The sequence below is a fragment of the Spinacia oleracea genome, chromosome 2, assembly GCF_020520425.1.
Source record: "Spinacia oleracea cultivar Varoflay chromosome 2, BTI_SOV_V1, whole genome shotgun sequence".
Taxonomy (NCBI): Eukaryota; Viridiplantae; Streptophyta; class Magnoliopsida; order Caryophyllales; family Amaranthaceae; genus Spinacia; species Spinacia oleracea.
This window is the reverse complement of record NC_079488.1, coordinates 93838295-93910383: the sequence shown is the minus strand read 5'-3', so window position 1 is coordinate 93910383 and position 72089 is coordinate 93838295. Positions and strand designations below refer to the sequence as shown.

At 33.9% G+C, this 72089-nt stretch overlaps 4 protein-coding genes across 4 annotated transcripts; 3 read left to right on the top strand and 1 right to left on the bottom strand.

Moving 5' to 3' along the window:
• The first annotated feature begins 7999 nt into the window (after positions 1–7999).
• LOC110801413 (protein SHI RELATED SEQUENCE 1) lies at positions 8000–10456 on the top strand. Its single transcript, XM_022006774.2, has 2 exons — positions 8000–9299; positions 9791–10456. The coding sequence occupies exons 1-2, from the start codon at positions 8390–8392 to the stop codon at positions 10180–10182; spliced, it is 1302 nt and encodes a 433-aa protein (XP_021862466.2). The 5' UTR covers positions 8000–8389; the 3' UTR covers positions 10183–10456.
• A 28558-nt stretch (positions 10457–39014) lies between these two features.
• Positions 39015–49185, top strand: LOC110801395 (V-type proton ATPase subunit a3). Its single transcript, XM_022006747.2, has 18 exons — positions 39015–39458; positions 40345–40389; positions 41184–41306; positions 41398–41505; positions 41709–41816; positions 41904–42077; positions 42707–42844; positions 43956–44063; positions 44246–44353; positions 44479–44627; positions 45230–45383; positions 46936–47096; positions 47195–47401; positions 47509–47692; positions 47791–47874; positions 47973–48166; positions 48349–48408; positions 48494–49185. The coding sequence occupies exons 1-18, from the start codon at positions 39318–39320 to the stop codon at positions 48696–48698; spliced, it is 2451 nt and encodes an 816-aa protein (XP_021862439.2). The 5' UTR covers positions 39015–39317; the 3' UTR covers positions 48699–49185.
• A 273-nt stretch (positions 49186–49458) lies between these two features.
• On the bottom strand, positions 49459–52237 carry LOC110801396 (cysteine protease RD19A). The gene is made up of 4 exons (XM_022006749.2): positions 51712–52237; positions 51181–51300; positions 50053–50299; positions 49459–49939 (listed from the first exon to the last, which is right to left on the bottom strand). The coding sequence occupies exons 1-4, from the start codon at positions 52186–52188 to the stop codon at positions 49659–49661; spliced, it is 1125 nt and encodes a 374-aa protein (XP_021862441.1). The 5' UTR covers positions 52189–52237; the 3' UTR covers positions 49459–49658.
• A 4180-nt stretch (positions 52238–56417) lies between these two features.
• Positions 56418–61774, top strand: LOC110801412 (uncharacterized). The gene is made up of 6 exons (XM_022006773.2): positions 56418–56780; positions 57417–57516; positions 59468–59598; positions 59725–59796; positions 60867–61016; positions 61370–61774. Exons 1-6 carry the CDS (start codon positions 56583–56585, stop codon positions 61487–61489), a joined length of 771 nt encoding a protein of 256 aa, XP_021862465.1. The 5' UTR covers positions 56418–56582; the 3' UTR covers positions 61490–61774.
• The last annotated feature ends 10315 nt before the right edge of the window (positions 61775–72089 follow it).

Here is a 72089-nt window from a genome sequence, read left to right as displayed (position 1 = left end):
CTTTTTACCGCCCACCCTAAACATAATGTGAAATAATTTTTACATGGCCGAGACTACCGGTGGAACATCAAATTCACAAGAGGACTTTTTTTCGGAAAAAAATATTCAGAAACTTATGCATTTCTAGTTTGTACCATGGTACAGACTTATGCAGTTTAAGCCTGTACCATGGTACAGACTTATGAGTTTTGAGCTCCGACCATGGTATAGACTTATGTAGTTTAAGCTCGTACCATGGAAGGAGCTTAAACTTCATAAGTGTATACCATGGTCGGAGCTCAAAACTCATAAGTCTATACTATTTAATGTTTTGATTTGTTGTTGAATTTGATGTAATTTTTTCGGAGAAAAGATTAAGAGACTTGTGCATCTTAAGCTTGTACCATGGTACAGACTTATGAATTTTAAGCTCGTGCCATGGCAGGAGCTTAAAATGAATAAGTCTATGCCATGGTGTGAGCTTAAAATGCATAAGTCTATGCCATGGTGTGAGCTTAAAATGCATAAGTCTCTACCATGGTGTAAACTTAAAATGTATAAGTTTGTGGAATCAAAATTAAATTAGTATTTTTTTAATTTATTGATTAATGTACTTATTGACAAATAAAATTACTTGGTTTAAATAAATTTTTTTTATGGGTGTATGGTGGTGGTTTGGATGAAGATACTTTCTCTCTTCAAAATAGATGGGGTAATTAATTTGGGAGAAAAGTTTCATTATATAAGGATATTAAAGTAAAATAGTGGGGCGGTTTTGAGTAATGTGGGGCGGCTTTTAGCTAAATATATTTTTGTTGAAAAAATAATAATTATTTGTGTAAATTACCTGAAAAAACTTATTTTTGTTGACCTAGACTATTCCCTTAAGCCCTTCTTATTTTTTACGTTTGGTTTCATTCACGCGATTTAATAACTAATTAATATTGATAAAGATTTTCCCTTTATTCATTTAAACAATGCAAATTACATTTATTGATATTGTTTTTAATTTAATCCAAAATATGACATTGGAAAAGTGTGAGAGATTTATATCTCAATGGAAAAGTGTGAAAAGTTTAGTGTCCCAATGATTTTATTAATTAAAATAATCACTTGTACGATTTTTGAGAGAATATAAATGACATTTATAATACAATGTAAAAGAAAAAAAAATTAAATGTAAAAATTAAAATGAGATAGTAAAAACGAAAAACATAAAGAATAAAAAGGGACGAAGAGAGGTCTAAACATGTCTTTTTGTTTTAATATTGTTGTTGTTGTTATTTTACAGTCCAATTAGGAGCTTACATTTTTTATTTTCGGTCGAGTGCTTAATTTATTTTAATTTAGGACATTTATGATACAATATAATTAACGTGTTTAGAGATCAAGGTTGGTATGACAAAAATAACGTTTTAGAGATTTGGCAACGATAAATATTAAAATGTTACTTATTTTTGTATTCCGAACCCTGCGTAATCTCCGTTTTTTATTTAAAAACGCCAAACGATAAATATTAAAACGTTATTTTTGTCATCTCAACCCTGAGTAATCTCCATTTGTTTTATTTAATATTTTTTTGTGTTTTTGTTTTATGTTTTGTCGCCTCGTAAAGTGTGTCTAAAGACGCCTTAAAAAATGCGTCGAAAAATCGCATAAAATACAAGTTGAGAAGTCAATTGCAAGTGTGTCAAAATGTTGTATCGAAAAAGTTTCATGCTATGTATTAAAAAGACATATCGAAAAACGTGCGTAAAAAGACGTGTTAAATATCGACGCAAAGATCATGACTAAAAATGTGTGAAAAATATGATTCGGGAAATATGTTAAGATGATTAGTCTAAAATTGGGTTAAGGAAATAGAAAAATTAGCTTCAAATACAAGAATAAGATATAAAAAAAAAAAGTTCAAAATTTACCTGTTTACCTGAACGTACTATAAGTGACCGCTCATCTGACTTGTTTAAAATTAAGAACAGGAGAAGATGAGATTTTTATTTAAGAGAGTCCACTTTACAAGACCGTAGGAGATTTCACCTTGAAACCATATACTCCGTAGCAATAAAGGAGTTGCCCCTTAGCCTTATTTAGTTATTAATTATCCCAATCATCTTTAATTTTATCAAAGAGACGCTTACATGTGTTGGTTGGAAAGACTATGCTTCAACACTACCCCTCAAATATGAGGTCTCATTTTAATACGGTAACGTGTGATGTTTCATGGGCCACATTCACATATGTTGTTTGGGAAGACTGCATCAATCGTTAAATTTCAGAGAATTTGAAATAGGTGTGTTGACCCAATAAGAACGAGGAGAGTTCGAGTCCAACGAGATTTCACACTAAAACCAATTGGTAAGTGGCGGTAGTAACTCCTCAATTCACATGTGGGTGAAGTTGAGTTTTAACACAATCCATGAGTAAAAAAAATAATGAATACTCCGCAATCCTTTTTTTTTTGGGTATGAATACTCCGTATATTATTCTATATTTAATGAGAAACGATAATAATAATATTTTTAGCTAAAATTTAAAACGTTTAGCTACAACATAGAAATCAATTAATTATAGGGGTACAACGTAGAAAAACCCAAAATAAATAAATTAAAAAAATCTCCAAACCGCACATAACTGATCAGTGCAATTCTTCTTGTTTAGCTTGAAAGATTAGACCAAAAACCGGACCATTGAGTTGTAGTCGTATTAACAACATACACAGTCACAAACCCTTTCAGTTGATAATGAATTAGTAATTTTGGTAGTGTTCTATTCACCTGAATTTCACTTATCTTATCTTATTTTATCTTATCTTATTTTATTGACCAGGCCATGAACTTATCTTATCTTATCTAAACTTATTGATTCTTATCTTATCTTATTTTATCTTATTGACATTTATCTTATGTTATCTTATCTTACTGTAACTTATAGAATTATCTTATGTAATATTTACCTTATCTTATCTTATCATTTTTTTTAGGGATTATCTTTTCTTATCTTATCTAAACTAGCTTATTGATCCTTATCTTATCTTATTTTATCTTATTGACCTTTATCTTATCTTACTAAAACTTATAGAATTACCTTATGTAATATTTATATTACCTTATCTTATCTTATTAGCCATTAGCGTATCTTATCTTATCTTATTGACCATAAACTTACTTATCTTATCTGAATTCATTGGCTCTTATTTTATATTATCTTATCTTATTAGACCTGAAATAAGTGAAAATAAGGTGAAGAAAAACAGAGCATTTGTCTGGTATTCTCTCTGTCCCAGATTACTTATTACATTTTCCTTTTTCATCCGTCTCTGGTTAGTTGTTACACTTCTAAATTTAGAACGACCCCACAATTATTATATTGCCTCTCTCTTCTCACTAAATATTTTTTGTCCCCATACTCTCTCATTCAATTAGAAAGATACCCACTAACTTCTATCACATATACTTTTCGATAAAATAACAATTGATAACCAAACAACCACTTATCACCTACAACTTTGTACAAAGGTAAATGTAACGGCTAATTTGGGACGGAGGGAGTATTTCATTTCATAATTTGTGAAACTGATTAGAAGCAGCCACCCATTTTTTTGTATTAAGGGTATGTTTTCTCCTTAACTCATCTTCTTTTAAAGGAATATGAATTCATTACTAAAGAGTCATACGACATGTACAAGAGAAATATATATCTAACAAATATATGACAAAATGAATCAAATAAATGTTTCTTCTATCAAAACTATGGTCGTTGCAGCCTTTTCAGTGAGAGGGTCTAACAATTTGTTGAAGTCGCGGGGATGATTTCCACTTGATTCATATGAATGTACTCGAAAAATTAATATTTGTTGCGATCCCGTATAAAATTTACCAAAGAACCAATTCTACATAAATCCAGTACGAGTGGACGACATACCAAACATACTAACACTAACTCCACTATAGGGATACTAACGAATAAGGACGAACTCCGCCCATATAGAGAAAATTTATTGAATTTGAAAGACAATAATTAGATTAAATAAAGAGAAAATATCGAAAATAGTCTAATTTCCAAAGAAATTAGAATATTTTCGCCCTACAATAGCCAAAAGAATAACCCCTAAAAAAGGAGAGGGGAAGAGAGCGGCGTTTTTTAGGGAGTTATTACGTAGTACTCCGTAGTTGACAAGTATTTCTACAATATTTTTTGAAGAGGTATGAAAATGGAGTCCAGATCCTCTAGAGTTTTAATAAAACTCTACAAGGTAGAGTTGTATCTAAACCATACATTTTAAAATCAATGGCTCATATTGATGAGAAAAAAATAGGGGAAATTTTGGAAAGATAATATATGAACCATTGATTTTTCATTCAATGGTTGATATGTTCAAACTCCACGTTATAGAGTTATTTTAGAACTCTAGAGGATCCAAAACCATGAGAATGGGTCTCCTACTCATCTAAAACTAATTGAACTCATACAAATATGGTTTGTTTGAACCTATATAAGCCTGTCGTGTTTTTTATTTGTTGTTGTTTTTTTAATACTAATTGAATTCATCTAAAACAAATTGAACTCATACAAGTATATACTTCTTCCCCCTTTTTTAATTCACACAATTTTTTTATACAAACTTTTATATAAGGCGTTCTTATACAAAAGATCACATTGATGTCATATAAGTTAAGCAATATAACCAATTAGTTAAGCGATGAAACTAATTAGTTAAGCGATAGAACCAATTAGTTACGCACTGAAACTAATTAGTTAAGCACATGAACCAATTGGTTAATCAATTAAACTAATTAGTTAAGGAATGAAACTAATTAGTTAAGTAATACTCCGTAGAACTAATTAGGTAAGCAATAGAAATATAGAACTGATTAGTTAAGCAATGAAACCAATTAATTAAGCAATCAAAATGCTATTTTCGGTAAGGCGATCTAACACAAAATTTACCGTTTTTTTTATCATATTTGTCAATATAATATTTCAAGCATAATGTTTTTAATTCTCAAAGGCTAAAAATTATAAAAGTTGCTATTATAAAATCTACACAATAAGACGTTTATTTTAAGATTACAATTGATGGTCAAAATAGATTATATAAAATAGTGTTAAGAGTAATCTCCGAAGATGAAATGTAATTTGAAGAATAATACTCGTACTTATGTACGTTAAACGCTAGATTATATTCCGTGCACACACGAATATTATAAAATTATTATTTTATTTTTTTACTCCGCATAAAATATTTCTCCCGTTAAAACTACTGTATAATTAATAAATTTTGAACATACTTATTTAATCATATGATATAAATTTTTTGTCCTACTACGTTTACATATTTTATACGGAGTATATGCTTAATATGCGTAATATGCTATTTTCATTATTGATATACCGATTTGATCAAAATATTTCGAAAATAATTTTGAACAAATTATTATTATGTTGTACTCCCTCCGTCCCGGAATACTTGACCTGTTTTTCTTATCGGGCCGTCCCTTAATACTTGACTGTTTCTAAAAATGGAAATATTCTAACAATATTATATTATTTCTCACTCCACCCCTATTAACCCACCTACCCTCTACTCCATACAAAAAGTAATTAAAAATTCAACCCCTACTCTCCCCCAACCCCACCTCTTAACCCACCTCCCACTAACTACATTAAAATAATACCCCACTATCAACTACTACCTATTAAATTAAATAAGTCAATTCAAGTCCCTTAAACTCTGTGCCGGTCAAACCGGGTCGAGTATTCCGGGACAGAGGGAGTATCCATTATTGTCATATTCTGTAATCCAATATTTTTCCACACATTAACCATTTATAAAAATTGATAGGAAAAAAAATAGATATATTTTAGGAAATAGGTTTTTTGCGGGAAAAAACTACAACAGGAAGTGACATATGTTATTCGTGGTGTCTGTTTTAATATAAATTAATAGATACTACCTTTGTTTCTGAAATTCGGAATATGTGTTTAAAATATGAAAATTTTAATTTTAAATTCTCAACATTATATACATCAAAACGTTATCATGTAAGATTTTATTAGATTAGTACTACGTCGATCTAGATATGTATTTTCAGAATATAAACTTTATACAGAGTATAATGTTTTCAAATACGGAATTGGATATATTAGGGTTATTTTCAGAATATTGCATTTTGGTATGTGCAATAGTAAGTGTAAAGAACTTTAAGGAATAGAGATAATATATGCGTAAAATAGGAGCAGTTATGTTACGCTTGTTAGTTTTCAGCTTTTGGTTTTATGATTTTGAAAGTCATATAATCTAGATTGTATTGTGAACTAAAAATAGTCATATCTATACTAATCATGCTAAAATTATTTCTTCTGTCTCAAATTATTTTCTCCATTTTGACTGGACACGCTTGTTAATGCATAACTTTGACTACCAACATCTTTAATTACATGTTAGAAAAACTTATAAAATGTTAATGCGTTGGAAACACATATTAAATATTACTCCATAAATACCAACCCTTTGTTTTCATATACTCATAATGTCCCCTTTTTGTTTGCCCCATTTGCTATTTTAGATCAGTCCCTAAAAGAGTGTTCCATTAATCCATCATTTTTGTCTCTTTTCAATTCCACAAAACCAAATCTTAATAAAGCACTATTATAACATATGGCAAGCAATTAGGGGCAGAGGGAGTATATTGGAAATAAAATATATTACATCCGTTTTTAAATGATCTTTACGCGTACTATTTACACGACAATTAAAGAACTTTGGTGAACATGTGATGGTGTAGTAACAAATGGAAAAATGAGTTGCTATAAATTGTTCAACAATGTGAGTAGATGAGTTATGGACTTATGGTGGATTTCCTTAATAAAATATTGTATATCGCATGTTGTAGTGGGCAAAATGAGGTATAAATGTAAACTTTATATATTAAAAAGAAATAGGAAAATTTGGTAATATTAATCCAACCTTTTGCCGATTTTCTTTTATTAAGCCCACCTACGACATATTTTTTAATAATCCCACCTTTACCACCCAACGTCTTTTATTGGGCCCAACACGTCATAAACCTATTGTCGGCGGTAATATATTCAGTCATCATCATCAATTCATCACCATCTCGATGATTTTTTCACCAGTTATCGGTCACTTAAGCCCAATAAAAGTCGTTGGGTAGTAAAGGTGGGATTATTAAAAAATATGTCGTAGGTGGGATTAATAAAAGAAAACCGGCCAAAGGTTGGATTAATATTACCAAATTTTCCAAAGAAATAAAGTATAGTGTAGAGAATTAAAAGGGCTAAAATGAAAAGCGTAAAGAACTTACGAACTTATAGGAATAGAGGTACTCCCTCTGTTTCTTTTTGTTCTTTATGTTTTCATTTTTTAGTGTTTCAAAATGTTTTTTACATTTCTTTTTATATTATCACTTAAGTGCTTTAATATTCTATCAAAATTTGTGTCTAATGATTATTTTAACCAATTAAATTCATGGGTCATTTAATCTCTCATACTTTTCTATTGGAACATTTAATTTTTCTCATTTTTTCAATATCATATTTTTGATAAAAGTGAAAATATTATAAATAAACGTAATTTTTTTTTAAAATAAAAAATTGAGAAATTTCAATGTACGTTAATTAAACGTTAATGAACATACGAAAGGCTAATGAGTTGGATGAATAACGCAAAAAAATCAAAATAATGCAATTTTGGACTGATGAAATAAAACTGAGTAAAACTGAAAACCAAAAATAAAAGTTGATACCGAACCTACCCTTATTATCCATAAAAAATTCAACGTTTCTTAGTGATTAATCAAGTAAAACCAATTTAATTCCACACAGGTCAGAAAAAGTAGAGCGGGTTTTTCGGTACAAGGACAAATAAGACCCAAAAGCTGATTCCCCTTCCACGTGGCCTTAGTTCAACCATCCGATAAACCATCCAACGCCTCAAATCCCACCTTTCAACGACGAGATTCATGGCACTGGTAGATAAACTGTAGAGAAGTGGCAGTAAAGACCAAGTAGTGTTATGATAAAAGAGGAGAGAGAAAGTAAACAACAATTCTTCTACCCAAAAACTTAAAAACCAGAGCAACACAAAAACCAAAAACTAAATCAGGAGAGAGAAAATAAGACTGGCTGTTTTCCATGTTGCTGTTGTAGTCTTTGAGATTGAATTCTGTTCTGGCAACAAAGAAAACATCAGTAAGTGTTGTTGCACTGCACCTTAGTCATGGCGGCGTTTGCAGTTTTTGCTTTTATTACCCTGAATTTTGTCTAAAAGAGGAGGAGAGAGAAAATGAAAATTTTGTTACCCTAGAAAAAAATTCTTAAGTTTTTTTTGTTTAATTTGTTTTAAGTTGATTTTTAAAATTTTTGTAATGGAAATGAATTTGATGAAAAAATGGCTGCTTTTTTCTCACTAGGAACACCAGGGAGCAGCGGATCACAAAACCCGCAAAATAATAATAATAATAATAATAATAATAATAATAGTAATAATAATAATAATACTTCATCAGTTCCTTCTGATAATCAAGTTCAAAATTCGTGGGTTCATACCAGTAACAATAATAATAATCCGGGTTTGGTAGTTTATTCTAGAAATAATAGTGAGGAGATCTACCCAAAAGGTAGTTTTGAGATATGGCAACAATACGTGCAAGTCCATCATCATCACCATGTTCCGAAGCTACACCTTCATCAAGACTATCACCACCACCACCATCATCAGCATCAGCATCAGCAACATGTTTTTCTAGGGGAATCACAGCCGTCTGTGGTGGTAGGGCCGTCGTCTGCGGCCCCGAGTAGTAGGAGAATCTTTGGATTTGATGAGTATCCTAACAACAACGATAATAATAGTAATAATAATAATAACAATAATAATAATACGGTGTTATCTAGTGGTAGTGGTAGTGGTAGATCATCATCAGGGTTTAGGCAATTAGGAGTTGGAAGTGGTAGTGGTAGTGGGGGTATGAATTGTCAAGATTGTGGTAATCAAGCTAAAAAAGATTGTGTTCATCTTAGGTGTAGGACTTGTTGTAAGAGTAGAGGCTTTGATTGTTCTACTCACGTTAAGAGTACTTGGGTTCCTGCCGCCAAGCGCCGTGAACGCCAACAGCAGTTAACTTCCCTCCAACCACAACAGCAGCAGCAACAACAACAACAACAACAGACTCAACAAATGATGAGATCGTCTGGTGGGTTTGGAAGTGGAGGCGAAAAGAGGACCCGAGAAAACCGGAGTAGTTCTCGTGTCCTTGCTCATGCCGCTACTACTACTACTACTACTACTACTACCGCGGCAGGTAATTAAGCACTCAAATTGGCTCTCCCATCTTTTTTATTTTGAGGTAAATGGTATTGTTTAATTTACAAATTACCAACAAAGTGGTAAACAAATTAAAATGATGGGGGGTTGAGTTATTTGATTGATGGATTTGATCTTAACCCCAATTCCACTCTTTCTTTGAAAAAGATGATTGATGAAATTGTTGTTTTTTCTTGAAAATTACAGACTAACAAATTCTTATCATATGTTAATGTTAGGATAGGATGGATACAGGAAGAGTATTATCATTTGCATGTTAACTAGTCCACTTCTATAGTACTCTCTCTCCCAAACAATTTAAATTTGCTTTACTCTCTCTTTCTCACACGTACTGTTCAAGGGTAAGACTTAATAATACATACAACTTAATTTTAATTTAATTTAATCATGCACTACCTTATATATATATTATATAAATACTCCGATCCGTACGTACTTGGTATTGAATTATGTTTTGTAATGTACTAGGGTTGGAAGTGGGTGATTTCCCATCGGAGTTGAACTCGCCAGCAGTATTCCGATGTGTTCGTGTGAGTGCATTGGATGATCCAGATGAACAATTTGCTTATCAAACAGCTGTTAACATAGGAGGACATATCTTCAAGGGTATCCTGTATGATCAAGGACCTGAAACGCGCTATGGTGGTGAGAGTTCGTCTGAGGGTAGGGCTCAACAACACGGCCTCATGTTACCGGCGGCTACTACCACCACCGACCTAATGGGTACCGTTGGTGGTGGTAGTATTAATAACGCTACAACAGCTAGTTTGCTCGATCCCATGGGTACCTCTACCATCTATCCAGCTCCTATCAACGCTTTCCTGGCTGGTACGCAATTTTTTCCACCCCCAAGATCTTGAATATCGACACTTCCATTCCATTCCATTCCTACACACATTCTCCCTACCTACCGGCCTAACTAGCTAAGCTAATCCATCATATCATTTGATGATATGCATGATGAGGAAAAATTAGAAAGAAGGATTTTTATGTTAGTTTAATTTATGTGAGATTTTATTATTATTGGATTATGTTGAGAGATGATTATCATCATATCCTCATGTTAATTAATTATTCATCAAGACATTCTTGTTTGTTTAAATTTGATTCGACTTTAGTTAATTATTTGATCAATTTCCTTGCATTTCTTGCTTACTCCGTACAATATAAATTGAGGGCGTGAAATAGTAACTCCGATCCTTTAATAATCAAACTTAGTTGATTAATTAGATTGATTAGACAAGCTAATTACAATAGAGGGCACGAAATAGTAACTCTGGCAAATCCCTTTAATTAATTAATTAATCTTAGCTTGTTTTATTTGAATAATTTTGTCAATGGTAGAATAGTTAATTAGTCTATGGAAGCATGTGGATATGTGCAAAATCTATGGAAATTGTAAGCTTTTTGTTTCAATTGAATTTCTTTCTGTGAGTCTTTGGAGTTCAGGTTCTGCTTTTTGCAATGGGGTTTTGAACTCGAGGCAGCAACTTTTTCCAGCTTATCCGTCAGCTTGCCGGACTTGTAAATCTTACACTATCTTCCATGTCATTTATTTCATGACAAGACCCTTTAAATTCTTCTATACTTTAACCAAAAATTAAATCAAATCAAATTCGGAATACTCCACATTACATATACGGAGTGTATTAAATTAGAGCTACTACTACTCTACACATTTTGTATATTGAAAGTTGAAAGTCATGCAATGTTTTTATCCATTAGGTATAGATTTAGATATGTAAAGCCTACATTCTTACTAGACATTTGGTCGTCCGTTATCCCTCCAATCAGTATTAAACTTATACGGAATACTTCGTACTCCCTCCGTCCCTTAATACTCGCACCGATTTGACCGGTGCGGAGTTTAAGACATTTGAATTGACTTATTAAATTAATGGGTGTTAGTTGATAGTGGGGTATTTTTTTTTAATATAGTTAGTGAGAAATGTGTAAGGGGTGGGGAGTGGTGAGTGTGGGGTGTGGATTTTTAAATGATTTTTTGTAAGGAGTAGGGGTGTAGGTGGGGTAGTAGGTAAGTGTGAGAAATAATATAATATTGATAAAGATTTCCTTTTATAGAAGCGATGCAAGTATTAAGGGACGACCCGAAAAGGAAAGCGGTGCGAGTATTAAGGGACGGAGGGAGTATATCTTAACAAGCTTGTCAAAGCTGAGTTGCTATTGTTACAACTAAGATTATTATCTGAAAATCTTTGTCGGAGGTGAGTGGTTGTTTTTACGAAGTACTACGTATATTAATATTTGTAATTGACAATTAAAAATGATATTTGACATGATGGATTATTTTTGATATATTCTTGTAATTGACAATTAAAAATGATATTTGACATGATGGATTATTTTTTAAAGTAATATAGTTACATGGTCGAGTCATATTGATAAGCTACTGGAAATCAACATAAATTCATTATTTGAACTATGTTTATGTGTCAAGTTTGCATTACATACATACATACATTGGTTACCTATAAATTTATATTACATACATACATCGAAGACCTACCTATCTGGACAATCTAGTTGAATAAGTTAAGGAGTTAGATGCTTAGACGATGTAGTTGATTATTAGGGCATATATGTATAGATGAAGAACTAGGGAGCTGAGGAAGAAAGTAGCTGGTTAACATTCACCTTCCTCATAAAAAAACATCTTTAACGATTAATATAATATAACATCTTCGTCTTTGCGTAAAAAAACATTCACCTTCCTCAACTCCGTTCATATTTGAATTACATTAATAGCTAATTCAAGTTAAGTTACATTATCAACGTGTATGTTACGTGACTATTATAGAATTTTGACACGTAAAATATCAATAATACTCTGTATTATTTTGTTTAGCGTACATATATATGCATTACCCCCAAAAAAGAAAATAAATGATGGGTTGAGTATATATTGTTGAAAAAGACATGCAAAGATGTGACCTTGATGAGAAAAGAGCCGGCCGAAGCATTAAAAACAAAGTGTAAGTATTGCATGTGATTGTTTTTGTTGTTGTAGTTACGTTATAGAAAGTGATCGAGGGAATGAAAGAGAAAGATATCATATTATCATGGGGGTTTGTAATTCGGTTCAGATTTTCTGTTCCATAATTACATTATTGTCAACTATAAATAATACGGAGTAGTTATTAGGATATGTACATACTGCATGCAGCAATTAAACTACCCTATGTTTTTATTAGGAAAAGATGCTATTATTTTTTTAATTTTTTTTTAAATTACTAGATTTGGTGACTTATATTGAAAAAAAAATTGAATTTTATTTATAAAAGTGGACAAAGTTTTGATTCCCTAATTTATGAAAAGATTTCTGACCTATATCATGTGGTCATATATATGCTTATTTTCCTTCCAAATTAATTCCTGCAGTTTGTTTGCATTTCATATTCAATCCTTATTTCTTTCTGATTTTTTTAGTTTCTCTGTGTTTTAACTCCCTTCTTCTGGCTTATACTCTTTCTTTTCTGACACATTTTTGATTGCACTCTATAATTTGAGCACAGAAAACTCAAACTGTTTTCTGATTATTATTTTTTTGTTTCTGAAATTAGTTGGTTTTGTCAAATGGTTAGTTGTTTTCAGACAGAAACTTTTTGTAGTGTGAGAGAAAAGGACTTGATTTTTTGTGGTAGTTTTTTTTTTTTAAAAAAAAAATAAAACAGGAAAAGAATTGTTGGGTGCAGTAGATTTAATAATTCAAATTCATAGTTGTTAAAATAATTGAATAGGAGTATATATGATTGATAGAAAATTTGGTTGTTTTTATAAGACCTTTTGGTGAAAGATTATTGTTAATTGCAATTTTTATAAGACCTTAATTTATGAATCTTAATTGATGTCAAATTAACAAGCTAATTAAATTAAATTAAATTAAAGACGTACATGGAATTTCATTATAATTTATCAACCAAATCTAATACAAAGTGCGAACATGATACTTAGATTTAGAGTTTTTAGGTTAGAGTAATAATACGGAAGTAATACCTCAAAAAATGGCCCTTCTTATAGTATTTTCTTAAAGAAGATCAGGACCCGACTCCATACATTAGAAAGACCAAGTTATGTAGAGAATTGCATACCATAACGAATATTGGACGATTTAATTTGTGATACTAGTGACATGCATGTGATTATGACGATCTTCGCCATGATTGTAGAGGTAGTGTTAGTTAAAGATATATAGCTTAATTAGCTTGTTACGGATTTAGTTAATAGGTGTTGTAATTGCTAAAGAAAAATATGTGGAAACTAAAAGTTGATTGGTTGTTTGCCATGAATATATAAAGAGAAAATAGAATGCAAATTAAATCTCTTCGAAAGTCCTAATGTATGTTTTAGAGGAATGATGGATCAAGTAGCTGCATCAATTTAATGTGTTGTCTGCTCTTTTCCTTGCTATTTTTCTTGGCTTCCTTCCCAGTTATTCATTCTTTCATAATTCATACAATAACTTTTAACACTTTTTCTCGTTGTTTTAAGTAATAACTTAATTAATTATCTGTATTCTACTCCGTATGGAGTAGCCGTATAAGTACGTCAACTTTTGAGTAATTTGCATTGGTATCCACATAGAACGTCAAAGTTGCTTTCATTATTCATTTTCCGTACGTGTACGTATTCATTAGCAATAATTTATGAGATATTTACGTTTTAACTCGTGTTTTTAAAACCGTGAAAAATCAAATGTGATAATTTTTTTTAGGGACGGAACCATATTTTGATGCGCCGTTTCTTCGATCCACTTAATAGAGTCCTATGTTTTTAATAAACAGTCGCTATATGGATTAGGGAGTAGTATAGTATGAAAGATTAATTAATTAGAAGTGAAATAAAAATGGAAATAGTGCAATTTGCTTAATTTTGGTAGGTCATCCGTATTCGCTAATTAAATAGCTCGGTCTTTCCGAATACTCCGTATTGTTTAGCGGGTAGTAATTAAAATGATATGGAATTGACAAGCAAATTGCAAATGTAGCAAATTAATGTTATTTATTTTGGTTGATATACTATTGTGTTTGATGGACACGAAAAGCATGCACAGTGAGTGAGTGGTTTACCTTACCTTGACACAAAAACGTACTACTTGTTGTACAGTGTAATTAACTTAGCAAAGGCAAGAGTTACTCTCACAGGCAACAGCTGAGTCCTGATGGCTGATGCATGCGTATGTCCGCAAGTCAAGGGATGTGTTTAACTGTTTGATTTCTTGACCAACTCCTGTTTTCTACTCTTTCATTTTCTTATGCATTTACACCAATTTCTTCTTTAACTTCCATCTCCATCTCCTTTTTCTTATTTCTTGTACGTTTTTAAACTAATAATAATAACATCCACTGACCACTATGTATCATTCATTTTGCTGTGTGGCTTACATTTACCTATCAAAAATCGATCCGACTCGAAAATTTTGGGTCTTGAAAAAGATTTCGTGGCCCGTTACCCGATTTTATCATAACCCTCGACAACCCGATTTTATCATAACCCTCGACAACCCGAAAAGTATGGGTCAAAACTGAACCAAATCCGTTTTTTAACCCATCATTTGAAAATTGTTGTATCAATCATCAATCAATATACTATATAGGAGTATATACTAAAAGACACACCAAGAATGACACGTGTCATCTCCTGGTGTGTCATTACACATTTTGAAAATTTTAATTAAAAAATAATTTCTTGATTTATTATTTTTTTTCTTCAGAATTTACGATTTCATGTGTATTATGGCAAGAATTTAACATAATATATTAATACTATTTTGAAAAATATATGTCAGAAATGGGAAAATCATAATTTTTATGATATTATTGTTTTTATAATATACGTATTAAGTTGCTACTCCGTAATAGCAAGATACAGTATTTTGATTTTCATAAACCTTTTTCAAAAATAATAATTATACTCTTAGCCTACATGCAATAGTTTTAAAAAATAACGTGTAATTATATGTCCATACCCAAACAAGCATTGTTTTTTATTATTATTTTCTTTCATTTTATGTAGCGGATACGAGAATGGTTACAGTTATGGATATCATTCAATTTTAAAACGGTTACCTGATAAAGGTATGATAAGTTTTTTTTCCCACCTTAAGTATTTTTTGTTGAAATCCTAAACACCTAAAATTGCACTAATCGCTTTATAATTCGAATAAATAATAATTTTCTCTAATTTTCCAACAACCCATGATAAAATTTAATATGATTTTGTTTTTAATAAATTAGTCCAAAAAGAGAAAAATTTTATTTAGTCTCATCCGTGCATTGCACGGGACCTAACCACTTATAGTAATAAATGATATTATAAGAAACTTTAAACACAATAAACATGTTGTTGTTACTGTTGTTGGGTCTAATGTGATTTTGATTTTAATTATACGTCATTTTATGGTTGAATTTGATTAAACATAAACTTGTGTAGGAAAATTAATTTATGATACAAATTAATGAAAATATAACACGCATCTTAAACCCTCAACCCGTTGGGTCGATCTGAACCCGAAAATTTTAGGTCTTGAACACCATTTGTACACCCGAACCCAAAAGTGGCGGACCCAAATTAACCCGAACCCAAAAATAATATTGATAACCTGACTCGTTCCGCAACTCTACGTCTCTACCTACATGCCATCACTGGGCTTTTCTAAATTTTTTTAATATTATTTTATTATGGGGATCCAATGAAGATCTTTACACTTTTCTAGACTTGCATTGCCCTTGTTTATGTTTTGTGAACAATTCTAATGGCAAGTTAATTGTCAAATTAGCTTGACATGCTACCTAAGATTTAAAGCTAATATTTATTCTAATGACAAGCTAATTCACCAAACTAGCTTAATATTTAACTAGGTCCACTTTTTCAATTAACCATTAATTTAAATTTTGTTTTAATTATTACTCAAATCCCTATCGGACAACTTTTTTCCAAGCAAATTCGCTAGACCAAGCTAATTTACTAAAATTACTATATATAATGGTTAAGCTAGTAATTTAAAACTTTTGCAAATTGCAAGCAAGTCCATAGTTAAAACCGTTGAAGTTGCTCTAAGTACGGAGTGGTTTTTTAGATCGAGTTCCAAGGATCTATATCTATCTATTACATTATACTAAAACAAACACCAGGAATGACCCATATCATTTCGTGGTGTAAAATTTTCCCGCCAAAATACCCTTCTAAAAAACATACTCCGTATCTATTTTATTTATTAATTTACTTTCTCTCAATTTGTATAAACTGCTATGTATGTTAAAAAAAAACACAGTATAAGATTATAGAATATTATACTATTAGACGATTTTGATAATATTTTTTTCAAATCGATAATTATAGAAAATATATTTACTCAATATTTTGGTCAAATTAACATATTAAGCATGTTAAATATTTTGGTCAATTTATCATATTTCACATCTAAAATTATATAATACATATTAAGGAGAAAATTTTCATATTAGATGATTAAATGAGTATGTTCCACATTTATTAATTGATGCATCAACTTTAACTGATAAATATTTCAGTTAAATATTTTTTAAAAATATTGTCAAATAATAATTTTAGAATATCCGTGTGTGTACGTGGCCTAATCTAGTATTATTCTAAAACAAAGTTTTCCCCCTTCAACCCTTCACATATGTGTTTCATTTAATTTGATGTTATTTATAAGCTTAGCTGTATAATAAATTCTTCTTGAAAATGATAATGATTTTTAAAATATTCATTGTAGGGTAAATTACAAAATACCAAAAAAGAAATTACAAAGTAGCTATATTCTTTTTATTGTTTTTGTTGCATCTATATGCAACTCCTTTCCCTTTTTAATTGTTTGCACTGTAAACCAAAATTCTACATGCACCTTTTAATATCACTACAAGAAATTATACTATTAACGACGGGAAACCCCGTTGCAAAAGACCAATAATTGTTGATTAACAACGGAATTTCCTGTCGCGGACCCGTCATAAAAGGGGGTCGTCGTTAATAGAAAATCTCGTCGTTAACCCGTCGTAAAAGACATTTACGACGGTTATTCCCGTCTTTGCTAGGTTGTTAGCCCGTCGAGAAAGGCTTTTGCGACGGGATTTTTGACCCGTCGTAATTAGGTTGTCGTTAAAAATACAAATTCTTATTATTTTTTGCGATAAATTATTTTTTACCACCTAAAAAGTTCGAAAAATTGTTTTTTTACCACCTAAAAAACTAAAACTTGTATTTTACCACCTAAAAAAAATTTAAAAATTATTTTTTACCACCTGAAAAATGGAAAAATAGATTGAAATGTTATGTAGGGGGTCACAATAACGATAGTACTTCTAATATGTTCTATTCTTCCACGATTTCATGTATTTAACTCTATTTTCTTCCCCCGTTTTCTTATTTTCCATTAACTTACAAAATTTTTCACCACCATTAATTCACAAAATTAAAAAATTTAATGGAAGTAAAGGGTGAAGGGTGAAAGAGTTAAAGAAAATCACACAAGGAATGTATAAAATTGGAAGGAAATTAAATTAGGTAGCCATACATAAAGGTTTCATCTATTTTTTCGTTTTTTAGGTGGTAAAAAACAAGTTTTAATTATTTTTAGGTGGTAAAAAATAAGTTTTAATTTTTTGGTAAAAAACAAATTTTCGATTTTTGTAGGTGGTAAAAAACAATTTGTCCTATTTTTTGTTTTAGTTTCAAATTTGGCATTTAATTGGACCTGGTACGTACGTGGGTGATCTTGGACACTTTAACCAAGGGGTGAGTTGACACTACAAAAATTTTGTATTTTTTATGACAACCTAATAATGACGGGCCAAAAAACCCGTCGTAAAAACCTTTTGCGACGGGGTTAACAACCAAATAAAGATGGGAACAACCGTCGCAAATGTCTTTTACGACGGATTAACGACGAGATTTTCCATTAACGACGGGCCCCTTTTATGACGGGTTCGCGACAGAAAATCTAGTCGTTAATGAACGATTATTGCCCTTTCGCGACGGAATTTCCCGTCGTTAATGGTACAATTTCTTGTAGGATGGTGTGGAGGACTACAAAAATCAGGAAAGTAATTATGTACTTCGTATGAGCTTTTTTAGAGAAATTAGAGCGTACACGCAGGATTTCCATATCAAAAAATAATTTATAATGTTATTTTTAAATAATAAAATAAAAGTAAAAAAATTTAGATAAGTATTGAAATATCTGTAAAAAAAAATATTGGTAGTTATGATTCACATTAAGCATTAAAATAAAAATCAAAATTAAATTTCTTGATAAAAGATAAAATATTTTAAACTATTTTGCATTTCATGCGTGAGTTATCACAAGCTAAAAGATAATGCCATGGTTTTTTTTTTTTTTTTTAAAAAAGATAATACCATGAAATCTATAAAAGAAAGAAAAAAAAAAAGAAAAAAAACCCACATCCCAATCCCCCCCTTAAATTTGTTTACTGCTGGTTTTTTTTTTTGTGTGCTTTATTATTTGTGTTCTTAGTATTAGCTATGTTTTGTTGGTTGGACTTATAGTATTTAGCATCGAGAATAAGTTGTACGAAGTATTAGAACACCTTGTTCATTTTTTACAAAACTAATACATGTATTTGTAACACTACAAAATTATGCATCAATTAGAGATGGATTTTGAGACGGATACAACAAACCTCTCAAAATTAAGACGGATTACTAAATTTCGTCTCTAAATTAAATTTGAGATGGAATTGTATAAGGAGTTTCAAAAATTTCGTCTCAAATTTGTAATGGATTTGCAAGAATTCCGTCTCATTATTTTGAGACGCTCTCTATAGAGACGCCCTACTTTCGTCTCAAATCCGTCTCTAAGCATCATTTTGAGACGGATTTGGATTATATAGAGACAAAATTCCTCGTCTCTATAAAATGATTATTTTGTAGTGTAATATTTGATTTTAGTTTTAATTAGGTCTTTTTCTTTTATTATTTTTTGTTTCAGAAAAAAAAAAAGTGATTTCGATTTTGCTTTCAAAAGGTCTTGCGTGCACAAGTTGTACAATAAATTTATTGTGCACCAACATGACTTTAATCCAGTTTTTTTTAACTTTTACCCAGTTTTCTCTAACTTTTATACTAATAAAAAAAAGTTAATAGATAAGCATTTTAAAGTGTTAAATGATTAATTTTATACATTATTAGTGATTTTAAATAAGTAATTTTTATTAAAATGAAAATTTTTATTACTAAAAAGTAGATAACTTTTACCTATATAATGGTGACTTTTAAGCATTTTACGTCAATTTTAACTTCGTGTACAATATTTATCGTACACCTCATGTAAATAAGAATTTGTGTTTTCCTTTTTGTGTTAACAATTGCATCATCATCAAGATTTTTGTTTTACATCAAGCTGGTCTCCTCTTTATAAAAGCATATTAATTATCGACCAAATTACATACAAGGTTTGAATATTATGAATGTGATGAAGGCAGGTGTCCGTTAATTAAATATCGATCAATTATTTTGGCATACTCGACAGGGTCGATCATGAGATAAAAAATCAAGAAGAGATTACTACCTCTTTAATTTGACGATTGGTTATATAATGTATATAAATTTCGCATGTAGCATAAAAGAATGAACAATTTTTTGTTTGTACACAGCTGTATCTGTTAGACTTCCATAGAAATAGACTGGACAGAGTTTTGATGATAAGTTTTTTAAAAACAATGAAGGAGATGGTTTACCTTCCGCTCTATAGAAGAACTTTAAGAACTTTCTTATTTACCTCCCTCAGTCCCTCTTCTGCACGGGAGAACAAAAGTAGCTTATTAGTTAGCATGTACTTTGATACCTGTTATCAAATATTGAAGATATTGCCTTGATCATTAATGTGACATCGTCCTTACTGAAGGATTTTATACGTGTGGATTCTGCATTTTCCTAAATACTCCATTTGTCCCTTTTTGTTTGCCATTTTAGGTCATTCCCAAAAGATTGGCCCATTACCATAAAAGCTCGTGGGAACGTAATTTTACTCTCACATAAAAATACGTTTGGCCACCATTTTTATTTCTTCTCCTTTCTACACCACCAAATCTTAATAAAGTATAATTTGTACATGGATAGGTAAATAGAAATTTTAATAGCAATCTCATAAATTGTATTTATGGGTAAAAATATAGTATATGTTCAAAGGTAATTTTTAAAGTAAAATATAGATAATGAATAATAATACATGTTATAAATTAAATGTAAGCAATCATTCAAATTCTAAATCACCACTCATACATATCGTTATGTAAACAATCACCTACGTACGTATTAAAATAACTCGTGCATCGCACGCGCATCTAATCTAATTCATCTAAAATAGGAGTAATGGAGTACATATTTCGTACTACGTATGAATTAAAACAATTCCTAGGATCGATCTAGTTGACTTACCTAACTACTCAATCAGCCGTTGCGGCATCTTGGTGATGGAACATAGTCCATGGAGTTGAGGCTAAAATTAATATTGACTTAATAGTTGCGGCAACGTGACAAACCATGTGATCGCGAAGAAAAGGAAAGTTACCGGAATATTAATTATTAGCTTACGTAATAATTAAAGTGCTGATATTAATTAAGCAACCAAGAGTCCACCAATATATACAAAGTCTACACTAGTAGAGACCTAAGTATAGACTTTAGTGGTATTTATAGATATTTTATCAATTTTAAGGTTTGAATTTTTATATTTATTACATTTCAATCATGATCTATAATATTGTAGGAGTCACCCTATCATTGTTTATCATTGGTTTTCTAATTAATTAGTTATTCATTTAATATTCACAAATGCCTTTAATAGATGTTACATTTTTAACATTTTGTAGAATAGGGTAAGAAAAAAGACCTACTACGTCTACTAGTAGTATAATGTAAAGATACAAAAGTCACTCTATCTAATTCCATATTGAACTTTCGAAAATTTGATTGACACCTTACCTCATGTTACTCCGATTGTGGGAGTTTTTTTTTGGATAATTGAAATATCAATTTATTTATAATTTACAACACGTAGATAATTGTATACAAAATATGCATTTAATAAATAATAGAGGATGAAATCAACTTCCTCTTTTTATGAATACCAGAATCATAATGCTTAAAATTCAAAATTAGCATAACACCGGAAAATACCCTTTGATAATTCAAGTCGGGCGAACTAACACAAAGCAAGAGCTTATGTATCTCACTCTAACAATTGTAAAAGAGTATAAGGTAAAAGGCCGAGGAAGAAAGAAGAAGAAGAAGAAGAAGAAGAAGAAGAGTTGTCTATTGCCATAATACAAGATGCCACAAGATCGAAAAAAAGAAGATGCCACAAGATCGACTTGTTTGATATTTTAACCGACCCATGTGTTGTGGATCCAGCTCACTTATTGGACAAGTAAGTTCTTTTTCTTGGAGTGTTTTTGATGTTTAGTTATGAACTAAGGCGGAGTTAGGTCAACTGTAAGAAATCAGATCTAAACACACATAAAAGAAAAGGAGAGAAAGAGAAGAGAGAAGTGGGTGCTCGGACTTTTCAGGACAACCTTCACGAAACTGTCATTTGCCGGAGTTTCAACCGTCGGATCGTGCTTATTTTTGGTCAGCTTGTTGGGGATACATAGGGCCTCATATTGGACATTTGTATCATTTTTTTGAGCCCTGGAATGTCAGTGGTCGCAACAGGACAAAACCTACGAATTGGGTAACATTCTTCATCTTTTATCTCTCAATTGTAGATCTCTTATGTATGAAAGTGTTGGTGGGTTGTGAACCTTTGTATGACTGATCTGGATTCCTTTTCCCTCAATTCTATCATAATAAAAGAAGGTGACAAGGGTGGACACCTCACAAGTCCATTGGTTTTTACTCTTCACATCGAAGGGGTTTTCCACTTACAATTCGTGTGTGTGGATTGCATTTTGTTCTTCTGCATTTGATTATTAGTTGTTGTCCATTATTGGTTAATTTATAGGTTGTTTGTTTGGTGGATTATTTGTGATGTATTGGATTTGTATTGTTTGGTTGATTGTTTTGGAAGTGATTCTTGTGGTTAGTTAATATATTACCAAGGTCCTATCAGTTGGTATCAGAGCGGGAGTTTAATTTGATCATTGTTATGGAACCTACTAGTGGTAGAGGAGGTAATTCAATGTTTAAATTGACATCAACCAATTATTCCATCCGGAGACCGATGATTGAGGATTTGCTATATTGCAAAGATTTGGATGATCCAATTGAAACAACCACTAAAGCCGATGGCACTATTTCTAAACTTGCAAACCCATAGAAAACAAGAGAAAGATTTAGAAAAGTTAGAGAGGAAAACTTTGGGAACTATTAGGCAGTGGGTTGATATTAGTATTTTCAACCACATGTCTCGGGAGACTGACCCATATGATTTGTGGAACAAATTGGAAGGTCTTTATGAAAGGAAGACTACACACACCAAAGCTCCATTAATCAAGAGACTTGTTGATTTGAAATTGAAAGGTGGAAAGCCTGTTTCTGAGCATTTGAGTGACTTTTAGGATATTATTAATAAGCTGACTACTATGAATATTGTTCTTGATGATGAATTGCAGGCTTTGTTCTTGTTGAGTTCTTTTCCAAATAGTTGCGAAACCTTGGCTGTGACTATTAGTAACTCTGCTCCAGACGGTGTTCTATCTTAGGATGTGATAAAAGAAATCATGTTCAATGAAGAGATAAGAAGAAAGGAGATGGGAGTTGACCATTCACATGCTCTTATTGTTGAGAATCGTGGAAGAAACAAGAGTAGGGGTCCTAAAGGTCGTGATAACTCAAAGGGGAGGTCCAAGTCTAGAGACAAAGAGACTAGGACATATTTGGCTCCCTTTACGGGGTGAGATTGCAAAAATCAAGTCAAAACTAGTGGTCACACTCTTGATAAATCGAACCAAGTTTGAGTTTTTGGTGAGTCTTAAATGGGATTCATCAAACGCTTAAAACTTACATACAAGGTCCAAATTACAAAAAATACAAAATACAAAAAATACACTCAAAAAACCCCCTACACACATATTTCCCACCCAAGTAACCATTCCACACTCAAATCAGCCCACCCAAATAACTCTTCCTCAATGAAATCAGCCCACCTAAATCCTTCACAATACAGAGCATTTACTCAAACTGGAATCTATAATCTTGTCACTCAAAGAAGCCACACCACAAGGTTTTTGTTCAGTGGGATAGGGGGGAGAGTGAAATTGTCTGCCAGGAGGAGCATTAGAAAGATTGAAGTAGGTTATTCTTCTTCCTCCCAAAGGGAAGAAGTTGTTGTGTTGAGTGAATATGAGTGGTTAGCTAGCCTATCCAACAAACAACCATCTACACAACCATTGGTCTCCCTGGGATGAAACCAGCTTGACAATCCTCTCCACAGCCCTCTACACATCCTTCCCCACATCCCTCTACACAACCCTCTCCACAACCCAACATTGGCACCAACACAGAAAACACACCCCCATAGGACTCCAAAACTTAAGAGAGTTGTACAGAATAAGATAAAGGGGGATAAAGGGAAATCTGAATTTGGTGGTAGGAAGAAGAAGAGAAAAATTAAGAACAAGTTGTTTGTGAAGGAAATAATGCCCTTGGTCCAAGTATGCATTCTATGTTAAGTCTAATAAATGCGGTTCAGTATTAATTAACAAGTTAATAATTCAGTGAGATCAAGTGAGCTGAATGCCTAGCTAGAGGCCGCTTCAGTTCAAGTGGAATTAATGATATTAATCCACAGCTTACTCTTGACTGAACCCGTAGGGTCACACAAATAGTACGTAAACGGATCAAGTATTTAATGGCATTAAATACTCTATCTATGGATATTCGGAACCGACGGATCTTGGTTTCAGTGGGAGCTAAGATCGTCACAGGCAAGGAATGAATACTCCGGAAACGATGATATTGCCGGAAACGGAAATATGGATCGTATCGGAAATATAAATATTATCCAAGTCGTAGATGTTGCCGGAAACGGAAACATGGTACGTGTCGGAAAATATTATCGGAAATGGAAATATTGCCAGAATCGGAAATATTGCCGGAAACGGAAATATTGTCAGAATCGGAAATATTACCGGAATCGGAAATTAATTCCGGAATCGGAAATATTAAATATTGTTCGTATCGGAAATGAATTCCGGAATCGGAAAATTTAATCGGAAGCGCATCGTACGAATAAGCATCGGACGAGGCCTGCCGGACGAGGCCCAGCACGAAGCCAGGCCATCGCCCAGCAAGCCAAGCGCGCCGCACAAACAGCCACGCCAGGCCCAGCGCAAGGCCAGGCCCAGCAGGCTGCGTGCAGCGCGCAGCGCGCACAGCGCGCACAGCGCGCACAACACGCGCAGCGCGCAGCGCGTGCGGGCGCTGAGTGGGCTGCTGCTCGCGTGCACGCATGGGGCCCATCGTGGCTGCCGTGCGTGTGTGTGCAAGTGTTTGTGTTCGTGCACGTTTCCTAAAACATGCAGAGTTCGGTTAATGATTAAATTCCTAATTCTATTTGATAAATTAATTAAATTAGAGTTCTTATAGGATTCTAGGTTTAATTAATTTGTATCTGAATAGGATTTCGATTCCCTTTCCATACCGCTATAAATATGAGGCTAGGGCTCACAATTTATAACACAAGTTTCAAAGTATTCAAAGTGAGTTTTTGAGAGAAAAATTCAGTCACACATTTGCCTATAAAGTGCCGAAAATAATAGTACCTTAAGGGCGATTCTAGTTGGTCAATCTTAAGGCGGATCCGGACGTGCTGTGGACTATCTACGGAGGGACGACACTTGGAGTCCTAAAGACTTGTTCTTGTTCGGTTCGGGCGCAGCTAGGGAAGGCACGCAACAAAGAGTATGCATCTAATCTATGCTAAATGATTATGTGTAAATAATATGTTTTCCTGGGTTTATGGTTTTTCCGCATGATTTATGAATTGTCATATGTATCATAACCTAACAGTGGTATCACGAGCCCCTTATTATTTTCATAATCTAAATTGCATAAACATGGTTAAATATTACAAATTTGCAAGAATTAAAAGGGGTGATTAATTTTCGTAATTGTTAATTAATTGCAAATTGCGTTTATTTAATTATACGTACGCAGTTTTTCGGCAGTTTCTTCGTTACTCATCCGAATTGAGTGATTTTTGTGTCAATTCCGCATGTAAAAGGCATTCTAAAATTTTGACAAAAATAGTAGTTTTCTGCCGAACCCAGAATTCTCAAATTCGAAGCCTAACTATGACTTTTCGAAGGTTTTAGTTTTTCGAATGCAAAATTTCGTAAATTTAAGATGTTAAATTAAATATTTGCGATTCTTGTTGATAAATCTTGAATTTTTGATTGACCTACTGCATATGTTTAACAAGTTTGAATGCCTAGTCTTGTTAATTATGCAATCTAATTTGTAATTATGATTAATTTGTTGAAAATTAGAATAATTTAGAATTAATTTGATTTTCATAATTAATTGTAATTTAATTAGAAACCTATGATTAAAAACCACCATAAAAATTGTAAATTTATGATAAATTTTAAATTTTTATGACCTAGACTTGAATCCATAACAATCGGAAATCAATTGGATAATAAATTTTCGATTTTTTCGCCCTAAAATTATGAAATTAATATTATTTATTAATTTGTCATTAATTTTAAATATAAATTTTAAATTTTTATGCGATTCGTTCATAAAACTTGCACGCACGAAGCAATGGACGCTTCGTGTTACCCTTAAGGGGTGTTGTATAATGCGGGCATGCGACGACGAGCAAGGGAGCTCGTCGCCCGTGCGGCACGAATGCAATGAGCAAGGGCGTAGTGCACGAGCACAAGGCAGCAGCCCTGCCTTGTGTCGTGTGCCACGAGCAATGGACGAATGGGCATGGGCGAAGGGCGAGCCAAGGCAGTCGCGTGTGGGCAGCAAGCGAGCTGCGCCACAACGCGCGCTGCCTCGCACAAGAGCGCGCAGCCTCGCGCGCAGCGAGCGCAAGCTCGCGTGCCACGAGCGCTGCGCCCAGCATTGCTCGCGCGCACAACGAGCGAGGATTCGCGCGCACAGCCAGCATTGCTCGCGCGCACAGCGAGCGATGTCGCCCGCCCAGCGAGCGATGCCGCGCGCCCAGCGAGCGATGGCTCGCGCGCCCAGCGAGCGATGTCGCGCTCCCAGCGAGCGATGTCGCGCGCGCACTGCGAGCGATAGCTCGCGTGCGATGAGCGCTGGCGCGCGCAGCGAGCACCAATGCGTGCGGAGGCTTGCGATGGGGATGCAGCAGCTATGCGACGAGCGCATGGGCTGCGCGCACATGGCCAGCGAAGGCTGTGTGTGTGCGGCCCATGGGCGTGCAATGCGTAGGGTGTTTGCGTTACGATTAGATCGTTTTGAATGTTTAATTTGAAAATTTCAGTTCACGTAATTTTAATTAATTTTAAAATTAATAATTTAAATTATTTTCTTGGATTTTAATTTTGAATATTGTAATTATAATAAATGTTATTTATTCTAATTATTTTACTAAAATTAAAATCATGAATTAATTTAAACACGACTGAAATTAAATTAAACTTTTGGATTCAATTATAAATTTATATGAGCTTTAAATTTTAATTAAATTTGTATGTTTCCGGTTAGACTAGAAATACATTTTTATGTTTAAAATTAGTAAAGCATATGAATTTATTGGTTTGAGTGGGAGCGCTTTTAGTCATAAACTCTTGATTAGGTCTACAAATCCTTAAGGTTAAAACAACTTGATTAGAATTAATAAGGACTGAATAATTGGTAGATTATTGGTGCCCTTGATTAATTGCTGCAAATATTGACGTGATGCATAATGTGTTTTACTAACCAGCTAAGTGGGCCATTCATGATAATGAATGGGTGAATGGTATATATTGTATATGTACTGTTTTGCAGGTTATGAAGTGACTAGTATGGCCCAAATAGGATAGAAAATATGGTCTGCGTACCATTAATTTGAATGTAATTGGTCTAAAGTACCAAAGTTGTTTTTCAATTCAAATATGGTCTGCGTACCATCAAATAGTTGTAATTAGTTATAGCTTATCCTATTTGAAGAAAATGGTGCCTCCCACGGAGATTTTCAAGACGGACTTTGAAGTTAAAGCTTCAAGATGAAGTCGGGCCATACTAGATCACATTTATCTTATGCATGTTTTAAGTTATTTATTGCTTTAAATATGTCTTAAAATGCATGAGATTACGGCTTGATTATGTTGCATGATTAAGGATTTTAGTTCACTTAAAATCTAACCAACATAGTAAGAGCCTTAAGTTCCAAACTTAAAAATTGAGTTAAAAGGTGCCATGCCAAAATATACACTTGCTTGGATATCCTTTACATCAATCTAGTAATAGTTTTCGCTCAGCGAGGTGTTACTTATTGGTCCTAAAGGGGCAAGGTACACAAATAATTGTGAGTACATGTTAGTTTTGGTGAAACTCAACGATATAAGTAAGGAGTCCTTTTATGTCGTGGCAAATTCGATAGGTTTACCTAATAAGTTCTTAGACGTACCTATCAACCAAGAATAGTTTCTAGACTATTAGCAAAAGGCTTTTGCTTACCTAAGATGTTTTAGGATTAAGTCGACAAACTGTGCTTAGTTCTTCAATGATTTTAGGGTCTTGGAATCATTTTATTCACACCTGCCGGAACAATAAATTCGAATAAAATGCTAATAACTTGTTGAAATTGCATGATTGCTTTAATTTTCAAGTTATTACTCATGATAAATGTTTAGACTTTGCATGCTTCAATGTATGTTTTAATTATTGTTTATAATTAAATATCTTGCACTGCAATAAATCCTTTTAGAAAGGTAACAGTAAATTTCCTCGATTGGTAGTGAATCCAAGAACGATTCACGGAAAAGAGAGAAAGTGAGCAATTTAAAATGTACGTTTCTTATATCGACTTTTATGGTTGTTTTCGGATATAGAAATCGAATGGCAAACCAATTGGTGCTTGTGAATTCAAAATACAATTAGTTTTGAGATCATAAAGCATTGAGCTTAAATGCTCAGCTTTACCAATGGTTAACAACCTAATATCTTTGTCCATTTAATTCTCGAATGAGTCTAGTCCCTAGACATTCGAATAGATCGATGCTTAGAGAACTTTAGAAGCTTCTGGTAAGATCATCTAGTTGAAACTTAATATTCAACATAAATTAAATGTTAAGAACCTTGTTGGGGTGACATTGGACATGTCTAACAAAGTATAAAAGTCAACACTAAAGAATTCAATTCTTAAGACTATAAGAAAGGGTACAAGAAATAGGAAAACGAGGAACAAATGAAAGGAATTTACGATTCCGTTTCTACCTATAAGTTTATGTTTAAAGAGAAGTAACCTAGCAATCAAACTTCCTTGGTATCATATACCGCTTGAGGTTCTTACTTCGATAATAACTCAAACAATGGAAGCTAGGATACACTAATGACCTACAAGTGGGAAATGAAGCATGGCAATGCTACATTAGTTGTAGGGTCATCTAGTTTGTTTTAAGTCCTTTCAAAGGCTGGAACTTAATGGCTATTTTGTTCCATAATCAACATACCTAAATTTCTGTTTTCAAACACAGAAAGACTCACATTCAAGAAAAACAAAGACAATGTTTGTTTGTTTATTTGAATGAAATGGTCAATTACAGGTTGAGTCAATATGCTTGATTAAAACAAACAACTCTTTAAAGAACTTTACTAGGTTCAAATCAACCCCTTGATTTGAGTTCCACTAATCTTTGGCATTGTTGCTTAGACCATATCAACAAGTTAACATTCAAAAGCACTATTTTGATGGACTTTTGAAAGTTGATTGATTTCTAGATCATTTTAAGACAAGCTAGTCTTACTTGTTGAAAGTAACAAAAGATATGAACTATTGTTAGAACGCCTAGACGATAGAGTTCAAAGCCAAAGAAAGATTTTATGACTTTATTATTTCATATGGATTTGAGTGAATATAGGTTTATTTACTCAAATGTGATATAAGTTGAATCTGTTTGGCTAGTTCAAAGATTCAGAAGTATAAAATCCACTTGGCAAGAAATCATAAAGATCTAGGTTAGATCATGTTGATGATTACTTGAGACCAAATATGATCATCAATGATTGTGTGTTGTAATTTCACAATCTAGCTCCATAAGATATGGCATATCTAAGTTGGAATGATCGAAGTCGATTAGTACTTGATTCAATCAATGATGGATCATAAAGACTTTTCCTATAATTTCTAAAACAAAATGCTCAACTACCACCAAACTAAACCAAATTCGTCAAAGCTATTGAAAAGTAATTTCAGTATAACTTTTCATAAAATATATCTAGAGAGTTCCTAAACTCAGTGGGAGCTTAGTGTTTGTCATTCGACAAACTAAAGCCCAAGTATAGATATATGTTTCATTGTGATTTATTCAAATGAGACACAAGGGTATTGTTTCTACCACGAATTTTTGAGAACATAATGTTTGTTTGCTCGAAATGATGTCCTTTTGGAGATTCGTTTCCAAAATGACAAGTGGGAGAAAATAGACCTCGAAAGTCTTCGAGGCAAACAACAAACATAAACGGACATTCCGGAGGCTTTTCGAAGTGCTTCAGAAAATCCAAACTTATTCTTTAAGGACTTTAGAAGTGGCTTTAAAGAATAGACATCTCTTAGAAGACTTTACAAGTGCTTCAAGGAGAACAGAATATTCAAAGGACTTTCAAGTGGCTATTGATATTCTTTTGTTTGATGTTCTATACCCTAGTAGGCATGGAGTTCAGGTCATTGAAGCTATGCGATTCTTCCATTAGATAGTGAAGAAACCTACAACTTGCAGTCAAACTATTATCATGTAGATTAATGAGTTTGTGACTTGTAAGAAAGCTATGACGAAACCCAGATTCCCTAAAATGGTTAGAGGCCATATATAGACTCAAATGTTTTAAATGGTTAGAGGCCATAAAACATACTCAATGTTTTGATGACAAAATTGAAATTTTGTTGATTTGCAAGAATAGTTTCACACCTATTGGTTGCAAGTTTGTTTTAAAGGATAAAAACCATCAAACATGAAATTGTGTTCACACACAAAGCGAGATTAGTTGCTAAAGGTTACAAGCAAATTCATGGCATGGATTGTGTTGAAACCTCATGCAAAATCGTAATGCTTAAGTCTATAATTCAAGCAATGATTGCATACTGGTACATATAGCAATTGGATAACAAAACGTATTACTCAATCAAATGTTGGAATATAATATGTACATGGTATGTCATAGAATTTGTGGATCCAAATAAATGCTTGAAAAGGAAAGCTAGCTTATAAAATCTAAGTACAGATTTAAGCAAGCAATTGGGAATTGGAACTGTATTTTAAGTGAAGCTAATAAGAATTTTAGTTTCATAAAATACACATGATTCTTATAGATATATAAGAAGTTTAGTGGGAGTACATAAAACTTAATTGGTCCTATGTGTATCACACACATATCTCTCTATTGTGAAATAACATTCAAATGCTAAATACTTAGATTTGAGATTATTCATCAATGATGGACCATGGCGAAACTTAGTACATACTGGGTATTAAGATCTATTTACAAAGATCTTATGATATTGTTTTGGATTAAGTAATGGCATTTACTAAATCAAACACGAAAGTCTCCATTGGAGATATTCGACCCATATGAATAAATCTAAGTAAAGAATGTTTGAACTATGTATAAGCATTTACTAAGTTAAACATCAAAGAGTCTAAATGAGATTCTTAACCTATATTATATGTCAAAGAATTTAGCTGGATTCAGTATCTACTAAAATTGAATGAGCTAAAGTTACATGAATAGAATTCAATTGGGAATTATTCTGCAAAAGAATTTATCATGTATGATATGATATGAGGATCGCCAAAAACGTATCGTATGACTTTAGGCATGACGAACATATACCAATCTCTATTGATCTAAGTGAAGATCAACTAGATTGAGATCAAGAATACTTATGGTACTTGAAATGGTACATAGGAATAGTTCTTGATTCAAGGAAATAAAGATATGCTAAATATTGATGCTACACGCATAAACACTGGCAAAGGATCAAGCAAGACCCTTTGGAGTTAACCATTGATAAGGACGAGCTATAGAGCATCGTGTTTTGAAATGGCAACATGGATTGGAGACCATGAGTTGTTGCGTGGGAAATTAAAATATTAATTTCTATGTTCTAAGATACAGCTGGAAAGTATTCCACATATCTGTGAACTGCTTGGATAAGTAATTCCAAACAAAGCATCACTAGCAACCTATAAAGTTGAAGTAAAAGTGATTATTGCCTAAGAAGCAATAAAACAGGGTTGTTTAAAGTTCTTCACTGAACTTGGGTAGATCACCTATCTGCTGGCTTGATGGTTCTTCATTGAAAAATGCGTAGAACCACTCTTGAAGCAAGAAAAACGTCTGCTAACTTGATGGTTCTTCATTGCAAAGTGAGTAAAACCACCATCGAAGTAAGAAAGACTAGATCACATAATAAACAAACTCGAAAAGATCTTATCATCATATCTCGAAGAACATTCGATGAAAAGGATATTAAGATTGGCAAAGAATGATAACTAAACCTATGCAACAAATGAGAAGCAACACTCACGTTGTAGCACTGGAAATCAAGCATAGCTTTGAATTCCATGAATTGTTTTAGAAGATGGGTTTGAGGCCCATGGTTATAAAACATTGGGGTTGAACATTTATCATATATGAAATGTATTTTCATATTCCATTTAATCTTGGTTTAGTATTAAATGATGAGTCCCTTCAATTTGACGATATATTCAAGATAGACTGTCAGGACCAGTCCTGTGACTAAGAAATGTCTATCAAGTGAACTTGAATGTCAAAGGTTGAAAATGGTCCCTAATCGGAGTTTTCTATAAAATTGGACGCATAGAAAACGTTAGACGATTAGAATGCAAGATGACTAGTAGTTCTGTTTCTTGAACTATGTGGACATGGCAATGTCATAATCATTTGCATAGATACTTACTTTAAGAAAACTAGTATCGGACAAGACCTATGAAACTTTACTGTAAGAGATGAAAATCTGTCATAAGTAAATTTCATTAAAATTATTAGACACTAAATCCTCAATACCTGAGTGATTTGAGATTACTTGTTTGAGAACTGGTTGCTTTGACGTTGACCAACCGTCGCACCGTAAAAGGAGGCTATAAAGGCAACGCTCAGGTAATCACCTATCAAACGAAGTCTAATCTCAAGATCGCAAGATTGGGATTGTCCTCCCATAAATCGGGATGAGATGCTTAAAAGTTGTACAAAGGCCACTCGGAGAGCTAGAAACTGTGAAATGCATGGCCGTGCTCGGATGAATCATAGGCTATGATTATCTGTTTATTTGATCAGTTGAACTCTGAAACCGAGGAACACCTCTGGACGTAATAAGGATGACAACTCTTACCTTATGTTCAAGAGCAAGCATCGAGCGACAAAGGAATTAGGAAATGCACACTTGTCCCTAAGGACAAGTGGGAGACTGAAGGAAATAATGCCCTTGGTCCAAGTATGCATTCTATGTTAAGTCTAATAAATGCGGTTCAGTATTAATTAACAAGTTAATAATTCAGTGAGATCAAGTGAGCTGAATGCCTAGCTAGAGGCCGCTTCAGTTCAAGTGGAATTAATGATATTAATCCACAGCTTACTCTTGACTGAACCCGTAGGGTCACACAAATAGTACGTAAACGGATCAAGTATTTAATGGCATTAAATACTCTATCTATGGATATTCGGAACCGACGGATCTTGGTTTCAGTGGGAGCTAAGATCGTCACAGGCAAGGAATGAATACTCCGGAAACGATGATATTGCCGGAAACGGAAATATGGATCGTATCTGAAATATAAATATTATCCAAGTCGTAGATGTTGCCGGAAACGGAAACATGGTACGTGTCGGAAAATATTATCGGAAATGGAAATATTGCCAGAATCGGAAATATTGCCGGAAACGGAAATATTGTCAGAATCGGAAATATTACCGGAATCGGAAATTAATTCCGGAATCGGAAATATTAAATATTGTTCGTATCGGAAATGAATTCCGGAATCGGAAAATTTAATCGGAAGCGCATCGTACGAATAAGCATCGGACGAGGCCTGCCGGACGAGGCCCAGCACGAAGCCAGGCCATCGCCCAGCAAGCCAAGCGCGCCGCACAAACAGCCACGTCAGGCCCAGCGCAAGGCCAGGCCCAGCAGGCTGTGCGCAGCGCGCAGCGCGCACAGCGCGCACAGCACGCGCAGCGCACAGCGCGCACAGCGCGCACAACACGCGCAGCGCGCAGCGCGCGCGGGCGCTGAGTGGGCTGCTGCTCGCGCGCACGCATGGGGCCCATCGTGGCTGCCGTGCGTGTGTGTGCAAGTGTTTGTGTTCGTGCACGTTTCCTAAAACATGCAGAGTTCGGTTAATGATTAAATTCCTAATTCTATTTGATAAATTAATTAAATTAGAGTTCTTATAGGATTCTAGGTTTAATTAATTTGTATCTGAATAGGATTTCGATTCCCTTTCCATACCGCTATAAATATGAGGCTAGGGCTCACAATTTATAACACAAGTTTCAAAGTATTCAAAGTGAGTTTTTGAGAGAAAAATTCAGTCACACATTTGCCTATAAAGTGCCGAAAATAATAGTACCTTAAGGGCGATTCTAGTTGGTCAATCTTAAGGCGGATCCGGACGTGCTGTGGACTATCTACGGAGGGACGACACTTGGAGTCCTAAAGACTTGTTCTTGTTCGGTTCGGGCGCAGCTAGGGAAGGCACGCAACAAAGAGTATGCATCTAATCTATGCTAAATGATTATGTGTAAATAATATGTTTTCCTGGGTTTATGGTTTTTCCGCATGATTTATGAATTGTCATATGTATCATAACCTAACAGTTTGAAGGGTCATCTAGTTTAGATTTGTCTGATTTGGACATAGAATGGGTTGTAGGGGAGGAAGAGATAGGCTTAGATGATGATGAGTCTTTGTTTCTGCAAACAAAAGCTAGTGATGATCTTTTTAGGAAGCTAAGACACAATATGGGGGGGGGGGGGGAATGCTAACACTAGTGATGATGGTGTTCAAAGAAATTTAAGAGATCTTGAAGAGCTTGAGGTGAATAACCAAGGGGAGCTTCATGGGGACAATGATGAGCCGAGGAGTGTTGATAGATCTGCTGATGACTGAGATGATGATTACTACACTTTCAACCCAGTGGTAGATTTCAAAAGGAAGATCCAGTTGAATATTGGGCTGAGATTTTCATCTGTTGTTGTGGTAAGGAAGGCACTTAAGGCACATCCTGCTGAGAATAGAATAGGTGTGATTTTTACTTCCTTCACAATAAGCAAGAGAGGATAACTGGGTAGTGTAGGAATAGGTGTGGTTGTCCTTGGGACACTGTTAGCGGTAGGAAACCTAAGTGTGACTATCCAAACAAATGCCCTTTCAAAATCCATGCGAGGATGTTGCCACAAACTAATTTTCTACAGATTAGGACAATGAATATGAGGAATACATATGTTAGGACTACTGTGAATAAAACTATGAAGTCTGATTACTTATGTGAGAGGTATTTGGAGACTTGGAGATCGGATCCTCACTGGAAGTTGAAAAAGTTCATGGAAAGGGTGATGCTTGAACTAGGATATCTTATTCCACTTCCTGTTTGGTCAGGGCAAGAGAAAATTTGGCTCTACAAGGGTCATTTTTAGAGTAGTATGGCAGAGTGTGGGAACATTCCAAAGCATACTTGTAGCATAACTCTGGCAGTAGTTGTTTTTTGTTGGTTGAAAACAGTCTTGGCCTTGAGAAGCCCCTGTTATTGAGGATGTATTGTTGTCTAGAACCTTTGATGAATTGGTTCAATAATGGTTTTTGGCGAATTGTTGGATTGGATGTGTGCCACTTAAAGGGTGCATATCTAGGTCAGATCTTGGTAGTTGTTGGGAAACATGTGAATAATAATATCTTTCCCATTGCTTGGGCCACTGTGGAAATTGAAAACATTGAGACTTGGTGTTGGTTTATTGATTTATTTATGAGGGATTATGATGGTGGAAGCAATGGTATTGGCTTTACATTTATGTCTGACAGACATAAGGTAAAATTATTTTATCATTATGCTTTTATTTCTTTAATTAGTTGTTCATTTAGTTTCCCAAACTAACTCATAAAATGTGCAGGGTTTACTTGAAGCAATCAAGACAATGGCTCCACAAGCCAACCAAAGATTTTATGTGAGGCACATATGGGCAAAATTCAAGCTGGATTTCCTTGTCACTCTGTTTAGGATGCAGCAAGGGAAACAACATATGTAAGTTTCTATATTGTCTTAGATTCTTCTAAACTAGGTCACAATCTGTACATTAGTACCACAATTGACTTGGGTTAGCTTAGGTAGTTGTGGTTGTGTACTTAAAGTTAATTTTTTAGAGTCAAAGTCGTTCCCGATTAAGTTTGTAATGCTAATTTTATTTTTTAGTGTCGGACTCGTTCCCTATGAGGTTTTCACTTAGAGACAATTTTTAGAATCAGACTCGTTCCCTATTAAGTTTGTATTGTTTTTTATTTCAGTTTTTAGAGTCAGACTCGTTCCCGATTAAGTTTGTATTGCTTGTTTATAATTATTTGTTTATGTGTTTGATGTAGATGGACTTTGAAATTGCAATGGAGTCCATCGGGTTTCTTGATGATGATGTTTGGTGTTACCTTAATGACATTCAACCATGTCATTTGTCTGGGTGAGCCTTTGAGGTGGATTGCAAGTCAAACATGTTGTTGAACAACTTATGTGAGACTTTCAGTGCAGTCATCAAAGAGGCAAGGGACAAGCCAATTCTGACTCAGATGGAATGGATGAGAAGGTAAATGATGAAGATGAACAATGACAAGTGGGAGACTGTGAAGAAGATGAAAGGAAAGAAGCTGATGCCATACATAGGAACTGTTTTTGATGGCTTTGAGAAGTTCGGTAGGGGGTGTATTCTGAAACAAAGTAGGGATGATCAGTATGAGGTGGAGTTAGGAAGTGATAAGTCACTATTGATTTGTCTAACAGGACTTGTACTTGCTTCCACTATGATCTAACATGCATCCCTTGTGTGCATGCATACTCCTGCATCATGGACAAAATATCTAATCCACATGACTAAATCCATGCATATTACAACATGGAGACCTACCTGGAAGCTTATGAAAAGCCAGTCAAAGCTATGTCTGGTGCTAAGTTCTGGGAAAAGATGGATCTCGCTGCACCAGCACCACCTAGGTATAAGGTACAACTTGGTAGGCCTAAAGCTAACAAGAGGAAGCTGGAAGTAGGGGAGAAACAAGGAAAGGGGAAGAAGGTGAAAGGAGACCAACCTAACTAAGTTAAGCATCCTAAAAGACCCAAAAAACAGAACAAGTGTGGGAAATGTGGTGGACTAGGCTACAACAAAAAAAACTTGCAAGAATCCTGATGCATCTGTTCATCCAAATTAAAAGGCCCACATCCAATACTCCATGGTTGCTGAATAGAGAAGAAAAAAGGAGGAAAGGGTCAATAAGGTTATGGAAGCTGCAGATGCATGTGTAGGTTCTTCAAGTCAGCCACAATCCCAATTAAGCCAGCAACAGTCCCAAACAACTCAACACCATTCCTAACAAAGTCAGCAACCACCACAACAACCTTGGTCTAAATTGGATGTAAGGAGGAACATCACTTGTGATTTGTAGTTTGTAGCCTTTGAACAAAACAATGTTTGATTGTGTCATTTTTTGCTAATTTCAGAACAAATCTAGTACTGGTGGTGTACTTTTATGTTACTATTATGCTAATGGATCATATTCGTGCCATGGTAATCCTATTTTTGTGTTGTACTTGATGTTGTTGATGTTTTTGCTCTTGCTGCTGGTGTTTTTTCTAGCTGCTGGTGTTGTTGTTTATCTACCTGTTGGTGTTGTTGAGTTTTTGTTGTTGTTACTCTTGTTGTATCAAGTTAGAAGAGGCAACACAACCAAAGTTGACTTTTGTTGAATTTGGTAAGTCAACTTTGGTTGGTCAACTTGGGTTGATTTGTTGTTGTTTTGTTGAGTTGGTGTTGCTATTACTGTAGTTGTATCAGGTTAGAAGAGGCAATACAATCAAAGTTGACTTAGATTGACTTTGGTAAGTCAACTTTGGTTGTTTTGTTAGTTTAGGTTCACATTAGTTTGCTTTTTAAGAGTGGAACACATTCCCGATTAAGTGTTGAACATGTACTTATAAAATGGCTCGGGTACTACTACGATTCACGTACAAACTTACTAAGAAAGTAAGAGAAAAATGACAATATTTACCACAATTGTAGTAATTTATTTGCCTCTTCATTACTCCGAGTTTATTAATCATCGTTGATCGTTTCCGATTCAATAAAGATTGGTCATTTATTTTCAACCACCCTTTCAATTTTGAAAAATTGATCTGACTGGTTTTATGAGTCACATTACCGGAATTGGGAAGTTACGATTCGAAATGATAACGGAAATGTAAGACGAACAAATTCATTCATTGATTCATTCAACGACAACTACATATGTTCCCACATTACACAAACGCATTCGATCATAACATTTCTAAATTCAAATCACTAATTAAACTACTTATCCTAATAATACTTATGTAATAACACCCTAATACTACTTGAATGAAACCACTGCCGCAACAACAATAACTACAAACATCAAGCAATCCATGAATAGTACCATATGATCTGCTCCCCCATTACGACTGTGCTTTCCCGGCTCATTCATCAACATCCTTCCGGGTAGCTCAACTTTTCAACCTCTATGTTCATATCATTCATCTCAATTTTCATCAATCTTTTTCTCCAACAACAACTGGTTCATGACATCCCTCTACCATGTAGTGCTATCCAAATTGAGCCACCAAATATAGTTTCATCTCCTTGGTTCTGTTTCTCGATCATAGTATTTGCAAGCAATGACTTTTTCTACCCGGATTGTCACGAGTTCAAGAAGTTAGCCTTGACACAGGAGCTCCGCTATAACAATAATCACGTGGTCCATCAACCTGCAACAATCAATTGTGTTTAAATATCCAAATTAAAAACCCCGAAAATTCTATAGTTGAAGAACTCTAATTTCAATTTAGCACAATTTACCTGTTTAAGTACGAAACCATGCTGATAATTGGAGAAAATTGTCGAAAATTATTTGCTGATGAAATGTAATTGAAAAATTGGAAAGAAATTGAGTGAATTTGCGGATTTTTGATAAATATTTTTCAACCAAGGTGTGTTAATGGAGGAAGAGATTATAAATAGGAAGAAGGAAGGAAAAGAGGAAGGAAATTTTTGACTGTTGGATGTGGGCGCCACTGTGAGGGGGATAGGAGGAGGAAAATATAATTTTGACGGAAGTTAACATTAGGTGGCGATGTTCTTAACGGAGAAAGTTTAAGGTGGTTATTTTTAAAAAAAAACACTTAAGAGTTTCTAAAATGGTTATTTTAAAAATGACAACTTTAAAAGATGATTTTATCTAAAAAATCCTAAATAAAATACTCCATAAAAAATTGTCGGCGCGCAGTGATACTCCGAAGTGGAAAGTTCATCGTCGCTTCGTTCGCGGTCGTAGTCGCTTCGTCAAATTCAAACTTACAAAATTATATTTTTATATAATTAATTATTATTAAAATAAAAAGAGCTTCTTCAAAGCGTCGATTCCAAATCTTCAATTTTCTTTTTCATAAGTTGGTCCATCAACCACCGATAAAGTTCTCGCCGAGTTCTAAATTCTGACAAACTGATCGATGAATTGCTGAGCTGATTTCTACAAAATTAGGGTTTCAATTCGTCGGGAAATTGTCAGATTTAGGAAAGAACAATGTTGGAGAGAAGATGTTGGCCGACGATAGATCTAATGAGATCAGAGGAAATGCAATTGGTTCAGTTGATTATTCCGATTGAATCTGCTTATCGTACAATTTCTTATGTGGGCGACCTTTCGCTTTTCCAATTTAAGGATGTAAGTTTTTGATGTCCTCGTTTTTGTTGTTGTTGTTGTTGTTGTTGTTGTTGTTGTTGTTGTTGTTGTGATTTCTTATTTTGTTAAATGTTTGAAGTAAGTTTGCGTTTGTGATTTATATTGTTGTTGATTCAAGTATTATGTGGTGTGAAATTAGTTGATTTGGAGGTTTTGATTAGGTTAACTTTGATTGTTTGGTTTGGTTTATGCTGGATATACGAGCTGCATTATTGATGAAAGGTTTTGAATTGATTATGATGTGGTGCGAATTTGTTACGTGGAGCTGATTATTCCATTAGTTTATGTTGGGATTGTATCGTGGAATGTTTGCAACGATTCACGAGGATAATGATAACTGATCAGAGACTGCATTTGCAACTTTTTTGGAGGTTAAAATGGATTGATATATTAGAGGATCATACAAAATAATCAGCTTAAAGGTTTTGAGAAGCAAAATAGGTAGTATAAATGTGCAATGGATCAAAAGTTCCAAACTTTGGAGTTCATTGAATTAGAATTTTGCTTCATCATGGCTGACTTCTCGGCTCAGAGATTGGTTATATCTCATTATATGCACATAGCACATTTTTCCTCTTTCTCTTATTTATTTGAGATGTTGGCATTCTGGAGAAGTCAGTGCGATTGACAGGAAATAATATTCGCCTTTTTCTCACATGATCACATCACTTGCTGCGATTAGCGAAACATTTTATGTTCCAACTATTTCTGTTTGCAAAAACTTTCAGTTAACTCCTTGAACCTAAAGAGACTTTAGATATATATTTTTTTCCTATGCTTGTCAGCATTGTGTATTCAATCTGTGGATTGGATTCATACTCCAGTGTGTGGGTTTTTTTTTGACACGACTTTTTTGATTTTGTTCCAGCTGAATACTGAAAAAAGCCCGTTTCAGAGGACTTATGCTTCTCAGGTGAGCTTTGCTCTCAATGTCATCACATGCTTTCGATATCAATGCGTATCCATGAAATTCCTCTTAGTAGCTCTTTCTACAAAAAGAATTCCGAGTGATATCAGGGTTGTATCATCAGGATGTAGTTTCATAATTGTTTTACCATGTTTAAGCATTGTCTTCAGTGATGTTTAGTTCTTCTAATGCTCTATAAATTGGGGTGAACTAAAAACAATAGAAGAAACACGCAAAAGAAGATGATGCGCAGGTGGTGGGGGGTTAGTTGAACTGGGAATGCTGGGGACCTGGGGAAAAGAAAATATTGTCAGCTTAGTTTTTACCTGAAAGTCATTCCAGCTTCTCACAGCGAAGAGCTTAATTTGAAACTAACTTCCCTTTTTAGCCTGATTTTTGGTTGTAGAAGTTGAAGTTATTATGAGTTATTAGCTGACAAATAGTAAGAGCTATTAAATTTTAGGTTCCAATAAACCTTTGGTATTAGAAAAGGACATGGTTTTCCATTAATGTTACAATGTTTAATAAAACCTTTTTGAAGGACTGTAAAACCATAGTTACATACTTACATCACTTGCATGTTGTAACTCACAAGTCATCGCGACGTGTGCTGAACTGAAATTCTTGGTAAATTCTATCAGCCCTTTCACAAGTCTACACTATAGTTCCTGGACTTCCCAATAATAATTACTTCTGAAGCTGCAAGTTACTACTAGCCGTTACTGATTTTTTTTTAACAAAAAGATTCTTGTCTTCATTTGTGTTTACTCTGATTTTCATGACTTTGTTCACTAATTCAGATAAAAAGATGTGGGGAAATGGCTCGCAAGATAAGGTTCTTTAAGGAGCATATGACAAAAGCTGGTTTACTTCCCTCAACAAGGTTTCCTTGTAGAGACGGTGTACATTTGGATGCATTAGAGGTATGCTAAATCTAGTTTTTTTTTTTTTTTTTCCGCTCTTTCTTTTCATTACATTCTCTAATAGGGAATAACAGCTCAATTTTACAATCAGATGACACTTGGTGAACTCGAGGCTGAGCTCCTAGAGATGAATGCAAATAGTGAAAAACTACAGCATACATACAACGAGCTTATAGAATTTAAGTTGGTGCTGCTGAAGGTAAGTTCATTTTCCACCGCGATGCTGATCCTCGTGAACTTAAGTGACTCAGGAGATGCCAAATATATCGATTTGCATATGCAGTGTGCTGAGATTTGTTTCATGCTAACCTCACGTCTGCCAATGAATTGTACTTTATCTACTTTTCATTAGACTGCCTACATAATGTGAAGAAGTCATTGAACTTTGTTCATCTATTTCAGGGTGCTGAGTTTTTCCATTCAGCTTTTAATACAGCAGCTCAGAAGACAGAAAATGAAGCACGTCGCTTGGGTGAAAAATCAATCGACAGTCCATTATTACGAGAACAGGTATTTTAGTTGCTACTCTTGTATTTCTATTCATAATTCATTTCTGTTTATTTTCTGGAGGAGGCATGACTTCATCTTTTTTGTCAGGAGATGATGGTTGATCCATCAAAACAATATACGCTTGGGTTCATCTGTGGTCTGGTCCCTAGAGAGAAATCAATGGCGTTTGAGAGGATTCTTTTTCGGGCAACCAGGGGAAATGTTTTTCTGAAGCAAGCGGTGCTTGAATATCCTGTTGTTGACCCTGCATCAGGCCACAAGGTGACTATGATTATTATTTAACGTCTCTCCTTTGATCTTGTGAAGTTTATTTCCATTTTTCTATTCCGCATCTCTTACAAAACCAGTACTGGAAAAAGAAATTGTTTATTCATGTAATCATATTGTCATATAGCCTGGATCTTGTTATTTACACTGTGAAACAAGTTTCCAGCGCCTACTACATTAAGCACGTTTCTTGATGATCGTTATACCTTTGCACTAACTACCCGTGTGGTAGATGGTCATAAATGGTGGTAATGGTAATGACTTTATAAGCAACTTTGTGAAGAAAATTTCATGACAATAACCATTCCCTTGATTTACGACCAATTGACCACTTACCAAACTTTGGCCATTAGTTGTTCTTCATTGAAGATTTGAATGACTGGAAAAGTGGACTGATAGACCTTTATTCTATTAGAATTAGACGCTCATATTTTTACTGCAAGTTGTATTTCTCATTCACAAATCCAGCCCTTGATTACCCAATCTAGAAGAATAAAAAAGAAGTACTCCCACAGAAATTAACTCCAACCCAGAAGCATGAGAGAAAAGTTTGAAGGCACCAGAAAGAAATTGACTGGGGGAATAACGCTTATGAATGATGTCTGGGTTTTATGATTTTGCAGGTGGAGAAAAATGTTTTTGTGATCTTCTACTCCGGAGAAAGGGCAAAAAGCAAAATAGTAAAAATATGTGATGCGTTTGGAGCAAATTGTTACTCCTTCTCTGATGACCCGGAAAAGCAACAACTGATGATGAAAGAGGTATGGTTTTAAGTGTAACATTGGCAAGGTTTATATACTTATTTTGTGCTGAATAATTTTGAAGTTATGTTGAAGACAGTGATGCTGGTTTATAGTTGACATCATATCCCATTTGATGTGAGGTCTTGTATGAGAATATTATACATCAACATATCCCTAGCCAAATTCAGAATGTCGTTTACAGGAAAATCAGTTTTCTTCTTTTTGTTATATTGCCAATGTTTATACATTTAAAACATCAATTATTCACAACTCATTCAAATTTTGAACAAGATTAATAAAAAAAATCTAGGAAGATTACCTGTGATTTCAGTTATGAGAAGAACTTTCCCCTAAGAATCACAAAGTTTTGGAGGGAAAGAACTTCACGGATTTTGCCAAGTGTCCCTTCCGGTTATTACTTTAGTATACTCCCTCGGTTGCTTGTTAATCTTTACGTTTGGTATCATGCACGCGGGTTAACAACTAATTAACGTGGGTTAAGATTCCTTTTTTTATTTATTTAAACAATGTAAATTACGTTTATTAATAATGTTTTTCACTTTAATCTAAAATCTGACATTGAGAAAGTGAAATAGGGTTAATGCCTCAACGGGAAACTGTCTGTCTCAATGGAAACTGTGAGAGATTTAATGCCCCAATGAATTTTATTGATTAAAATAATCACTTGGCACAATTTTTGACAGAATATTAGGGACATTATGTTACAATATAAAAGAAAAATTTCCAAACGTAAGGATTAAAATGGGGCACCCAAACGAAATACGTAAAGAATTAAAAGGAACGGAGGGAGTAGTATTCAGGTATTTAGACAGACTAACTCAACTGATCTAAACCAAGTTGTCTGTAATGACCATATCTGTTCTGTTAAATATAATTCTCACTGTGCCTTCCACTCCCCCCCCCCCCCCGTCTCTTCCTATAATTTAGATTTTTCACTTATAACAGGTCTAGAATTTTCTTATTTCTCGTGGTGGGGAGGTGATAGAAACATTTATTGCTTGTTAGTAAGACGTATTGCTGCTATTAAAACTGTATACTATTGACAAATTCAACTTTTTTATGTGTGAATGTTTGAAATAGCTGATACTATTAACAATTTCATTTGTAGGTCACTGCAAGACTGACTGAGCTGAAGACTACTATAGATGTTGGTCATGTGCACCGTGACAATGTCTTAAGTACAATTGGATCCCAAATTGAACAGTGGCACCATTTGGTTAGTATTAATAGAGCTGTCCTTTCACAGCTTTTATACCAGTATCCCCTCTTTCACTTTACATCTTGATGCTACTTCCCTTGATGTCTTCATTAGTCAAGTAACAGTGTAACACTTTAGCATAGACCTACATTCAGTCACTGAATCTTGTCTCTTTTTTTGGTATAACTTTGTTTTGTTAGGTAAAGAAGGAGAAATCCATTTATCACACGTTGAATATGCTCAGTATAGATGTGACAAAGAAGTGCCTTGTTGCAGAAGGTTGGTGTCCAGTTTTTTCAACAAAAGAGGTCAGAACTGACACCATGTCATTGTTTAAGCTATGATTATTTGGTGCTGAAATCCGCAGTTCTTAGGGATATGTATTTTAGACAAATTGTATTTTCACCTGACTGGTATACGATCAACATCGCAGATTCAAGATACATTGCAACAAGCTACATACGACAGTAACTCACAAGTTGGGTCAATATTCCACATTTTGCCAACAAAGGAATCACCACCAACTTACTTCCGCACAAACAAATTCAATAGTGCTTTTCAAGAAATTGTGGATGCATATGGGTGAGTTGTGTATTTGTCGTAAAACTTGAACTTGCAATGGCAATATGCTACAAATTTGTTAAAACTCTCAAATCTGTGTTCTGTTGCTTACGGATTTCGAATATCCAAATTCAATATCTATGCATCACCATGAGTTTTAGAATTTTAGGGGAAGTATATATAGGTAGAGAAGTCGTGAGTGACCTCTTAATGCACCTAGTGCCGGGCTATGGCTTGGGGTTAGCCAGGAAGTCATCTAAGTTGAAATAATAGTAATCCCACCTTCCCTATCACATGAAGGCAAGGTAAAAATTGGACGGGCCTTTGTTCTTTAACATGTGAAATTTTAGTTCATGAAATCCATCTTGCATTTATTTCAAAAGTAACTATGCATGTGAAAAGAGCTATTTTGTACTCTATCTGCATGGAGAGTTGCAAAATGATTTTAAGAAATTTGACGGAAATAAATAGCTGGACTTTTTGCATTGTCTTTTTGCACTTGGATTTTCCCTTCTGAACTTAATCTGCATACCCATCCCTTTAAACTACCCCACTCTCCTAAATCTTCCGACTTGACTCCTGTGCAATTTTGGTGAACAGTACTCTGACTTGTGCTATTGCAGGGTTGCCAAGTACCAGGAAGCAAATCCCGGTGTATACACAATCATCACATTCCCTTTTTTATTTGCTGTAATGTTTGGTGATTGGGGCCATGGTATATGTTTGTTTTTGGCAACATTGTACTTGATCTTGAGGGAAAAAAAGTTCTCCAGTCAGGTAATATGCTTCTCTTGTTTGTTCAAGTTCCATTCGTAATCAGTCAAAGCCGTGTAACTTGTAGCTTTTTCCCATATTTTTATCCCTGAAGCCTCGACACCGGATAGGTTTTTCCTGAGGCCTACAAAGATATTTTTTATCCTTGGACGTTTTAGAAGTGTCGGACCAGAAGTATCAAACATATGTCCTAAAGTTTTCTTTTGTAATTCAAGGATCGTACCCTAGTAAAATGGACGTGCTACATATGTGTGGGACTTGGATTAAGTCGGGTGATTTTTGAGTTGGGGTAACAGAGGTTTATCAGTCTTCTATTTTTCTTTTTTATTTGCAAAGCTTACGGTTTTCTTTATCCATATCCAATAGTGACTAAAGATTCCTTATCATTTTTAGTTTGGATTATGGACTGATCAAGATGTCTTTGTAAACAATTAATGGCGCTTCTTTCTTTTTATTGTCAAGTAACAGACACCAAATTATTGTTGTGTTTTAGAGTGACGATTAAAAAGTTATGTAGGCAGTTAATCTCTCAGTACATTGTGTGATACACTGATATTGGTGCTATATAGTTTCATCACCTGGCTTACTTTGTCGATATGTTGCTAGTGGAATTAACCTATTAAGGGGGCGTTTAGTTCAGCCATATTTGCATGTATGGGTTTGAAATCAACAAAACCCATACTTGATGTTTGGTTCAATATTTTTCAAAATTAGATACCTGGTGGCCCACCCTGCAAACCCTCAAGGTATTAGTTTCTCAAACCAAACCCATGAATTTGGAATCATATTTTTTTGAAAAAAAGGTAAATTATAAACCAAAAACGTTCACTGCGTGTTAGCTCCTTCGCCTCTCCTAGCTTCTTCCTTCGCTATCAACCCTTCAACCGAAAAAAAACTACATGAAACTGGAAAGATGACATTCATCCCCTCATTACCATTTACCATGGCTAGCAAGGAAAAAAAAGGAACAAAATATAATTACCATACCTTCATTTAAATGCTTTAAAAATCATCAATTTAGACCATAAATTATGGTTTTTGGCTAGTGAAGTTTCAGATCCGAAATGTTTAATGGACAATCTCAACAAGTTAAGATCAAAATTTGAGTCTAATGCTCATTAGAAGAAGCCTCAATTTTTGTTGTTGGATGAAGACGTCTTTTTTTTGGAGCAACAAATTTTTTGAAGGAAGGGAGGCAGGAGAAGGGGAGAAGAAGAAAAGGTGCTGATGAAGCAAAATTGATTTCTTTTTTGTTTAAAAAAAAACAGAAAATAGAGTTCTAATTTTGTATGGTGAACCAAACACCTGGTTTAAGGTATGGGTATGCAGGTATAACTCATTCCAAACCCACGGGTTTAATATCTAACACCCCCTAAGTTTAACAGGATGGTATGACTGAAAGAATCTTGGTTTCCATGCCACAGCCACTTTTGATTGTTTTCTTTTCGCTACATAACCTTATAACTTGCCTTTCTTGTGCTGTAATTATCACCGGGATTTTAATTTTTCGATTCTAATATCAATTAAAATTCATTTTTGCTTTTGTTACAAGCAGAAACTTGGAGATATCATGCAGATGGCGTTTGGTGGTCGTTATTTAATTATGATGATGGCTTTATTTTCTATATACACGGGACTGGTTTATAATGAGTTCTTTTCACTCCCATTTGAGCTGTTTGGACCCTCTGCCTATGCATGTCATGATCCTTCATGCCGGTACGAACACTGGCCTTTTGTGCTGCGCCTTTTCTTTCTTTTTTCTTTTTTCTTTTTTATACTCAGTAATAGATGTTTTAGTCTTGTGTCTGTGGCAGGGATGCTTCTACTGCTGGCGTAATTAAAGTACGTGATACTTACCCATTCGGGGTGGATCCTGTATGGCACGGGAGCCGCAGTGAACTGCCATTTCTAAACTCTTTGAAGATGAAAATGTCAATTCTTATAGGAGTGGCACACATGAATCTTGGAATCATATTAAGCTACTGTAATGCAAAATTCTTCAAAAATGACCTTAATATCTGGTAATTGAAACTGTGAGTTAAGTTTCAGTTGACATTCTTTGATTGCAAAATGCACATGTTGTCCCCTCATTTGCTAACAATGCTTATTGTACAAACTGCTTGTCCAGGTATCAGTTTGTTCCCCAGATAATTTTTTTAAACAGTCTATTTGGCTACCTTTCTCTCCTAATCATTGTCAAATGGTGCACTGGCTCTAAAGCTGATCTGTACCATATACTAATATACATGTTCCTTAGTCCTACTGATGACCTTGGGGAGAACCAGCTATTTTTTGGTCAGAAGTTTCTTCAGGTATTCCTACTTTTCGTCTTTCGCTATAGACCTCCCACAAGATTGATTGATACGAGTCAAGCTGACTTACTGTCAATTGTTGTTGCATTGGTTTGCAGATTCTGTTGCTCTTTCTGGCTCTTATTTCTGTACCATGGATGCTCTTTCCGAAGCCTTTTATTCTGAAGAGGCAACATGAAGAAGTATGCTAAATCTACAACTTCTCAATGGGTTAAAATAGTGCCAATTTTTTTGTAAAAATATCAGTCATACACCTGTAAAATAATATCTTTTTTCTCAGCGGCACCGGGGTCGTTCCTATGCACCTCTTGATAATACTGATGATTCCTTGGATTTTGAGATGGAGAATGATTCACACGGACATGGTGAATTTGACTTTAGTGAAATTTTTGTTCACCAACTAATACACACCATCGAATTTGTGCTTGGAGCAGTTTCAAATACAGCTTCATATTTGCGGTTATGGGCTCTGAGGTAGGTTATTATTTATTGATATTCCCTCTGTCCCAGAATTAACTTCATAATTAACTTTTGGTCCGTTTTGAACTATTGGATGCAGCCATATTTTTAGCATGTTATATTAATGTAAATGTGTTGTTAGTTTGTTACTTTTTACTTTTATAGGTATGATCTGAGTCTATTTTACTCATTTGCAGTCTTGCACATTCAGAACTGTCAAGTGTGTTCTTTGATAAAGTGCTACTTCTGAGCTGGGGGTAAGGTTCTTACGTTATGATAAAATTAGTTGATCTTCTGGTTTAAATGAGAATACACAGTAACTAGTTCACATCATGACTCTAGGTATAACAACATTTTCATCCTCGGCATTGGCGTTATTGTTTTTATATCTGCTACTGTTGGAGTGCTATTAGTGATGGAAACTCTTAGTGCATTCCTACATGCTATGCGACTTCACTGGGTGGAATTTCAGAATAAGTTCTTCGAGGGAGATGGTTACAAGTTTCAGCCATTCTCATTTGCCGGCCTTAACGACGAAGATGAGTAATACTGCTAATACATGGTTCCAAGTCCATTACCTATTGAGCAGTAAGGGCTTTCAACTTTGACAACTTCCTCAATCGGCTTTATATCTGCGTCCACATTTGACATAGTGGAGATCTACTAGTGTGGTTGTCGGTTGCCATCCTGATTGCTGGTTGCGGATTATGTACATTGACATCATTGACTAGGATCCCATGTACACCAATCAAGCATAGTGAAAATTCTATACATAGAATACGCGCCAAGTTGGTTATACACACTACATGTAACATCTTATATTGCTACCTAAATGAAATCTCAGTCATATCAATTTTTTGTTATTTGGTTGACAGGATGAGTCTTAATTAGGTCTTGTAAGATAGTTTAAACAGTATGCTCATTCTAAGGCAGTCCTCTTTAAAATTTTGCGCGGTTGAAGACTGCAAAGAATTGTATACTATGAATTCAAAGGCATTCATTTGTTAAATCATTCTTATTTGTAATTTTTTCAAGCGCGTTTTCTCTGTATATGCGTTCCTTGAATTTCAAGACATGTAGCAAATTAGGAACATAGTGTATTTACTAACTTCGTACTAAATCAGTTTTGCAAAACTTGCTTTGTTTCTCATTTAGGCATCATTTATCAACTAACAACGTAATTAGAATACGTGAAAAAGTAAATGATGCAAATATTGTGAAACGGAGATAATATTATAGTAAAGGGTATATGTCAAAAACTCATAGACCCAATAAACAACAGCAATTTCATCTGTTGAACACAATAATGCTAAAGATAAAGTAGCATAGAACCAAATCAGTACTTAGTTACATATGATTCCTCCGGTTTGGTTACTTATAAGAAGTCACTCAATTGTTACTCTGAGGACTGAACGTCAAGATAAGTATCTATGGAAAAGCATACGTATATTTACAATGGGTATCATCCAATAATCAAATGGACAATGCCAACATAGTCTTTTAAATTTTACTGGGTAGCCTGAATGTTCACAGCAGCTACAGTCGAGACCATGGAGTCTACACCACAAACATTGTGGCCTCGGCAGATTTTGTAATAACCGTGATCTCCCCAGTTAGGTCCCCAGGAATTCTTAATGATCCAGTATGGCTTTTCCTTGAACCTCATAGGAGCATAACCAGCAGACCCGTAGCCAACTAACAACACTCCATGGTCCAAACTCCTCAAGCAAATCAACGGACATGAAACTCCACGAATGTATGTCTGCATGGCCCCTGCATGAATACCCACTGCAACAAACAAAAGAGATAAACCACTTTAGCAACACAATCTTGAATTCTTGATTAATTGACTTACAACACATAATGCAATGTTAACAAGATATTCAAGTCTGGATTGATACCTGCTAGAGGACCATTCTTAACCAAATTCGCAGCAATTTGGTCTTCGTCGAGAGGGACCACACTGAAGTTAGCCACTGTTGCAGCAACCTTGCTTTTGTCAAATTTGCAGGTACCACGATCAGTACCGGTGTAAGGATAATCTTCCTCGCGTTGAATACCACCAGACTTCAGGACGTACTCAAATGCATTATTCATCAACCCACCATTGCAGCCAGAGTCACATGAGTTGCGTTCTTCAGGATCACACTGTAAAGAAAACAATATTGATGCATCAAAATAAGAAGCCCTTCAGTATGACTTGACTTAAAACTGAGAAATCTTGGTTCAAAACTACTCAATCAAAGGGCCCTCTCAGCAAAAATCACCGCCAACCTATTGGCCTCAAATCCGATATGGATGCAGTAGCCAGTAACGCACTAAGGGCCACGTCAATGCCAAATTGATATACAGTACTCCACATAACTTAATCAGGTTAATCTTTGTGACTAGAACCCAAATGAAATAATTTGTATTTAAAAACAAAACACTATACAAAGAGACTAATTGTTTTTTAAGTAAGAGTGCCAGACGCATGAGCACGTCACTGGCAAAAGTGGCGAGACATACTGTTCACATACATAGGTATGAAAACCTAAACTCTGTCTATTTCGGGTGAGACAGGTTTAGTAGAGCGTATATATATGCATCAGATGTTACAACCTCAACATGAATTAAGCAAGCATACTGGTGAGGTTTCAAACTTTCTACAAGGCTTTCGACTATTCGTAGTTGTACTTCGACTTGAGTCGAAGCAGTATGCAGCCAACATGTGGGGTACGAGGTTCACACTATCCTTCCTAGAAGTTGCCTTTTTTGTTCCAATTTCATGCTCTTAGAGTATTAAATTTGCATTCTACACCCCACTAAATTTGTATTTAAATGTTACAAAGAGACAGAATTTCCACATACATAAGAGCTGCAATTTGGAACACTATGCAAAACAATTCTCTTTATAGACATCAACGAACAAATCATGGATCTTCATCACATCTTCAGCTTAATTTTTAGACAGATGTAATATTGACACATCCATTAATATACAACTAACAAATAGAAATTGAATACACAAATTCAGAAAACTCACTAACCTCGTGGTCACAATCCACCAGTTGTTGCTCACTTAGACTAACGAGTTTTCCCGTTGCAAGATAATTAGCACCTTCTAACGCTCCTGTGGCACTAAAAGACCAGCATGATCCACATGAACCCTGAATTTCCAAAAGTTTGACATCAGTAATAGTACTAACGTATTCTATTTACACTCAAATACAATAAAAGTCAAACATCGAATTATTCCTCATGTAACAGAAAAGTGATTATTAATATTCCAAAACAAAATTATATTGCTTCAACTCGATCAGATCATCGCCTCTTTCAAAATCAAACAAACAAAAATGAAATTTACTGTTTCGTTCATTTCATATTTATTTTTCGCAGCTTAATTTTGCAAACAAATTCAAAATAAAATTCCAGGACATTAAATTTGTTTGGAAAACCTCATCAGCGGATAATTTCACATAATAAACACATAAAACAAAAAATCAGAAGAAAGATAAAAAATACTCCAATCAAAACACCAAAAAAAATTCATAATCAAGTAATTTGTTCAAGAATAATACCTGATTTTTGACATCAGTAACAGCGCCATGTTCGCGCCAATCAAAATCCTCAGGAAGACCATCGGTAGGCAACGCAGGTGCCTTATTCGCATCAGAGGGAAGTCTCAGCTTCCTCTTACCTCCTTTAAATCCAAGGTACTGCTCTTGGAACTCTTTCGGCGTAAGATCGGAAAACTTCGTAACGCCGTGAACAGCGGTGGGATCGATCGCCTGATGGCGTTTCGCACGGCGAAGGTTTGCCCTAAAGATTGAGAATCGGAGATCATGTTCTTCCTGAGAGGAGTACCGTTTGTTAAACTTTGATTTGAAGAGAGAGAAGTGGTGGTGCTCAGAGTTCAGGTGGAGGTCGTTGTTGTCAACCGATGAGGTATCTCCGGAGACGACTTGACGGATGAGGATGTCATCGTCGGCAGTTGCGACGGCGGAGGAGAGAGCGATGAAGAAGAGGAGAGAGAAAGTGAGGAGGGAGGATGCCATTGGAGAAAGGTTTCGTGGAGAAAAAGGGGGTTGCTTGTTGTTTTAATATTGGTCGCTAAAGCCTAAAAGATTGGGATATTGATGTACGTGAAGCCGATATGATTTGGACACGTGTCGTGTTGAAATAATCAATGGTGTGTCATTGGAGAGAGACTTTGGAGGTTGAGAAAATGGTTTGGTTTAAGCAACCTGATATTGCTGATATTTTCAACGTTTTTTTGATATTTTAAACTAAGGATAATGACTGACATTTATAAAAAAATAAGTACTCACAAAGGGATGGGCATGGGTCCGGGTCCTAGACCCGGTCCAGAGCCAGTTACCCGGCCAATTTTTAAGGGTCTGGGACTAGTTATATTTGAGACCCAATAGATTTGGGGCGGATCTGGTTACATGTGTTTAAAAATGGGTCTGGGTCTAATATTCTCAGACCCAGACCCGGTCTTGATCCAGCCCATGGAGCCGGTCAATTATTAGAAATTAGAAATAGTCTAATTAGATACATGCATGCTTTAGTATTTTGGCACTAATTTGCGAATTGGGATTATTTTATATATCGAATGTGAATATGTGATGGTAAATGACGGTTAAATTAATGGCGCGGAGAAATTTTCTAAGACAAAAATGTTAAAAATAAAAAAATAACACTAGACCCGACCATTTTTTACCCGAGACCCATTAGACCCATTGGATCTGGGTATGGGTCTGAATTTTTCAGACCCAATGGATCTGGGACGGGTCTGGGTCCGCCTAAAAAATCTGGGTCTGGATCTCACCAATCCGGCCCATGCCCATCCCTAACTCACACTGTCGCACACCTTTACTATCCATTCAATAAACCCGGTCTTACATTATAATCCCGCCAACAACATTTTTATACGACAACCTTTATTATGCTAAAAAATACTCCTTTTGTATAAAAGAGATACATTTTAGAGAATTTTTTGTGTAAAATTGTCTTGTTGGCAGCCACGTTGGCGCATATGCTGCAAAAAAATTGAATTCTTTTTTTTTCGGAAATTTTTGTTGAACTTTTTTTTTGCAGGCTTAACTAGACTTCAGACTTAACTAATTGAATTTCAAGCTTAACTAATTGGATTTCAGGCTTAAATTTTTTTTTCCCGAAAAAATAATCGCTTTTTTTTTTATCGAATTCTTTGTTTTATTCGAAAATCAAAATTTTCAATTTTTTTTTGGTAAAACATAACTAAAAGAAATAAAATCATAACAAAATAATTAAGGTATAAAAACAAATAGTTAAACTTATGAGTCGAATAGTTATTATTTTTAAACAAACTTATTATTAACTAAAACTCATAAAATCTTAACTAATTAGTTGCAATGCTTAACTAATTGGTTTCATTGCTTAAATAATTGGTCCAGTGCTTAACTAATTGGTTTCGTTGCATAATTAGTTTCATTGTTTAACTAATTGAATTTCGAACTTAACTAATTGATTTCAGTGGCCAACTTAATTAGTTCAAGTGCATAACTAATTGCTAAAGTGTTTCACTAATTGGTTACATGGTTTAACTAATAGGTTACATTGCTTAACTAATTTATTACATTGCTTAACTAATTGGTTCTGAAGTTTAACTTATTAGTTTAGATTCAATTTCTTAACTAATTGGTTTCAATGCTTAAAATTTTGTATCTTAACTAAAACTCTGAAATTCGTTATTTGAAACTCAAAAATACATAACTAAAACTCAAAAAATCTTAACTTAAACTCCTGCAAGTCAATGGGTGGAAAAGCTCAATCAATGCCGGAAACTTCCCTTAGGTCCTTTATCGCAAAAAAATTGATATTAAGGTGTGATTTCACAAAAAAAGTTATATAAGGTCCTTTCTCGCAAAATTGGAGTTATAAAATGTCTCTTTTGGCAAATTTGCCTTATTATTATTATTTATTTACTATTTAATATTTACTATTTATTTATTATTTATTACTTATAATTGATTATTTAGGCCCTGTTATTTAGAACTGAGCTGAACTGAACTGAACTGAACTGAACTGAATTGAATGTTCCTGAACTGAACTGAATGCTCCTAAACTGAATGCTCCTGAACTGAACTGAACTGAACTGAATAATTACCGAAATAAATAATAAATAATAAATAATAAATAATAAATAATAAATAATAAATAATAAATAATAAATAATAAATAATAAATAATAAATAATAATAATAAATAATAAATAATAAATAATAAATAATAAATAATAAATAATAATAATAAATAATAAATAATAAATAATAAATAATAAATAATAAATAATAAATAATAAATAATAAATAATAAATAATAAATAATAAATAATAAATAATAATAATAAATAATAATAATAAATAATAAATAATAATAATAATAATAATAATAATAATAAATAATAAATAATAAATAATAAATAATAAATAATAAATAATAAATAATAAATAATAAATAATAAATAATAAATAATAAATGTTAACTAATAACTAAAGAATAATTAATAACTAAATAACTATATAATAAATAATAATCTGTAATTGATTACTCCGTACTATATAATTACAATAAATTATAATATTAATATTAATATTAATAATAATTCATAATTAATAACTAATAATAATTCATAATTAATAACTAATAATCCACAATTAATTATTAAAAATAATAATAAATTATATTAATTATTAATTAATAATTAGTTATAAATAATAATAATAATAATATAAATATAAATAATAAGTAATATAATAATATAATAAAATAATAAGTAATATAATAATATAATAAAAATAATAAGTAATATAATAATATAATAAAAATAATAAGTATATTATAATATAAATAATAATATAAGCAATACTAATAATAATAATAATAATATTATTATTATTATTATTATTATTATTATTATTATTATTATTATTATTATTAAGTTTAAATTGAATTGAATTAAACTGAATTAAACTGAACTGAACTGAACTGAACTGAACTGAATGCTCCTGAACTTAACTGAACTGAACTGAATGCTCCTGAACTGAACTGAAGTGAACTAAACTGCCAAATAAGTCCCGAAACTGAAATTAAGCCAAAAAGAACAGGGCATTACTACTATTACTTATTACTTATTAGTACTCCCTCCGTCCCAAAATTATATTCCATTTTTCCCATGTACTATATTCTCTTTCACATGTACTTTATTCCACTTTTCCATACAACTCAATCATCATTTGTACTTTATTCCACTTTTCCATACAACTCAATCATTATTTGTACTTTATTCCACTTTTGCATGTACTATATTCCACTTTTCTTAAAATCCGTGTTTTTGGTCAAACGGGAAGATAATTATGAGACGGAGGGAGTAGTTATTGTTTATTATTAATATTTAATTTTAAGAATAAATTCCAATAAATTTCTATAAATTTCTATAAATTTTACTACTCCTTAATAAATCCAGGTCAAATAAATTGAACAAAATACAAACTTAAAGTATTAAACGTAGCTGGGCAGCTTGGGCCAACAACTCTGGTAGCAAGTAGCAACCGCCTCGAACTCTCGAAGTCTAAAATAGGGATGTCAGTGGGGCGGGTTTCGCAGGAGACCCGACCCGCATCCGCCCTAAGTAGGCGGGGATGGAGGTAGGTTTGGCGGGTGATGGGGCGGGGATGGGTATAAAAATCGTACCCGCCATGGGTGATGGGGCGGGTGTGGATTTTGTGTGGAACCCGCCCTATCCCCGCCCGCCCCGCCCCATACCCACTCGCCCCGCTTCATACCCGCCATGGGTGATGGGTTGAGTTTGGATTTATTTGCATGTTTAGGTGATAATATGAATTTAGGTGAGATTTTTTTTGTTATGACATTTTTTTTTTCCGATTATATATGTTACTTTAGTCATACGGTATTTTTTTTCGAATGTTAACTTTCATTACTCCGTATACATGGAAAATGTTTGCTAAATAAGAAAAATTTGGCGGGTACTGGCGCGGGTATGAGGCGGGGATAAGACGGGGATGGTTACCCAGTTGGGTGGTGGGGCGTGGATGGATTTTAGTTTATACCCGTTGGGGCGGGGATGGGGATGAATTTTGTACCCGCCATGGGTGATGGGGCGGGGATGGAGATGAAAATTTTAGGTGGGGATGAGGATGAAGGGAACTACATCCGCATCCGCCCCGCCCCATTGACATCCCTAGTCTAAAACATAACCAAGAAAAGCTAGTCCAACAGTTTTCTTTCATTACATAATTTTGACTCCAGTCCCAAACTGCCGAAATTAGGAGAGAGAAAATTACCAAAACAAAGAAAACAACAGAGCTAAAACTACATTCAACTGCTTAAACTTCAGCAAAACTCCATTTTTGTTGCTGCAGAAAGCTTCAAGAAATACAGTGATATGGAGGAAGAAAACAGTGATATTAACAATGGCACAGTTGATACAGGAAAGGCCGAGAGATCGGTTTGGTTGATGAAATGCCCACTTGTTATTTCTAATTCGTGGCAGTCACGCGCTTCATCTTCTGACCCTCAACCCGTTTCCAAGGTTGTTTTATCGCTCGATCCTCTTCGACCTGATGATCCTTCTGCCGTTCAGGTTTAATTTCTATCTTTTTTTTGAGTTGAATGTTATTGTATAGGTTTAAGCTTTATGTTTTTAATGTAAGTTTGAGGTTGATTGTTAGGTTTCAATTGAGGTTTTGTTGCTCTGATTTTATCTTGAAATTGGTTGGTTTTGTGTGATTAGGGGTTTTTAGGTTGTTCCTGATCCAAGTTAAGTTGGACTGTGTTTGAGATGAATTTAAGTAGGTTTTTTCTATGAAATTGTAATTTTTTGGATGATGATTCTGAAAGATTAGAATTGATAAAATATAGAATTTTGTTTTGATTATGTATACATCATAAAGGATTTCAGCAAATTATGTCCTTGGATTTAAAGGAATCCACTTTTTATATGTTAAAAATATCATTTTGACATTTCAAAACAAATTTAGCAAAGTGATCTTTTAGGAAAGATGTGAGGAGAAGTGCATTGGTTTCATTCTTTTGGGACTTTATAAGTCCAGCTATAATGGAATTGTGACAAGTTTTGGGAATCGTTGGAAGCATAGAGGGAAAAGATCAATATTGTTAGAATTCATTTATTGGTTGGATATGCTTTTTTATGTAATTGTTTTTCATATAAATGATATACTCGTAGTAATTTGTTTGCGTTTGCATCAATGTTAATCAGTTTACTATGGAGATGAACGGCTCCGATATGGGTCCGAGGAGCTACTCTTTAAATATGTTTAAGGACTTTGTTCCCATGAGTATTTTCTCAGAGAGTCAAGGTGAGGTTTGATAAGAATGATTCACTTTGTCTCTTATTTTGTTAACACTTGTGTTCTTTTTGTATGTATATTTTTCTGCTTTCATTCTGGTTGTTTATTTTTCAACTTAAGCTTTGTTTTGTTAATGGGAGTTCACCCTTCATTCCTTGGTTGATTCACAGGTATGTATTATAGGTTGACTGAAACCGAAGGATTGAAAGCTATATCAGAATTTATCTTGAATTGTACTTTTATATTGCAACATCTCCTTCAAACTTTGTCTATGATCTTAGTCATATTGCACCAAGTTAAATAACTGAATCTGTAGCTTAAAGTGTTTTTGGTGTGAGTAATCTCAAACTTCATGCTGTGTTCTCTGTGTTCGGTACAGAGAACCTAACATGTGGTATGCCGGGGTATAGCCGTATAGGAGAATTAGATAGCCTACAGTTAGGAGCAACCCATTAAGTAATAATCATTAATTTTCCTCATTGCTTCTTTAATTTCATGCCTTTTCTTGAACTTCTTATTAGCACTTCTGCTAATGCCCTTTCCCCAAAAGACCAAAAAAAAAGAGAAAGAAAAGAAAAAACCTCTTTGTTGGCTGCACACCACTAGTGTCATACTCATTTGTTGGGGTGACCATTGTTTGATAATTTATTGCTGTCTATGTTAATCTTACTATCAGTTATGCTGTGCATACAGCACTTGTTTGCACGCAATGCAATTTTTCCTTCTTGGACTTTGGGGCCAATATTGGGTACGTTTAGATTTAAAACTAATAACATTAGATAAGTTGAGTTAATTAAGGGCTAATTAGTTCAGAATAGTTCAAGTCTAATAAGTTCATATAGGATCTAATTAGGGGTTAAAAGTTAAGATAAGTTATGTTCAAGAATAACAAGCTCAGTTCAAAACTCAAGGCCAACAATGATAACTGATAAGTGCTATTAAGTTCACTAGAATAATCTTAGACTAGATTGTAAGGAGGTTTACTACTCTCCATATCCTCCTTCCCTTGTTTGTTCTTAGTGTAGATGTTAAGGAGGTTTACCACTCTCCAATATCCTCCTTCCCCTTGCCTGTTTAGTCTAGATTGTCGAGTGTCTAACTGCCTACTACCTAGGTTCTACTTGGCAATACTGCTCCATCCTCCCCAGTCCCACCCCCCCCCCCCACCCCCCCCACCCCCAAATCCGCACACATACATGGAAGAGTTCTCGCAATGGTAATATGAATATATAATACTCTCTCCATCCCTTTTTAATCTTTACGTTTGGTATTACATGCGATTGAACAAGCTAAAAATTCCTTTTTTTTTTACTTAAACAATGCAATTTACATTTATTAATAATGTTTTCACTTTTATCCAAAATCTTACATTGGGAAAGTGAGAGAGATTTGATTCCACAATTGGAAAGTGTGAGAGATTTAATGCCCCAATGAATTTGATTGACTAAAATAATCAACTAACATGATTTGTGACAGAATATTAGGGGCATTTATGTTACAATATAAAAGGAAATATTCCAAACGTTAAGATTAAAAAGGGACGCTGAAAACGGAATACATAAAAGAATAAAAAGGGACGGAGGGAGTATATGATAATCTGTAATGTTTATACTAGCTATTATTACTAAACATGCTAGAACTATTATTAGATCTTTAATTACTATATTGTCTACTTCCAAACTAGTAGATATATCATTACTTTGTTGTGCTGTCAGCTGCATCTTCCTGAATAAGTTGTGCTACCTGTTATAAAACCCTTATATTTGGACCTTCCAAACTTGCTGGGTGTTGTTGTTGGACTGGACGTCTGGACCCCCCCCCCCCCCCCTCTCTCTCTCTCTCTCTCTCTCTCTCTCTCTCTCTCTCTCTCTCTCTCTCTCTCTCTCTCTCTCTTTTCCTTGTGTATCCATTTACTTGAGTTCTTATTTGTTGCCTGTGTATGTAATATTCGTCCCTTCAGGCAGGGTTGCAGTGGAAGGCAAAGTTGAGCATAAATTTGATATGAAGCCTCATAATGAGAATTTTGAGGAGTATGGAAGATTGTGCCGTGAAAGGACAAATAAGTCCATGATTAAGAACAGACAAATACAGGTAAGACGTGTTATTGTCTGTCTCCTTCTTCGACCATTTCTTTTGCATTCTCAATCTTTTACTGGAAAATTGGAAATTGTTTGTGATATGTAGAAACTGTGTTTGGTTCCCTGATATCTTTAACAGGTGATTGATAATGACCGTGGTGTGCACATGCGGCCGATGCCTGGATTGGTAGGATTCGGTAGTAGTGCTAAGGTATGAGTGTACGACTGCATTACTGTACTCTATCATTTTCCTTCTCAGTTTATGATACTTTGCTGCATAATTATATGGTAACCTCATTTTTTCTATTTTTTGTCCGTTTATTGGCTGCTGAATTTTTATTTTGTCAACTACATAGTAGTGTAGTACTTTGTTTAGTATTTTAGGCTTAGTTGATGTAAGTATGAAACTTATTTGGTATCTTGTTGCTCATAATGGAATTTAGATTGTCATGCACTGCACAACTCATTTGTACTTTCTGGAGCATACTTAAGCATCAGAGACTCATATTAGTTTTTCTCTCAAATTCTTTATTGTTAAAACATTTTGTTGATTACTACTCCCTTCGTCTCAAAAAAAACTTCCAATTATTTACTATCGTTGGATGTCCCAAGAAAAAACTTCTAACTTTCCCTTTCAAATAAAAACAATGGTTCAAATATACCCACCCCCCCTGTCTCTCATTCACATCTATACTTTTTCTATCTTTCATACTCCGTAACACTTTGTCTTTTTGCTCTGACGATCCACATCCAGTTACATTACATTCAATAAAATTTGTGGGATGCTGGGGACTTAGAGTTGATTACTGTGCCCTTCCATCAACTTTGGTTGCCTAATGATTATCATATCCGTTTCGTCTACCTTGAAGTTAATTCATTAGTATTTTGTAACACAAAACGTAGAAAGAACTCAGGGATGTGCATGGGTAAAAGATTGGATTGCAAATGATTGTTTCAAATGTGTGTGCGTCTCCATTCTCCGATGTGTCAAATTTCTTTTTTCCTTCTCTCTTTAATACTTCGTAATACGTAAGGATGAACTAATTAAAGTCTCAGTGATTTTCGGAAGGCATATGTTTTCAGAGATCTAGCTTTCATCCTTAACTTCATGACATTTTCCTGGACACTCCTTTCCTCTATTCACTATAATGACACCACCACCGCCACATAACAGGAGATGTAGTTCCTAAATTCCGTTTCCCCCTTTTTTGATTTGTTCTCATTTGATTGGTGGGTTACGCACTAAATTTGACATTATTTTGTCCTTAATGATATTATTAGGAGAAGAAGAAGACAGCACCAGTTAAGCCAGTAGAGATGAAGAGAACTAGAAGGGATCGTGGAGAGCTGGAGGATATCATGTTTAAGCTATTTGAAAGAAAGCCTAACTGGGCACTAAAACAATTGGTCCAAGAAACGGATCAACCTGCTGTAAGTTTCTTGTTACCTAAATTATGCAAAAGCCCCCCGTCCCCATAAATTGTACTCCGTTTGTCGCTCTATGTTAGGATTTGGCAGTTTCTATGCTAAGGTCTTTGAGAGTAGAGGAGGTAGCAAATAGGTCATTTGTATCTGGTTTTGGCTCCTGTTGATTGGCTTTGGATCATATTTGGGTGATGGGTCATTCAATTTAGTATCGGCTTGATTCTGGTCAATTTCAGTTGGGTCATATTCTGCTGTTGATGATTATTTTGTGTGGGTGAAATCATATTGATTCTCCTGTCGGTTTGGGTCAAAATCTGGTTTCGTACTCTGAAATTCTCGTCTCTTTTTTTCTTCTTCAGCAATTCTTGAAAGAAATATTGAATGAGCTGTGCGTGTACAACAAAAGAGGAACAAATCAAGGTACTTATGAGCTTAAGCCTGAATACAAGAAAGCAGTGGATAATCCTGGAGCCGACTAAGTCTTCCCCTGTTGTACAATTATGTGTATCATGGTCATGGAGCTACACCACGGCAGCAATTTCCGAGCAAAACTTGTGTTTGGAGACACCGGTGGAACTGCCTTATGTTGCGGGTGATTGATTCACCAACGTCACTATATAGACTTGACAACTAGCAGTCTCTATGTCACATTTACTTGCATAAGAAGCCTATATGGCTACATATCTAGTAGACTAGTATCCACACTTGTGATGTCAATGCATGTATATTATACTTCCCCTCAATAATCTTACTCTTTAATTTTCTTTTTTCTTCCCTCCCCAACCCCCCCGAATTTGACCGTCGAAACAGAGACTGTATGTAGGCAAAGTGCAGTTTGTGTGCAATATTAAAGAACAGGCTAGTTGGTCAGTGTTGAAATTAAAAGCAATCAAATCTAACAAGGATTTTGAGATCTTGTAAGTAACAAAAATGCATACAAGTGTACCACTGGAATAGATTTCACAAAGAAAATGAGATCACATGAGAAAAGTGTTATGTCAAAGTTATTTCAATCAAACATCACATACTATTGAAATTGTATACCACTAGCTTTTTAGCCCGTTCTTAAATGCTTCCTCCATAATTTAAAACGAGATACACTTTGACCGACATGTAGTTTTAGAAGAGAGATGAATTTATTAAAAATAAGATTAAAGTGATGTAATGGCTGAATTATTTATTATAGTAAAAGGATGCGCAGTTTAAAAGGTGGACCATGGTATACAGTGAGCATTGTGCACCTTAAGAACACTATTATATAATTAAAAGAACATCTGGTTACGTGAAAAGAACATGAATATATTTTTAATAAATAGTGAAAAAATATACGGAGTATTATTTTTTATAACAAAAAAGAGAAATATTATAACGCATGTTCTTTTGTTGTGCGCGCATGCGCACGCACGCGCGCACACGCACACGCACACGCATACGCACGCACGCGCACGCGCACACACACGCGCGAGCACACACACACACACGGCTAAATAGGTAATTCCGTATATATCTAGGATATTATAATATTTATATAATAAATTCCGTATACTCTGCACGTACTATTGTAATACAAGTTTATTTATACTCCGTATTAGATTGTGTTAGATTTTTAAAAAGATTAGCATTGAAGAAAGGATAGGCTTATTAGAAATATAATGCACATCTTTATATAAGATCACATTGCATGTTCCTTATGTTTGACATAGACAAATCATAGATAGAAAATAGTTGAACAATCCATTATATATTGAGTTAAAAGAGTTCACTCATCGATTGCTAAAGTTGAATTAAAAAAAAAGGATAAAAAGACATGCGTTGATTTGAGATTTACCAATAAAATGTAGATGGACACAAATGGGCACTTTTGAATTTTGATGTGTCACCCACTAGGCTGGCCACTGGTTTGGCACGTCAAGAACAGCACCATATATATATGACTCCATATAGATGCGCATCTTCATTCATTCTTGCCAAGAAAATTAGACGTACGATTGGAGAATCTTCTGTCAACCTTACTACATGGAAATTTCGGAATATTCTTCAAAAGTGTTTTCTTATCGATTCATTTATTATTTTATTATTACACGTGATACTTCTAATAGTCGTTTCATTGCTGGTAATTAATGGCGTTAGTAAGAAAGAATTTTAAGTATAATTTGTTAGCAAATAAACTATTAGAACAATTTATCTGGACGTTATGTATAACGATCTGAAAGATTGTGCGCCGTGGTCGAACCACTTTTTTAAAAGACAATTCCGCACTACCCCGGTGCAGTAAATCGCTTGCGGTCTTGCTCTAGGGTTAACACGACATCACGTATTGTGTGCACTCACAAGTCTCGATTGGAGACATAATATTTGTCCAAAATTGAAAGAGAGATTGAAAGAGTATGAGAATTACAGTTTCTGAGTTTTCTGTGAGATGATGTATTTGGAAAACGGAAGGAGGAAATATATAAGAAGAGTTTTGGGACTGCAACAACCATAAAATGGCTAGACAATTAAAACGGAACAATTTTATGTAATGGAGCAGTTAAAACGGAACAAATTCCAATCAAGGCCACAAGGGTTCGTTAATAATTCTTATGACAGTTACAAGGAAGATTCTCGTAACACGAATTAACCAAACCGATGACGATCATAAAGAATATATGGGCCCACAAAACCCACCCATGTCCACGCATCGTATTCCCCAAGATCCCCAGTCCCGAGCCCGAATTGACCCAGCCGGCCCACGCACATGGGTTATGTGTCCACCCATGTCACTCTCACACTTTCTAAACAAGTAATACGCTCAAGCAATACACTCAACCCCCATTTATAAAGAAGGAAGAAAATTGGTATTTTATCAATGTGGGACATTTTACCCCTTTCACTTTTCCACTCTTTTATTTTGCATTTCCAACGAGAACTTCCAACATAATTTGATATGAAAAGTAACATTATAATCTCCATAGTAATACGATCTCATCTCTAATCATGTCTTTCTTCATAATTTTTAATTCCCATCATTTATTAAGAAAAAGTTGGGTGGACTAGCATTACCACTATTTTTCTTGCAAATTTACCAAATAAATTCATTCCAATTACACACAATTTATTGCCCGCTATCAAAAGATCCTTTGGGTTATAAACATTTAATACAAGTTTCTAATCTATTACTATATACAAAAAGAGACACTAGAAATGACACGTGTCTATTCCTGGTGAGATTTTTTCCCGCCAAAAACCACTTTCCCAAAAAAGTTCATCTGTTTTATTTTATTTTTATTCTCAACTTTTTATATAAACTGTTTATGTATGGAAAAAAAATTTAGTTTATAAATTATGGCAATAATAGATACGACGTAATAATAATTATTCTAAATTGGTAATATTTTAGTCAAATCTCCATATTAATAATGGAAAATATATCACTCAATATTTTGGTCGACCAAATTATCATATTAACATTTTAAATATGCATATTAGATGAATAAATTTAAACGAGTATGTTAAAAATGATATAACTATGCAGTAGTTTGGAAGATATTCAGTTAAATATTTTGTGAAAATGATCAAAATCCGTGCGTTCACGGGATCTAATCTAGTATGATATTAAATTAAGAACGAATTAGTTTTTGATCCATACGGAATGATGCCCATATTATTACGTGAATAACCATAATCATGTTGTTAGGTAAAAAAAAAAAATATCAAAATTGAATCATACTATTATTAGATTGTCCTTATTATTTTCTCATACATGTGTATATATATTTTTTATAATAGTTTTGTTTAAAAAAAATAAAAATAAAGGTTCGAATAAGGAGATTCCCATTCCATCATCCACATTAACATATGAGATGAATGTAGGATTTGATAGAGGGAGGTGCCAACTTGGGAGGATATTACTTGGTGCAACTAGAGATGCCAAAGAAGGATACGTACTCCCAGTCTCCCACTACTTTGGATATGGACCCTCAAAAAAAAAAAAAAAAAAAAAAAAAAAAGGTTGCTAAATTTTCAGCTTTATAGGTCATGGGAAACATTGTCATTCCGATTTCGTACAAATATAAATATGTTAACCAGCAATTGATGGTGGATTGTAGCCTTGTAGGGTTGAGGATATGATATGAGAATATGAGACTACTCAATTTATTAAAGTTATGATCTATGATATTTTGTGGCATCGAAAGGTAATCCCATCCAAATTTATATTTGATTACATACAATACAAGTCATTACCAACGAGAATTCAGTTTCTACGTACACATCCAATGAATCTAGCACAATAATTTAAGCAGCTACTTCAACATCTATGATTTAGAGTGTGTTTTATGCAACTTATAAGATCTGAACTTATCTGAATTAAACTTATCTAAATTTATAGGATCTTATTTAACTTATAAGATCTTATAAGAACTTATAAAACTTTATTATACCTTATTAGACTTTATTTAAAGTTTATTAGATATATTATTACTAAAATTTTAGCCATTAGAATCTAATCTAATATTCATTATATATAGGAGACATATTTGCTTAATTATTAGAGCGCCACCTAGGATTACTATTGGTTTCGGCCAATGAAAAATAAGATTTCTAATTTAATTTTGAATTAAAAATTTCGAGAGCCACGTAGATAATTAATTATGTGCCACGTAGATATTTTAATTATTTAGTTACTAATATATACAATTCCATCCAAAATCAAACACTCTAATAATTAAAAAATAAATCTAAAATAAAAATCATCCAAAATCAAACACTCATCTAAAATAAAATTCAATCCAAAATCAAATATTAATCCAATATTAGAGCGCCACGTAGGAAATCTAATGGTTTCGGCCAATGAAAAAGAAGATTTCAAAATTATTTTTGAATTTAAAAATTCGAGTGCCACGTAGATAAATAATTAGGTGCCACATAAATATTTTTATTAATTAATTAGTAATATTACGCATATACAATTTCATCCAAAATCAAACACTCTAATAATTAAAAAATAAATCTAAAATGAAATCAATTTAAATTCAAAAACTAATTTAATCTACTATGGAGTACGTAATATATAAAATATAGCAGTTGCTATATACGGAGTATATGAGTTTTATTTTAACTTAACAATTTAATAAAAACGTGCATCGCACGGGCTAAAATCTAGTACTGATAATAGTTGATTGCAAATATTAATAAATGTAAATTAATAAAGTAGTAATTATTTAGTTCTTATATTCATGATAATCTTTTATGTTATTATTAACAATATAAATATTACTCCGTAATAAAAAATGTTGTATGTCTCACCAAAAAAAAATTGTCCATTGATTTGTGAAGTACACGTAATTTTAAAAGTGGTTATTAAGATTTTCTCTTATAATTAATTATATATTGATAATAAAATAAGAATTAAATATTAATTAATACTTACGTATCATTGATAATTATTAACGTCAAATAGTAACCACGTATTATTTTAATATAATAATGTAAGCATAATTTATTTAATATATTAACTCATATAATCATAATATTACATAAGTTATTAATGGAAACTTATAGGTTGTCCTCGGACTTATAGGACCTTATTAAATTGGAACTTATAAGACCTTATAAGACCTTATTGAAATTTATATGACCTTATTGGAAATTATATGACCTTATTTAACATATAAGACCTTATAAGACATTATATAACCTTATTAAATTAACTTATAGGATCAAGGTTATCAAAATCATGATTCTACTTTGAATCGGAAGAGACTCTTAGAATCAAATCATAAAATAATCAAGATTTATTCTCAAATTTCATTCAAAGTGCTTATATTATAGGTAAACTTAATTATTGAAATATAAACTTCCTCCGATTCAAAATAGTTGCAACACTTTAGTTTTTTGCACTATTCACATAATCTACTTTGTTTATTTTTTATGATCTACACTTTAGGAAAAACATATTCATGTGTGATCTTATTAGATTTGTCTTAATGTATATTTTGCGAAAATCATTTTTTTATTTATAATTTTTGGATATTGGCCATGTTAGTTTGTAATCCCGGTACCGTACATTCGGTTTAGTCTAATATAATTCTCCGTTGTGTGTTTAAAAAAGATTACTTGTTTGCAAAACAAAAGGTATACTCAAAAGAAAATGGGTAGGTAGATTTGTCTTTTATGTTCCATTTGGTTTAACGTAAAATATTTTCAGTGAAAAATAATTTTCCATGGAAATATTTTTCAAGGAAAAACACGATTTTAAACTAGTTTTACTCTGTTAGGTTCCTTGCAATAAAAATAATGGAAAAAGAAAAATGAGAGAAGATTGATAGGAAAAAAGAAGAGGTAAGGAAGAAAAGTGGTTTCCCTTCATTTCAAATGGAAAAGGTTTTTCCACCTTTTGAGAGAGTTATGAAAAATAGTTTTACATCCCTTGCAAAACCAAAAAACGTAAAATGATTAAAAAAGGAAAATCGTTTTCTATGAAAATGTTTTACACCAAAACAAGCGGAGCCTTAGATTAAATAATACCTTATCTGATTTGTAATAGATGCATCGTATTGATTTTTAACACTATTTATTTTACTAACTTTAACTACAATTATTACTAATATATAAATATAAATTTTATTTTCTTAATTGTTTTTTGTTAATCTCAATATATATTTTCAAAATATCTTACATAATTTTATTAATATGTAATTAAATATGTTAATGGTTAAAGTTAGTACTCCTTATATAAATAATATAGAAGGTTAACATAATGCATCTAATGTGAAACGGGGAAAACTGTGTCTGGGGAGAGAAATGTGGGGAACACAACCAAATAAGTTATGAAACAAACAAATTGAAAAAAATATTTATAAAGCAATCTTTTAATGATGGAGAGAGTAAGTTTTACGATGTAACACCTATAAAATGAAAAACAAAACAGAATTTGCAATTGTTTTAATGCCTTGTTTCTAAAATTTAAATCAATCTCCTTGAATGGATACGAATCACTTTTAGTGGCTCAATTGGCTCGTGAGCTTATGCCCACAACATTTCAACCATCTCGTGATTTTGTGGTATTTCCGTTTCTTTCTTCGTCTTTTAATCTACGGGTTTAAAAGATCAGCTATGCTTGGTGCTCGTTGCCCAAGCCATAATTCAAGTGGAGAAGGAATGAGGGTGTGCACGATGGCATTAACAATCTAAGGCCTAAGAAATAACACGGCTACTATCTTCGTAGTTTTTAATGTTACTTGCAAGTTGCAAGTGCGTAAGATTGAGTTAGTAGAGCTCATTTAAGTAGCTTGGGATGTGTAAGGGTTTTTTAAAAAAAACCTCGACGCTTAGATAATATGTTTTTGTTGTAATTTGTGAACTTTTTAAATGTTGAAACAAATATTTTTTATTTTTAAAAAGATCAGAAAAAAATAAACTCAAAAAAATAATAATCACTACAAGAAATTGTACTGTTAACGACGGGAAATCTCGTCGCTAAAGGCCAATAATTGTTGATTAACGACGAGATTTTTCGTCGTGAACCCGTCATAAAAGGTGGCCGTCGTTAATGGAAAATCCCGACGTTAACCCATCGTAAAAGACATTTGCGACTGTTGATTCCATCTTTGTTGGGTTGTTATCCCGTCACAAAAGCCCTTTTACAACGGGATTTCAACCCGTCGTAATTAGGTTGTCATAAAAGATACAATATTTTGTAGTGAATAATTCACCTAAAAGAAATTAAAACTTGTTTTACCCACCTACACATGAAAAAATAGGAGAAACTGTTATGTGAGGGGCACGATAACACCTTCGGCCCTCCCCCACCTTCCACGCAAAAGAAAATAAAAAACCTGAGAAAGGACGTCAAGAAATAATTCCATAGAGAAACATCTGTAATCAAATGTCAACTATGCCATGCCGATAAAAGTAGTTTTACATCAAGTATGTTCAACTAAAGCAGGTCACAAATTACACCAGACTTGTACTATATAATCAAATGTCTTTCATGCATGTTAATCTTAAGACTAAACATCATTTCATGTTTATAATAGAATTTTGATTTAATGGCATGGGTAATTAACATTAATTAATGCCCCCTGCATTCTACAATCTTCGCCCCATTTTCTTTTCTACCTCTTTGAGTTTGTTCCATACTTTAGTTTTAACTAACTAACTAACGTGTCCTAACCAAATATCAAGATCCACTCATTTTTGTGGAAATCCTTCACAAAGAGCTTTTAATGACTTTATTGAGCAAAGGTAAAAAAGATAAGCAAAGTGGAGATTGATAATCAGTAAAAAGAGAAGCAAGATAGAGGCCATGCAAATCTTAGGCTATATCAATACTTGATAGCACAAAGTCATCATCATATCAAAAGGATTCTCATTCAGTCAAAAGGGACAACAAATCAACAAACACCGGTTTCTATATCTACTAATTCACTCATTCATCCACCGAATTTTTCTCCGTATTATTCCATACCAAATACATAGTACCAATAGTTTGATAATGCAATACATAAATTTGTCTAGGGATCGGATTTACGATTCTAATCAAAAGTCATGGTATGATTGATGTCAATGGGGCGGGGCGGGGCGGATGCGGATGTAGGTCCCTCCATCCCCATCCCCATCCCCACCTAAAATTTTCATCCCCATCCCCGCCCCATCACCCATGGCGGGTACAAAATTCATCCCCATCCCCGCCCCAACGGGTATAAGCTAAAATCCATCTCCGCCCCGCCACCCAACTGGGTATCCATCCTCGTCTTATCCCCGCTTCATACCCGCCTAATTTTTCTTATTTAGCAAACATTTGCCATATATACGGAGTAATTAAAGTTAACTATAGAAAAAAATAACTTATGACTAAAGTAACTTATATAATCGAAAAAAATACTCGTCATAACAAAAAAAAAACCAAACAGAAAACATAAAAATCTCACCTAAATTTATATTATCACCTAAAGATGCAAATAAATCCAAACGCACCCCATCACCCATGGCGGGTATAAAGCGGGGCTAGTGGAGATGGGGCGGGGCGAGTGGGGATGGGGCGGGGTGGGCGGGGATGGGGCGGGTTCAACACAAAATCCACTCCCGCCCCATCACCCATGGCGGGTACGAATTTTATACCCATCCCCGCCCCATCACCCGCCAAACGTACCTCCATCCCCGCCTACTTGGGGCGGATGCGGGGCGGGTCTCCCGCGAAACCCGCCCCATTGACATCCCTAGGTATGAATGAAGAACCCAGCTTGCTCGTAAGTAAGCTACTTGAACTAAGCTCGATCTAAACAGCTGAGTCGAGCTTAACTAAGTTCAGTTCGAGAAGCACAATATATTTGGCATTCAGAACTCCTAAGAAAACTTTAATTAATACTTCAATTAGCTGACCACAATCAAAGAAAAAATTAAGATATTGTACTGACCAATAAGGATATAGGAGATTACACCAAAATGTCGTCCAAAATACTACGTTTATACTCTACGTACACTCACCTTAAATGGTACTACGTATGAAAAAATCCTCACAATCACATACTTCGTCCGTTTTAAAAGATCTTTACACTTACTATTTGCACGGATTCTGGTGCAATGTTTGACCGTTAATATATCCAATTTTGTATGGAAAAAAATTATAAAAAGTTAAAATTCTCAAAATGAATAACGAGACCAATCTAACAAGATCTTACCTGTAACATTTTGATGTATATAATAGTGGGAATTTACGGTCAAAGTTTTCATACTTTAGACACATTTTCCAAAGCGTAAAGAACTTTCTGAAACGGAGGTAGTATTTAAAAGTGAAGCTACGATATAAACATCTTACAAGTACCCGTAAATCCATAAAATAGCAAAATAGTCTCGTTTGACCAAAAACACGAATTTTAAGAAAAATAGAATATAGTACATGGGAGAATAGAATAAAGTACAATGATGATTGATTTGCATGGAAAAGTGGAATAAAGTGCATGTGAAAGAGGAATTTAGTACATGGGGAAGTGGAGTATATATAGTACTCCCTCCGTTTCGTTTTGTTTGTTACGTTTGGGCTTTTGCACGTTTATTAACGTACAATAAAGATCCTTTTCCTTTCTTATTAAAAAATAAATCAAAGTAAAACCTCAATCCACTAAACACTACAACAACCAATAAGATTGTTTTATTTATCAAAATGAATCAATAATGGAAAAGCACAAAAATTGCTAACTTAACATACTTGGGAAATTGTAAATAAATTTAATGAGTTGGAAAAATTGAACCAATTAAAATTAAAAGTTGGCACAAAAAATGATAGTATAATAAGTTTATAAAAGGAAAGATTCACTCACGTAACAAACATTGTGAAACACTCTAAAAGAAATACGTAACAAACAAAAAGAAACGGAGGGAGTACTTGTTTTTGTTTTTATTGTGTTTTTTATGCATTTTTAATTAATATAGTACATGAAAAAGAGAAATATGGTAAAAAATAGAAACAATACTACGGAATATAATTTTGGGACGCCCAATTAGGAAAACAGGACTATAATTATGGGACGGATGGAGGATAATGTAACCACAACAAAAACTGCACTAAAGCATCGTTCTCTTCACCTAATTTTTCTAATTTCTGGTCTGGTCGGGTCTAATCTAAATATTTTTTGTGAAAGTTTTTTGTTTTATCGGGTCTGATCTAATAAGCAATAAGAATAAAGTGAAGAGAACAAAACCTAAATCGATCAAGTAAATAGTTTGATGATACGGCAACATTTAGGAATAACTTTAATTTGTAAAGGCCAAACAAAAGCAATAAAAGGATTAGGGGCAAAAATAGGCAGCAGAAGCAAGGAGCAAGATATGTGCCAAGCCACATAAAGCTGTAGGGATTGTCCCAAATGACGGGACATGGAAAAACCTGAAGAAATAAGTTGGATACCAATTTGCATTTGCTTAAATGAAGGAAATGCCAATTTCAGATAAGAGATTTAAACAAAAAGACAAGTAGCTTTTTATTTTCGTAAGTATTCTTGCACCCGCACCTTGATTAGGGCAAGCTAGCCAAATTATTTCGTCCACATAACGTACTATCCATACTGCTTCTTACTCTTGGACTCTTGCTCTGGTAAA

Coding starts and splice junctions, on each gene's coding strand:
- LOC110801413 (XM_022006774.2), top strand. CDS start 8,390: ATGGCTGCTTTTTTCTCACTAGGAACACCAGGGAGCAGCGGATCACAA. Junction 9,300..9,790: donor TACTACTACTACCGCGGCAG/GTAATTAAGCAC, acceptor GTAATGTACTAG/GGTTGGAAGTGGGTGATTTC.
- LOC110801395 (XM_022006747.2), top strand. CDS start 39,318: ATGTTGGAGAGAAGATGTTGGCCGACGATAGATCTAATGAGATCAGAG. Junction 44,628..45,229: donor GAAATTGTGGATGCATATGG/GTGAGTTGTGTA, acceptor GTGCTATTGCAG/GGTTGCCAAGTACCAGGAAG. Junction 47,097..47,194: donor TGTCATGATCCTTCATGCCG/GTACGAACACTG, acceptor TGTCTGTGGCAG/GGATGCTTCTACTGCTGGCG.
- LOC110801396 (XM_022006749.2), bottom strand. CDS start 52,188: ATGGCATCCTCCCTCCTCACTTTCTCTCTCCTCTTCTTCATCGCTCTC. Junction 51,301..51,711: donor TTACTGATGTCAAAAATCAG/GTATTATTCTTG, acceptor TTGGAAATTCAG/GGTTCATGTGGATCATGCTG. Junction 49,940..50,052: donor TAAGAATGGTCCTCTAGCAG/GTATCAATCCAG, acceptor TGTTTGTTGCAG/TGGGTATTCATGCAGGGGCC.
- LOC110801412 (XM_022006773.2), top strand. CDS start 56,583: ATGGAGGAAGAAAACAGTGATATTAACAATGGCACAGTTGATACAGGA. Junction 59,599..59,724: donor TTAAGAACAGACAAATACAG/GTAAGACGTGTT, acceptor TATCTTTAACAG/GTGATTGATAATGACCGTGG. Junction 59,797..60,866: donor GATTCGGTAGTAGTGCTAAG/GTATGAGTGTAC, acceptor TGATATTATTAG/GAGAAGAAGAAGACAGCACC.